The sequence below is a fragment of the Oncorhynchus clarkii genome, chromosome 3 (assembly GCF_045791955.1).
Source record: "Oncorhynchus clarkii lewisi isolate Uvic-CL-2024 chromosome 3, UVic_Ocla_1.0, whole genome shotgun sequence".
Classification (NCBI taxonomy): Eukaryota; Metazoa; Chordata; class Actinopteri; order Salmoniformes; family Salmonidae; genus Oncorhynchus; species Oncorhynchus clarkii.
Window position 1 is genome coordinate 23,888,413 of NC_092149.1, and position 72,089 is coordinate 23,960,501.

At 43.2% G+C, this 72,089-nt stretch overlaps 2 protein-coding genes across 3 annotated transcripts in view; one reads left to right on the top strand and one right to left on the bottom strand.

Annotated features, from left to right (window-relative positions):
- The first annotated feature begins 3,713 nt into the window (after nt 1–3,713).
- Nucleotides 3,714–51,807, top strand: LOC139391281 (dihydropyrimidinase). Of its 2 annotated transcripts, XM_071138920.1 has the most exons (9): nt 3,714–4,376; nt 8,983–9,141; nt 10,077–10,256; nt 24,395–24,584; nt 24,742–24,898; nt 25,324–25,465; nt 26,104–26,246; nt 49,469–49,676; nt 49,872–51,807. In XM_071138920.1, the coding sequence occupies exons 1-9, from the start codon at nt 4,125–4,127 to the stop codon at nt 49,929–49,931; spliced, it is 1,491 nt and encodes a 496-aa protein (XP_070995021.1). In that variant the 5' UTR covers nt 3,714–4,124; the 3' UTR covers nt 49,932–51,807. The 2 variants fall into 2 exon arrangements, with proteins under 2 accessions (XP_070995021.1, XP_070995020.1); XM_071138919.1 differs by lacking the exon at nt 8,983–9,141 and having other exon boundaries at nt 3,720–4,376.
- Nucleotides 51,808–58,476: 6,669 nt separating this feature from the next.
- Nucleotides 58,477–72,089, bottom strand: part of LOC139391307 (regulating synaptic membrane exocytosis protein 2-like) — a 231,737-nt gene continuing 218,124 nt past the window's right edge. The window contains exons 26-30 of the mRNA XM_071138921.1: nt 62,140–62,281; nt 61,751–61,863; nt 61,518–61,619; nt 61,109–61,248; nt 58,477–60,991 (exon numbers count right to left, since the gene is read on the bottom strand). Of these exons, the coding sequence (XP_070995022.1) occupies nt 60,794–60,991; nt 61,109–61,248; nt 61,518–61,619; nt 61,751–61,863; nt 62,140–62,281 (695 nt within the window). The 3' untranslated portion in view covers nt 58,477–60,793. The remainder of the gene's footprint in view (nt 60,992–61,108; nt 61,249–61,517; nt 61,620–61,750; nt 61,864–62,139; nt 62,282–72,089) is intronic.

Below are 72,089 nucleotides of genomic sequence, written 5' to 3' on the forward strand. Positions count from 1 at the left end.
AGTATTTCATACTGCATGGACTAAATCAAATAGAGTGCTCTGCTCAGCACTACCAATCCTCTGTGAATATTTTCCTGGAGAGAACACAAACCCTGTGACATTTAGAGGAAACGTGAGCTCATGTTTCACACCTCACAGAGAAAGCAGATGAAATATTGTGTCAACTTAAAGGCACTGGGAAATGTCCTCTTTGATTTCCACATGATAAACATGTAAATGTCAGGCTTTCTTTTTTAAACAGGGTGTTATTGCTCTTGACACTGTCTGGTTGAGAAGTCCATTGACCTCCACTTCATCATTACTTTGGTTGCCCATCAATGTAAAGACAAGTAGACATGTATCTGTAACTGCAGATGTCATAAAGGTCCCCATATATCTTACATCAGCCTATACATGTGTAAACGAAACGAACTCAGTAAGGACACTAGGACTGCAAATTGTGTGGATATTCAAGTTGTGACAGACAGAGGACGAACCAGTTGAACTGTCACTCAATGGTGCCATCTAGTGGTTGGAAAAACACCCTGTTTGAGACAGACGAAGATCCAAACCCTCTGGTAACATATAAGTTTGAACAACAATCATCGGTTATATTTGCTGCATTAATTTGATTGCTTTGTCTACGGATTCATCTGCCTTGCAATTATAAGTGTAGCATTAAAACACTAATTAATTAACTCAATTGTGGGTAGATTGATTCATTCTAAATAAACATGAGATTGCTGCAGCAGCGTGGAGACTTCTGGGACTGAGAGGAGAAGACATTTTGATTATCTTCAGACACGTGTAGTTGCAAATCTTTTAATTAACATGAGTAGATAGTGAGGTTGTTGAACATCTACAGTAGCTGTCTGTTATGCGTTCTCATGTTTGGTCACTTTATCAATGAGAAATGAGGCAGTGGATTTAAAATGCAATGGTACTAGTGAAGGGGATCGATCTATACTGGGGGCATATCCATCATCACCTTTCAAGAGTATTATTTTTTTGAATGGGGCCTGTATATGCAAATTCAGCTACCAAAAAATTAAATTAAATTAAGACCAAACAAAGCAGATGGTCACATAAATCATCTTTTCACATGTTGGAATGTTGCCCTTACTACAGAACAATGACTCACATGATGTTTTGGAATAGTTTGGCCATTCTGCTCTTTGTCAAATCTGACTATCAATAAATGTGTTGAAATAGAATTGGTTTGAAAATACAACGATTATTATAAAAATAGGGTGGTTAATAAGGTTATATTGAAGCTGAAGAAAACATATCATATCATAACATATCATGCTAGAATATTGTGCTTTTTTCCCTTGACTTCTACCTACAGTACAGTGCAGTATCACATGCATCATTTCTCATGCCACAGAGTAGACTAACTAAGCTTGGTTCAGAACAGGGGTTCAGTGGAGGGGTTTGAACACTCTGTATCAATACAATCCAAGCCCTGGAATAGAGAGAGCAGTCAGTCAAAAAGCTCTCCTTTCTGAGGCTCTGTCAGCATCTGCACATACAGAAAAGCCTCATCAGAGAGATACTGCTAAAGTGCATGTAATACTTTCGAGATTTAATGCAGGTTTTAATTGGATAGAGGCCCATTATTTTTCAATACAGAAGGGGCAGTGAGGCACATAAAGCTCTTGAATATTTTTGCAAATCGTGTTCAACAGCATAATGATTAACCGCGGCACTAAATTTGCCTCACAAAATGAAAAGCAAACTTCATGCAAGGCGTAATTTAATTGTTTCCCTTCACATTTTCTGCCTCTCCATTGTTGGAAGCTTAACATTTTTAGAGTCTGCTTAACAGCTGCCTGCCTTGTGATGCTTGAGCTGCAACAATGTGATTGACAAATGTTTTGAAGTACTGTTGTCGCAGTGCGTTTTCACCTCCAAACAGTCCCAATTTTTTCCACTTAGTTCTATTGATTACATATCATCTACAGATAATTGATAGATCATTATGTATGGAGGACTGATCATTTGAAATCTCTATTTCTGTATCTGTGTGTTTCTAGGATTATGAAAGAATGAGACAAATGTATATTAGTCCTTTCAATGTCTTTGCAATCTGAAGAGAACACTGCCATCTGGGCAACAATTAGTGGAAATGCAATCTACCAGTCTGGGTCTATGGATGTCTGTGTTTCCTTAACACTTCTGAAACCTTATGGGGCAAAGAACATACAACAAAAGATGAATCAGATTGAGCATGCACATATGCTTTCCCTGTAATGTGCATTCTTTCAAAATACTTTTTTGTAGACATCTGTTAGCATAAAAAAGATGCTAAAGAAGTAGAAAAGAGACTGCAGTACCAGGAAGAAGCAGGATCTCCCTTTATTAGAGCGCACAGAGGTAATGAAGGGGATCAATAGGATTAGGAAATAGTTTAAAGCATTTTCTGTTTTGCCACAACATTTTAAATTGAAATGGGAAAAGTGTAACTGTTATCCCGGTAAATAATAAGTAAGTATTACAAAGATGGGAAAAATGAGGACATTCTGAGCTAAAACCAAACACAATCAAATCACTTTGACGAACAATGGCCATTTTGGCACTTTTTAATTCATATCACCTTCTGCTCAGTTTAGCATTCCCAGGATATATTTTTTTTACAGTTACACCTGACCTGTGTAATACAGGGAACAAACAACAAGGCTCAACGGCAGCTTTCTAAATCCACCCAGAATCTGAACTTTCTTAATGCCGCATCGAGAGTTTCTGTTAGTTACAAGATGCCACTGCTGCCTCATTGGTTTGTCTCCTACTGATTAGGGCTCTCATCTTATGTAAATCCTCTTAAGTCACATGTTATTGTGTATTGAAGTACTGTGAAGGTTAGGTGTTTCCTAAGCCCTGTGCACTGCCTTATCTCCCTGCCACATGCATCTTTGTCCCTCCAATGTCTCTGTTTTTTATTATATTTTTAATACACTAATGGATGAAAAAAGTTGTGGGAACTGAACTGATGTGATGTTCTTGTTGACAACCAATCCACTGCACTGAAGTGCTAATCTCTCCCAGTGGCTAACAACAAAAACAGTTCAGGAGACACAGAGATGTGACGTGTTGAGTGCTCCAGGAACATCACAATGTTATCTGAAAGTCTGTGGTATTAGTTTACCTACTGAATGCAAGTTTTCTGTCATTCTAAACATTTTGCCATGGGGTGGAGAGACATTTTTGCCATTTTAAAGCTAATTTCCTGAAATTCTACAACTTTTGCCATGACTTATGTTCATTTGATATCCGAGTGAGAGTAACTAACAATATCAATGTGGTCCTTCTGGAGATCAGGGTCCCATCATGCCTGGTCGGTAATTCAGCCATGATTACTACAGGTTTAGATAGCTGCTGGGTAGACTAATTTAACAATCTAAAAAATGTTAGCTGACGTGCTAATTGAGTGACAGTCAGAGTCTGACGTAACAAGAGGAAAACTGCTGATGCACAACCAAATTTCCACCTTGTCTATTCTACTATTCTAACTCTCAACAGTAAGTTGAGACCCCGGCTGAGTTCCTAGCAGCCGGCATGAGGCCCTAGGCAACCGCCTACGTTGCTTAAGCACAGGGCTGGCTCTGGCTGTAACCTCAGACTAACCTCATGTCCTGGGAATGTTGGAAAGCAAGAAGTCAGCAATCCATTAATCATTTGCCTATTTGTGGGAAGGGCCGACCGCCCAACATAAAATGAGTGGTCCCTGGAGCTTCATGGAAACAAACACACTTCAGGCCTACTGAAAGTTCATTTCTTTGTCACTTTCTACCAGACAATTTTAACTTGCTCATGCTTGCCATCTGTGATCTGGATAAATTGAGTGATTTTTTTGAATAGTAGTAATGTCCTTGGGGACCACGGCCTGCAAGTCTGGTCAAGTTTTCTAAATAGTGTGAAATCTAGTCTACTTCCTGGGAATGTCTTTTTTTCTCTTTCTCTTTTTGTGAGAGGTGTGTCTACTTGTGAAATATTTGTTTGTTGTGTAACCCACACCTAAGTGACATTCTAGACCTACGCCCAGTGTGTCCCATATTTAAGTGACATTATAGACCTATGCCCAGTGTGTCCCATACCTAACTGACATTATAGACCTATGCCCAGAGCTTCTAAAAGGGAAAGAAACAATGTTAAACCAAAGCAGGATCCTTATAAAAGGAGGGAAAATTGTGAACGAGGATTGCTCCATTATCAGCGATGTCTACATTGAAGACGGAAGAATTAAAGAAGTCGGATTAAACCTCCAAATCCCGGCTGGAGTTACCGTTATAGATGCCACAGATAAACTGGTGATACCGGGTGGTATCGATACCCATACCCACATGGAGTTGGCATTTATGGGCACCAAAGCAGTAGATGATTTCCATATTGGAACTAAGGTGAGAATACTTTTGTGTTGCACTGTGTGTAGGCTCTGGGTTAATGGAGTTTGCTTGATTTCACTGCATCAGGAAAATTCACAAGTAAAATCTGACAAAAATAATTACAGTTCCTTCAGAAAGTATCCATACATACCATACATACCCCTTGACTTATTTCACATTTTGTTGCCTGAATTCTACATTTATTAAATTGATTTATTTCTCTCCCATCCCATCTACACACAAACAACTCATAATGACAAAGTGAAAAGATGTTCACAAATAAACGTATATAAGTATTAACACCCCTGAGTCAATGCTTTGTAGAAGAACAGTGATTACAGATGTGAGTCTTTCTGGGTAAGTCTCGAAGAGCTTTCCACACCTGGATTGTGCAACATTTGCACATTCGTCTTTTCAAAATTCTTCAAGCTCTGTCAAATTTGTTGTTAATCATTGCTAGACATCCATTTATAGGTATTGCTATAGATCTTCAAGTAGATTTAAGTCAAAACTGCAACTCAGGAATGTTCACTGACTGCTTGGTAAGCAACTCCAGTGTAGATTTGACCTTATGTTTTAGGTTATTGTCATGCTGAAAGGTGAATTCATCTCCCAGTGTCTGGTAGAAAGCAGACTGAACCAGGTTTTCCTCTAGGATCTTGCCTGTGCTTAGCTCCATTCAGTTAGTTCTTTATCCTGAAAAACTCCCCAGTTCTTAATGATTACAAGCATACTCATAACATGATGCAGCCACCACTATGCTTGAAAATGTTGTAATGGATTTGCTCCAAACATAACATTTTGTATTAAGGGCAAAACGTGAATTGCTTTGCCACAAGTTTAACAGTTTTACTTTAGTGCCTTGTTTCAAACAGGATGCATGTTTTGGAATGTTTTTATCCAGTATAAGCTACCTTCTTTTCACTCTATCAATTAGGTTACTATTGTGGAGTAACTACAATGTTGATGATCCATCCTCAGTTTTCTTCTATCTCAGCCTTTAAACTCTGTAACTGTTCATGGTAAAATCCCTGAACAGTTTCCTTCCTCTCCGGCAACTGAGTTAGGAAGGACGCCTGTATCTTTGTAGTGATTGGGTGTATTGATACACTATCCAAAGTGTAATTAATAACTTTACCATGCTCAAAATGATATTCAATGTCTGCATTTTTTTACACAACTACCAATAGGTGCCCTGCTTTGCAAGGCATTGGAAAACCTCCCTAATCATTGTGGTTGAATCTGTGTTTGAAATTCAGTGTTCGACTGAGGGACCTTACAGATAATTGTAGGTGTGGGGTACAGAGATGAGGTAATCATTCAAAAATCATGTTAAACACTATTATTGCACACAGAGTGAATCCATGCAACTTATTATGTGACTTGTTTAGCACGTTTTTATTCCTGAACTTATTTAGGCTTGACATAACAAAGGGGTTGAATACTTATTGACTCTATCAGGTTTCAGGTACGACCCAGATGCAGACAGTGTCGAAGAAACAAAAGTGTACTTCTAATAGAGGGGCAGACAAACGACAGATCAAAGTCAGGCAGAGGTATGTAATCCAGAGAGGATGCAAAAGGTCCAGAACGGCAGGCAGGCTCAGGGTCAGGGCAGGCAGGCTCAGGGTCAGGGCAGGCAGGCTCAGGGTCAGGGCAGGCAGTCTCAGGGTCAGGGCAGGCAGGCTCAGGGTCAGGGCAGGCAGAGGTAAGTAATCCAGTGAGGTGGGGCAAGGTCCAGAATGGCAGGCAGTCTCAGGGTCAGGGCAGGCAGTCTCAGGGTCAGGGCAGGCAGTCTCAGGGTCAGGGCAGGCAGTCTCAGGGTCAGGGCAGGCAGTCACAGGGTCAGGGCAGGCAGTCACAGGGTCAGGGCAGGCAGTCTTAGGGTCAGGGCAGGCGGTCTCAGGGTCAGGGCAGGCAGTCTCAGGGTCAGGGCAGGCAGTCTCAGGGTCAGGGCAGGCAGTCTCAGGGTCAGGGCAGGCAGTCTCAGGGTCAGGGCAGGCAGTCTCAGGGTCAGGGCAGGCAGTCTCAGGGTCAGGGCAGGCAGTCTCAGGGTCAGGGCAGGCAGTCTCAGGGTCAGGGCAGGCAGTCTCAGGGTCAGGGTCAGGGCAGGCAGTCTCAGGGTCAGGGCAGGCAGTCTCAGGGTCAGGGTCAGGGCAGGCAGTCTCAGGGTCAGGGTCAGGGCAGGCAGTCTCAGTCTCAGGGTCAGGGTCAGGGCAGGCAGAGGTCAGTAATCCAGAGAGGGTGCAAAAGGTCCAGGCAAATTTTTAAGCAAATTTTTACTCCTGAACTTATTTAGGCTTGCCATAACAAGACATTTCAGCTATTCATTTTTAATTCATATGTAAACATTTTGAAAAACATAATTCCACTTTTATATTATGGGGTATTGTGTGTAGAAATCCATTTTAAATTCCGGCTGTAACACAACAACATGTGGGTGTGAATACTTTCTGAAGGCACCGTATGTCTTTTCTGTATTACAGGTGGGCTACATAAAACCAGAATTTAAGGAAGTTTAAAACATACTGCACCTTTACATAATTAAAAACATGTAGGATATTAAACAAAAAAAACATTGTAAGGTGCAGTAGATGCTGCAGATACTGTAAATACAGTTGTACCTGTGGATGTATTTCAAGGCCGACCTTCAAACTCTGTGCCTCTTTGCTTGACATCATGGGAAAATCAAAAGAAATCAGCCGAGACCTCAGAAACACCTAAAGGTACCACGTTCATCTGTACAAACAATAGTACGCAAGTATAAACACCATGGGACCACGCTGCTGTCATACTGCTCAGGAAGGAGACGTGTTCTGTCTCCTAGAGATGAACATACTTTGGTGCGAAAAGTGCAAATCAATCGCAGAACAACAGCAAAGGACCTTGTGAAGATACTGGAGGAAACAGGTACAAAAGTATCTATATCCACAGTAAAACGAGTCCTATATCGACATAACCTGAAAGGCCGTCTCAGCAAGGAGGAAGCCACTGCTCCAAAACCGCCATAAAAAAATCCAGACTACGGTTTGCAACTGCACATGGGGACAAAGACCGTACTTTTTGGAAAAATGTCCTCTGGTCTGATAAAACAAAAATAGAACTGTTTGGCCATAATGACCATTGTTATCTTTGGAGGAAAAAGGGGGAGGCTTGCAAGCCAAAGCACACCATCCCAGCCGTGAAGCACAGGGGTGGCAGCATCATGTTGTGGGGTGCGTTGCTGCAGGAGGGACTGGTGCACTTCACAAAATAGATGGCAACATGAGGGAGGAAACTTATGTGGATATATTGAAGCAACATCTCAAGACATCAGTCAGGAAGTTAAAGCTTGGTCACAAATGGGTCTTCCAAATGGACAATGACCCCAAGCATACTTCCAAAGTTGTGGCAAAATGGCTTAAGGACAACTAAGTCAAGGCATTGGAGTGGTCATCACAACACCCTGACCTCAATCCAATAGAAAATATGTGGGCAGAACTGAAACAGCATGTGCGAACAAGGAGGCCTACAAACCTGACTCAGTTACACCAGCTCTGTCAGGAGGAATGGGCCAAAATTCATCAAACCTATTGTGGGAAGCTTGTAGAAGGCTACCTGAAATGTTTGACCCAAGTTAAACAATTTAAAGGCAATGCTACCAAATACTAATTGAGTGTATGTAAACTTCTGACCCACTGGGAATGTGATGAAAGAAATAAAAGCTGAAATAAATCATTCTCTCTACTATTATTCTGACATTTCACATTCTTAAAATAAAGTGGTGATCCTAACTGGCCTAAAACAGGGAATTTTTACTAGGATTAAATGTCAGGAATTGTGAAAAACTAAGTTTAAATGTATTTGGCTAAGGTGTATGTACACTTCCGACTTCAACTGTATCTTTATCCATGGAACCTGAACCCTGTTCTGTGTATTTTTATCCATGGAACCTGAACCCTGTTCTGTGTATTTTTATCCATGGAACCTGAACCCTGTTCTGTGTATTTTTATCCATGGAACCTGAACCCTGTTCTGTGTATCTTTATCCATGGAACCTAAACCCTGTTCTGTGTATCGTTATCCATGGAACTTGAACCCTGTTCTGTGTATTTTTATCCATGGAACCTAAACCCTGTTCTGTGTATCGTTATCCATGGAACCTGAACCCTGTTCTGTGTATTTTTATCCATGGAACCTAAACCCTGTTCTGTGTATCTTTATCCATGGAACCTGAACCCTGTTCTGTGTATTTTTATCCATGGCACCTGAACCCTGTTCTGTGTATTTTTATCCATGGAACCTAAACCCTGTTCTGTGTATCGTTATCCATGGAGCCTGAACCCTGTTCTGTGTATTTTTATCCATGGAACCTAAACCCTGTTCTGTGTATCTTTATCCAGGCTGCCCTGGAAAGTGGCAGGAGGCACTATCATGATCCTGGACTACACTCTAACCCCCCCCCCCCCCCCCCCCCCATATCCACCCCTCTCTAAACCCTAACCTATCTACAGTATACCCTAACCCTGCTCTCTGTACCCAGGCTGCCCTGGTAGGAGGGACCACCCTACTGGATATACCCCATACCACCCCCTAAACCCTAACCCCCTCTCTAAACACAAACCCTGCTCTCTGTTCCCAGGCTGCCCTGGCAGGAGGGACCACCATGATCCTAGACTTTGTGATCCCCCAGAGAGGCATGTCTCTGCTGGAGGCCTACGATAGGTGGAGGGTCACGGCTGACGCCAAGGTCTGCTGCGACTACTCCCTCCATGTGGCAGTCACATGGTGGAGCGACAAGGTAGTGCCCCTTGTTATATCTATAATCTATTTTCTATCCTGAAAAAAAGAGCACATCAGACTCATGCTCATGTGTGATGAGGTAGCTTTCCCTGCACCCTGTATTGCTTTACCAAGCGAGAGACCGGGGTTCAGATCCCACGGGTTACATTTGTACAGATATTTACAAAAAGTATGAAACATTCCTGTCCCAGACTGAAATGTTTCATTTATTTGTCTTGATCTGTGAATGCTTTGTGAGATTGGGCAGGGTTTAGAACTTTGTTTGTTCTGGCCTGATGCCATCAAATCTACAGGGATTTTATAAAAGAGCAGACTTGTTTTAAAAATGAGGGACACTGTTACTGTAGATTCAATCCGATCAGCGTTATAGCACAGTTGACATTTAAAGGTAATTTCCGTTTGAGACAAAAAATGTGTTTATGGTGAATGCTGCCTCCTTCAACTTGGGAATGCTGCCTTTAAAAGGTGCGTATCTGACAAATCCCAGCCTTAACCTCTGCAAAATCTACTTTAATTAAAAACTGGGTGGTTCGTGCCCTGAATGCTGATTGGCTGACAGCTGTGGTATATCAGACCATATACCACGGGTATTACAAAACATGTATTTTTACTGCTCTAATTACGTTGGTATACAGTTCATAATAGCAATAAGGCACCTCAGGGGGCTAAGGGCTGTGTCCAGGCACTTCGCGTTGCATTGTGCGTAAGAACAGCCCTTAGCCGTGATATATTGGCTATATACCACACCTCATCAGGCCTTATTGCTTAAATAACATCCCAACAGGAAATAGTATGTGGTAATAGACTCCATGGAGACCTGGGATGGACAGTATGTCAATACATGGTTTTTACAGAAATATTAACAGTCTTATCTCTCAGCATTTAAAAGAAAAGCACGCTAAACTAATTGGCTTTTTGCTAAACCCATTCTAGGTCAAAAAGGAAATGGAGACTTTGGCCAAAGAGAAAGGTGTCAACTCCTTCAAGATGTTCATGGCATACAAGGATGTGTTCATGCTTCAAGACCATGAGCTGTATGCTGCGTTTTCCCAATGCAAAGAGATTGGAGCCATAGCCCAGGTGCACGCAGAGAATGGAGACCTTATTGCAGAGGTATTCCAAAACATTTCTGACCACGACACAGTCAATATGGCTCAAACCAGGGGTTTGTTCAGTCTACTTCAACTTCTGCGACGTTGTGTAACGGTTTGTATTGAACCACACATTGCCTCAAAATGGTACACACCATTCATCAACAGTATTTGAGGTAAGTTTGCTACCGTTAAGTAGGTGTGGTGAGGTGTGCCCTGATCAATTTAAGTGTGACCATTTGAAATCGTAAAAATCGTGCAGCAAACAATACGGTAATTGCCATCTGGGTCACCATAATCACAATACTCTTCTACTGGACGTTAAGTACATTACCGCTTCTGTTGAAGTTCTGTTCTGTCGCACCCGAGAAAAGACTATGGGTGTGTTAAAAAGGAACCATGGAACCTTGTGGGTAACAAGGTACCAATCCAATATCCCATGAACCAGGACAGAACAAAGGTTAACTAAACAACTGTTGGTGAATACATTATTTTTAAAGGGTCAGTCATGAGTTCCTATTAACTGTCCGCTTAGGTTTAGGTTAATAGTTAACCCTGATGTAGCCTAATAGAAGACTAGACTAAAGATACAAGCCATGTAAAACTAACCTCATCCAAGCCATGTATAACTAACCCTATCCAAGCCATGTAAAACTAACCCTATCCAAGCCATGTAAAACTAACCTTATCCAAGCCATGTAAAACTAACCTTATCCAAGCCATGTAAAACTAACCTTATCCAAGCCATGTAAAACTAACCCTATCCAAGCCATGTAAAACTAACCCTATCCAAGCCATGTAAAACTAACCTTATCCAAGCCATGTAAAACTAACCCTATGAAAGCCATGCAAATCTAACCTTATCCAGGCCATGCAAATCTACCCCTATCCATGCCTTGCAAAGCTAACCCTATACAAGACATGTAAAACTATGTCCAATCCATGTCAAACTAACCATATCAAAGACATGCAAAACGAACCCTATTCAAGCCATACAAAACATACACAACTCAAGCCATGCAAAACTAACCCTATCCAAGCAATGTAAAACTAACACTATCCAAACCATGCAAAACCAACCCTAATCAAGCCATGCAAAACTAACCAATTCAAGTCATGTAAAACTAACTCTGTCCAAGCCATGCAAATAAAACCCTATCCAAGCCATGTAAAACTAACCCTATCCAAGCCATGTAAAACTAACCCTATCCAAGCCATGTAAAACTAACCATATTCAAGCCATGTAAAACTAACCATATTCAAGCCATGCAAAACTAACTCTGTCCAAGCCATGCAAATATAACCCTATCCAAGCCATGTAAAACTAACCCTATCCAAGCCATGTAAAACATACACTATCCAAGCCATGTAAAACTAACCCTATCCAAGTCATTTAAAACTAACCCTATCCAAGCCATGCAAATATAACCCTATCCAAGCCATGTAAAACATACACTATCCAAGCCATGTAAAACAAACCCTATCCAATCCATGTAAAACTAACCCTATGCAAGCCATGTAAAACAAACCCTATCCAATCCATGTAAAACTAACCCCAACCAAGCCATGCAAAACTTACCCTATCCAAACCATGCAAAACTAACCATATCCATGCCATACATGAAAGGCACTTTTAGGTATTTGCTGTATGATCGATGAGAAACTCCATATTGCAAATGTACGGTCCCTTACTAGACATCCGCGAATGTTTCTAACATTCGCAGACGGCGGTGGGCTGTGCACCGGGGCCAGATCTTCCGGGAAGTCATTGAACGAAGTCTCTTGGACATTCCGTTTTACACATTTTTCAAATTTTGACAAATTTTTCCGCTGTCCCGGTAAATTCCACCAGATGGCGAATGTAATCTTATTGCAAATGTACAAAACATCACCAATCACGACATGGCCATTTCTCCTAAACGGAAAAGACTTCAAAGACGAAACTTGGTGAGCATAGGTTTGGCATAATGGGTAGTTAGCCCAGAAACAAGATGGTGTCGAGGCCTCAACGCTTTTTGAGTTAAGGCCATTTTCCTGGGATTAAAGGTCAAAAACAAAAATAGAGCTCTAATTTGATCACTTCACTTCAAAGTACATGAACCTACGGTGTCAGGAAAAAAAGGACCAGCCATTTATCTATCGGAATTTAAGAGAAATTGTACAATGTACAATTGGTGATGCTCAAAGAAATGTGTTTTTTTCCCCAAAAAAGTTACAGATCCAGTTGCGGCGTGTTCAGATGAATCCGTTAAGGTGGGTTTCAGAGCTCTGTGAGATTTCTGTGATTTTCTGAATTCACACACACTCATTCAACCCTCTGTAAATCAGTAAATTCTTAACGTAAAGACTTAAAACTCAAAATTCTGTAAGAGCCTACCCCAAGGAGGATATGTTTTTCACTTTCAGCTTCCTGTGTCTTAAATTGGTGCCTTAAATTGGGATCATAGAGGCAGTTTCGAAGGGTTAAAAAGGTCAGATTTTGCCAAAACATCATATGTGTGATTAGGGAACCCTCAAGAAAAACTCACACACACACAGCAAGGACGAAGTGACACAGTGTGGGACTTGCAGACACACAGAGCCTGCAATAGTTACCTTCATTCTAACTATCAGGGAACCGTCAGACCTAGAGTTCTGAAACTTTAGAAACCTGTTCTTGAGCTCAAGTCAATAGTGTGTGGTGAGTTATGTGGCTCTAGAAGGTTCTCAGACCAAGAAACAGCCTCGTACATTTGCAATAACTTCAATTCATTTTGACCATCACGAAAATGACGACATTTAGAAAAGTTCCAGAGTCACAAGATTAGGTGCATTGAAACTGCCTCAGCCCATAGAAATGGACCCCAACATTTCTGTCTGATAGCTCATTCAAGGACCCCGTAGCAACGCCCGGAAAAAAATGATTTTCAGCACCAATTAAGGTAATTGATCGGGCACCGAATGACCTATCGAGCCAAAACTCGGATCCAGGGTCGCCTCACATAGGCCTACACATAATGTCAGAACTGGACCCGCAGCTAGAACATGTGTTTACCATTTTTATTATGGTTTAAAATGGCGCTGTGAATTATGGGCCTGCTCTGAAATATGTGATAGTTGGCTTTTATTCGAGTTGGAAAACGTGGGTTTGGTATCAGATGGTATCAGTTTGGTGTCAGAATGATATCTAATTGACTGATGGATGCTGACTTGCTGGCTGACTTTTGTACATTTGCAATATGTTTAAACAGTGATGAACCATCACCAAAATGACAGACTGAAATCAACACTAAAAATGGCATCACCATAGTCTCTAGGTCGTGCCGAGTTCAACGAGATGCCCCGCTTGACCGTAGCTCACCCTGAGTGCAGCGACCGTGAAAAAAAGTAGGCCCATTAATGAAGCCTGGTCCTAAATTTCAGGTGCTTTTGGGGGACAGCGGTGGAACCGTTAGGGTTAGAAGGACAATTCAACCACAGGAATGTTCCAAGATGGCGTAGCAGTCAGACGTCTTTGTCCTGTCGTGTCCCTTGTATATATTGTTTTTTACATATTTTTCTTCGCATCACTTTTAAAATATTTTGCTTAACCTCAACATCTAAAAACTCTCCTGCAACACGCCTCACCCAATGTAGCGTGGATCTGCATTTTTTTCTTCTAAAGTATCTATATTTACTTTGGATCTGGAATCCCTCAACTGAAGCTAGCCAGCTAACTACCAGCTATCAGTCAGCAAACCATTGCCAGCGGTGTTCAGCTAACCTTCAGCTCGAATAGCTCTCGCCAATTCGAACAACGTGACTCTAACCAGAGCGTAACGGACCTATTATTTTTATCCAAGGATTCCCACCGCAAATTGAACATTTTCATCTGGATCTTCACAACTAGCTAACTGCAAGCCCGGATGACCTCTCCTGGCTAGCGTTTCCATCCACTTAGCTTGAAGCTAGCCCGGCCAGAGCTCCTGTGCTACCACCGAAGCATACTCCTGGGCTACAATATCCAGACCCCTTCTACAGCCGGTACAGGGCATCCCCTACGACTGGAATACCGACATAATCTGCCCGAGGACTCCAACAGGCTCCGCTGAAGGCCCATTATGCTAACCAGCTAGGCCTGCTAGCTACCTAGAGCTACTTGGAACTCTACTAATTCCATGACCGGTCTATCGACGTCACCGCATGAAGAGGCAAAAACAGACTTAACCCCATCGCGACGTCCCCCAAAGGCTAACTTTCTAGCCCCTGCTATCTGCTTGCTTGCTAACCCGGCCTGCTAACTGCTAGCCTGCCCCGGTCTACTAACTGCTAGCTTGTTTAGCCCCGGCCTACTAACTGTTAGCTTGTTAGCACAGGCCTGCTAACTGTCTGAATCGCCGTGTCCCCAGCCAGCCCAACCACTCACTGGACCCATATTTATTTTCAATCTCTTTTAAATTTTTTATTTGATTATACCTTCCGGTAACCTGCCTCACCCAATGTGATACGGAATCGCTATTATTTTTAATTTTAGAACACATTCAAGAACCTCCAGAAGCTAACCAGCTAATTAGCTACAAGCTGTTTAGTCATTGTTAGCAACTGCTAGCGGCTTTTACCTTCTGCACAGCCAGCCTTGTTTTTAGCCTGGATAATACTCGCCATTCTACCAGTATCAAACTGTCTCTCCACAACAATGCCGGATTCCTGCCGTAATCCCTGGACCACTACTTCTGATCTTCAAAGCTAGCTTGCACCCAGTACCGAAGCTATCCCTGAGGCCCACCTCACCACCTCCCGGCCTACTCAGCTGTTCACCCGAACCCCACTCATACACGGCTAGAGCCCAATACTCCACTGGATCCTTGCTGTAAACTCTGGACCTTGGCTAACGCCACTGCCACGAAGCTAGCACCAGTTAGCCGTGAGCCAGGCACATCTGCCCGCTAGCAAACTAAATTATACAATACCTCTTTTGCCATCTGGCTTGGATTCTCTGTCGACACGGCCCCCCCGCCGCACCACCCCAGACCCCCCTACCACCCCCAGGCTACTTACTTTAAACGCTGTGTCACCCGCGTGCTAGCGTAGTGGCGGCTTCCCTGTTCCATCTACTGCTGCCCCCTGGACACTATGACACTATGATCACTTGGCTACATAGCTGATGCCTGCTGGACTGTCCATTAATCACTGTACTCCATTCTGTTTATTTCTGTTTTATCTGTCAGCCCCAGCCGCAAACTCAGGCTCTGTGTGTAGTTAATCCGACCCTCCGAGCCTAGTCATCGCCATTTTACCAGCTGTTGTTGTGTTAGCTGACTAGCTGTTGTAGTCTCACCTGTTGTTTTAGCAAGCTCTCCCAATCAAGACCTGCGATTACTTTATGCCTTGCTGTATGTCTCTCTCAATTATCAATATGCCTTGTATACTATTGTTCAGGTTAGTTATCATTGTTTTAGTTTACAATGGAGCCCCTAGTTCCACTCCTCACACCTCTGATACCTCCTTTGTCCCACCTCCCACACATGCGGTGACCTCACCCATTATAACCAGCATGTCCAGAGATACAACCTCTCTTATCATCACCCAGTGCCTGGGCTTACCTCCGCTGTACCCGCACCCCACCATACCCCTGTCTGCACATTATGCCCTGAATATATTCTACCACGCCCATAAATCTGCTCCTTTAATTCCTTGTCCCCAACGCTCTAGGCGACCAGTTTTGATAGCCTTTAGCCGCACCCTCATCCTACTCCTCCTCTGTTCCTCGGGTGATGTGGAGGTAAACCCAGGCCCTGCATGTCCCCAGGCACCCTCATTTGTTGACTTCTGTGATCGAAAAAGCCTTGGTTTCATGAATGTCAACATCAGAAGCCTCCTCCCTAAGTTTGTTTTACTCTCTGCTTTAGCACACTCTGCCAACCCTGATGTCCTTGCCGTGTCTGAATCCTGGCTTAGGAAGGCCACCAAAACATCTGAGATTTCCATACCCAACTATAACACTTTCCGTCAAGATAGAACTGCCAAAGGGGGAGGAGTTGCAATCTACTGCAGAGATAACCTGCAAAGTTCTGTTATACTTTCCAGGTTTATGCCCAAACAGTTCGAACTTCTAATTTTAAAATGAATCTCTCCAGAAATAAGTCTCTCACTGTTGCCGCCTGCTACCGACCCCCCTCAGCTCCCAGCTGTGCCTTGGACACCATCTGTGAATTGATCGCCCCCCATCTAGCTTCAGAGTTTGTTCTGTTAGGTGACCTAAACTGGGATATGCTTAACACCCTGGCAGTCCTACAATCTAAGCTAGATACCCTCAATCTCACACAAATCATCAAGGAACCCACCAGGTACAACCCTAAATCCGTAAACATGGGCACCCTAATTTACATTATCCTGACCAACTTGCCCTCTAAATACACCTCTGCTGTCTTCAATCAGGATCTCAGCCATCACTGCCTCATTGCCTGAATCCGCTACAGGTCCGCGCTCCCTAAAACACTTCTGCGAGCAGGCCTTTCTAATCGACCTGGCCCGGGTATCCTGGAAGGATATTTACCTCATCCCGTCAGTTGAGGATGCCTGGTCATTCTTTAAAAGTAACTTCCTCGCCATCTTAGACAAGCATGCTCCGTTCAAAAAATGCAGAACTAAGAACAGATATAGCCCTTGGTTCACTCCAGACCTGACTGCCCTCGACCAGCACAAAAACATCCTGTGGCGGACTGCAATAGCATCGAATAGTCCCCGCGATATGCAACTGTTCAGGGAAGTCAGGAGCCAATATACGCAGTCAGTCAGGAAAGCAAAGGCCAGCTTTTTCAAGCAGAAATTTGCATCCTGTAGCTAGCTCCAAAAAGTTCTGGGACACTGTAAAGTCCATGGAGAACAAGAGCACCTCCTCCCAGCTGCCCACTGCACTGAGGCTAGGTAACATGGTCACCACCGATAAATCCGTGATAATCGAAAACTTCAACAAGCATTTCTCAACGGCTGGCCATGCCTTCCTCCCGGCTGCTCCAACCTCGGCCAACAGCTCCGCCCCCCCCCCCCTTCAGCTACTCTCCCACGCCTCCCCAGCTTCTCTTTCACCCAAATCCAGATAGCAGATGTTCTGAAAGAGCTGCAAAACCAGGACCCGTACAAATCAGCTGGGCTTGACAATCTGGACCCTCTATTTCTGAAACTGTCCGCCGCTATTGTCGCAACCCCTATTACCAGCCTGTTCAACCTCTCCTTCGTATCATCTGAGATCCCCAAGGATTGGAAAGCTGCCGAGGTCATCACCCTCTTCATAGGGGAAGACACCCTGGACCCAAACTGTTACAGACCTATATCCATCCTGCCCTGCCTATCTAAGGTCTTTGAAAGCCAAGTCAACAAACAGATCACTGACCATCTTGAATCCCACCGTACCTTCTCCGCTGTGCAATCCGGTTTCCGAGCCTGGTCACTGGTGCACCTCAGCCACACTCAAGGTACTAAATGATATCATAACCGCCATCGATAAAAGACAGTACTGTGCAGCAGTCTTCATCGACCTGGCCAAGGCTTTCGACTCTGTTAATCACCATATTCTTATCGGCAGACTCAGTAGCCTCGGTTTTTCTAATGACTGCCTTGCCTGGTTCACCAACTACTTTGCAGACAGAGTTCAGTGTGTCAAATCGGAGGGCATGTTGTCCGGTCCTCTGGCAGTCTCTATGGGGGTGCCACAGGGTTCAATTCTCGGGCCGACTCTTTTCTCTGTATATATCAATGATGTTGCTCTTGCTGCGGGCGATTCCCTGATCCACCTCTACGCAGATGACACCATTCTGTATACTTCTGGCCCTTCCTTGGACACTGTGCTATCTAACCTCCAAACGAGCTTCAATGCCATACAACACTCCTTCCGTGGCCTCCAACTGCTCTTAAACGCTAGTAAAACCAAATGCATGCTTTTCAACCGTTCGCTGCCTGCACCCGCACGCCCGACTAGCATCACCACCCTGGATGGTTCCGACCTAGAATATGTGGACATCTATAAGTACCTAGGTGTCTGGCTAGACTGCAAACTCTCCTTCCAGACTCATATCAAACATCTCCAATCTAAAATCAAATCTAGAGTCGGCTTTCTATTTCGCAACAAAGCCTCCTTCACTTACGCCGCAAAACTTACCCTAGTAAAACTGACTATCCTACCGATCCTCGACTTTGGCGATGTCATCTACAAAATAGCTTTCAATACTCTACTCAGCAAACTGGATGCAGTTTATCACAGTGCCATCCGTTTTGTTACTAAAGCACCTTATACCACCCACCACTGCGACCTGTATGCTCTAGTCGGCTGGCACTCGCTACATGTTCGTCGCCAGACCCACTGGCTCCAGGTCATCTACAAGTCTATGCTAGGTAAAGCTCCGCCTTATCTCAGTTCACTGGTCACGATGGCAACACCCACCCGTAGCACGCGCTCCAGCAGATGTATCTCACTGATAATCCCTAAAGCCAAAACCTCATTTGGCCGCCTTTCCTTCCAGTTCTCTGCTGCCTGCGACTGGAACGAATTGCAAAAATCTCTGAAGTTGGAGACTTTTATCTCCCTCACCAACTTTAAACATCTGCTATCTGAGCAGCTACCCAATCACTGCAGCTGTACATAGTCCATCGGTATATAGCCCACCCAATTTACCTACCTCATCCCCATACTGTTTTTATTTTATTTACTTTTCTGCTCTTTTGCACACCAGTATCTCTACCTGCACATGTTCATCTGATCATTTATCACTCCAGTGTTAATCTGCTAAATTGTAATGGCCTATTTATTGCCTACCTCCTCATGCCTTTTGCACACAATGTATATAGATTATTTTTTTCTACTATGTTATTGACTTGTTTATTGTTTATTTTTTACTCCATGTGTAACTCTGTTTTGTTTTCTGTTCACACTGCTTTGCTTTATCTTGGCCTGGTCGCAGTTGCAAGTGAGAACTTGTTCTCAACTATCCTACCTGGTTAAATAAAGGTGAAACAAAAATAAAAATTTAAAAAAGCTCCTCCCGATCTGTGCAAGCCTAACCTTGACCGTGTGGTATTAACCCTTAACAGTGAAAACAGGGTTTTTTCATCTCGCCCATAGGAATACATTGTCTGCTCCCCTAAATTCAACCTGTAGCCTATGTGGGTTATGAATACCTTATGAACCTGTCTTCGATGACAATCCATCAGGCCAATATGAGGTCTACCTGTGTCGATTCTAAGCTTCCTGGAGCAACCGGAAGTGATTAAATTCACCCGAAAGGTGTTTTGATATACCAAACCTGCAGTTTGTGAAACTCACTGCATTCAACCCTATGTAGATAAGTCAATTCTTAGCGTAAAGGCTTTAAACTCTGGATTCTGTAAGAGCATACCCCAATCAGTATATTCCTTTACTTTTACTGCTTCCTGTGCCAACCGGAAGTGCCTTAAATTGGGGTCATAGGGGCTGTTTCGAAGGGTTAAAAAGGTCAAATGTTTCCAAAACTTCATATGTGTGATTAGGTAACCCTCATGAACTGTAAATCAGTCATTTCTCCCATCAGACTTCCAAGAAAAGCTCACACACACACACAGCAAGGTCGGTGTGACATACAGAGCCTGCAATAGTTACTTTTGTTCGAACTATCAAAGAACAGTCAGACCTAGAGCTCTGAAACTTTAGAAACCTGTTCTAGAGCTCAAGTCAATAGTGCACGGTGAGTTATGTGGCTCTAGAAGGTTCCTTGTACAGCCTTGTACATTTGCATTAACTTCAATTAATTTTGAAAATCACGAAAATGACAACATTTAGAAAAGTCCCAGAGTCGCAAGACTAGGTGCATTGAAACCGCCTAGGGCCCATAGAGACGGACCCTAATGTTTCTGTCCGTTAGCTCATTCAAGGACCCCGTAGAACCGCACGGAAAATGTGGATTTTCAGTACCAATTAAGGTCGCAGCTTGTGCTCCAAATGACCTATCGAACCGAAACCGAAACTTGGGATTCAGGGTCACCTCAGCTAGGCCTACACTTTAAACAATGCCACTTAATATAATGTTTAAATACCCTACATTACTCATCTCATATGTATATGTATATACTGTACACTATATCATCTACTGCATCTTGCCATCTTTATGTAATACATGTATCACTAGGCACTTTAAACTATGCCACTTTTATGTTAACATACCCTACATTACTCATCTCATATGTATATACTGTACTCGATACCATCTACTGCATCTTGCCTATGCTGTTCTGTACCATCACTCATTCATATATCTTCATGTACATATTCTTTATCCCTTTACACTTGTGTGTATAAGGTAGTAGTTGTGGAATTGTTAGGTTAGATTACTCGTTGGTTATTACTGCATTGCCGGAACTAGAAGCACAAGCATTTCGCTACACTCGCATTGACATCTGCTGGCCATGTGTATGTGACAAATAAAATTTGATTTTGATTTAGATTTTTTGTTTTGTTTTGATTTTACACACAATGTCAGAACTGGACCCGCAGCTAGAACGTGTTTTATGTTTTTATTATGTGAAGGGCCTGCTCTGAAATATGTGATAGTTGGCTTCTAAACGAGTTGGAAAAAGTGGGTGTGGTGTCAGAATGCTATCTAGTTGACCGATGGGTGGTGACTTGCTGGCTGACTTTTTTCCATTTGCAATATGTTTAAACAGTGATAGACCATCACCAAATGGATATTCTGAAATCAACACCAATGAGCAATGGAGAGGAACCAGAATCACTGCCCGGCCATCCTGAGTTCATCGGGCCAGTCAATATCGCATTCCTGCAGTATTTTTGAGCATGTCAAATTCGTGATGGTAAATGCCCATTGAAACATATTGCAAATGGACAACCGTGCGCCTGGTGATTGGAACGGGTTACCAGGAGCACTTCAAAAAAATAATAATTAATGCCTTTAAGGGGGTGCAAGTGGTTCACGGTTGGGTAGGGAGCACCCCCCACCCATGCCCCCCACCCGTGCCCATCAAAGAATCATTAAAAAACAAGAGTCCCACTTCTCTCTCATCATACATGACAAATAGACCATCTAGGTTAATTCATGGCTTAAAAATGTGACAATAAAATATGACAAAAGTATGTTCATACAGTTGTTATATAAGTATAATTTACAAAAAAAATCGAAAGAATTTCAAAAAAAGGGAGCACTTTTTAAGGGGATGATAAGAATTTGATTTTCAAAATTTGACCCTAGGGTCTTGACTTGATGTGCATTTGCAATATGAAAATTTACAGTGGAGCGCGCTCGCCATCTATTGGATTTTTGCTGTGTGACACTTGGCATTTGCCATATGACATTTGCAACATCGTGTATATGTTTCATACGGTGCAAATAAGTTCCCATTCATTTTTGTCCATTTCAGAGGGGTATTCCCTTACACGCAAAACTAACCCTATCCAAGCCATGTAAAACAAACCCTATTCAAGCCATGTAAAACTAACCCTATGCAAGCCATGTAAAACTAACCCTATTCAAGCCATGTAAAACTAACCCTATTCAAGCCATGTAAAACTAATTCTGTCCAAGCCAGGTAAAACAAACTCAACCCAAACCATGTAAAACTAATTCTGTCCAAGCCATGTGAAACTAACCCTATACAAGCCATGTAAAACTAATTCTGTCCAAGCCATGTGAAACTAACTCTGTCCAAGCCAAGTAAAACTAATCCTATCCAAGCCATGCAAAACTAACCCTATCCAAGCCATGCAAAACTAACCCTATCCAAGACATGCAAAACTAACCTTATCCAAGCCATGCAAAACTAACTCTGTCCAAGCCATGTAAAACTAACCCTATCCAAGCCATGTAAAACTAACCCTATCCAAGCCATGCAAAACTAACCTTATCCAAGCCATGTAAAACTAACTCTGTCCAAGCCAGGTAAAACTAACCCTATCCAAGCCATGTAAAACTAACCCTATCCAAGCCATGCAAAACTAACCTTATCCAAGCCATGTAAAACTAACTCTGTCCAAGCCAGGTAAAACTAACCCTATCCAAGCCAGGTAAAACTAACCCTATCCAAGCCATGTAAAACTAACCCTATCCAAGCCATGTAAAACTAACCCTATCCAAGCCATGCAAAACTAACTCTGTCCAAGCCAGGTAAAACAAACTCAACCCAAACCATGTAAAACTAACTCTGTCCAAGCCATGCAAAACTAACCCTCTCCAATCCATGTAAAACTAACCTTATCCAAGCCATGCAAAACTAATCCTCTCCAAGCCATGTAAAACTAACCCTATCCAAGCCATGTAAAACTAACCTTATCCAAGCCATGTAAAACTAACCCTATCCAAGCCATGTAAAACTAACCCTATCCAAGCCATGTAAAACTAACCCTATCCAAGCCATGTAAAACTAACCCTATCCAAGCCATGCAAAACTAACCCTATCCAAGCCATGTAAAACTAACCCTATCCAAGCCATGTAAAACTAACCCTATCCAAGCCATGTAAAACTAACCTTATCCAAGCCATGTAAAACTAACCCTATCCAAGCCATGTAAAACTAACCCTATCCAAGCCATGTAAAACTAACCCTATCCAAGCCATGCAAAACTAACCCTATCCAAGACATGTAAAACTAACCCTATCCAAGACATGTAAAACAAACCCTATCCAAGACATGTAAACTAACTCTATCCAATCCTAGTCTAGATGATGAAGTTCTACTCTTGGTGATGTAAGATTTGACCGTTGGTTATAAAAATACTTTGTCCCATGAGTGTGTGAAATACCTAATGTGGGCTAAGGTACTGGTAAGAAATGTTTCCTCTGAGATTAGTAAAGTACCTATATTTTCATCTATCTATGCAGCACAGTATGTGCTTGAACTAGTTAACATTGTTTTCAAATCTTCACAGATGTGGATAGCTATCGATGTCTAGTTGTGTTGTCTTTGAGACTCTTTGCCCATGTTGGTAAATAAGGAGCCCACACATTGATTCTATTGCAGCACCAACATAACTATTGAATGTCAAATCACATAATGTCTGACAGTAACATATCACCACACATGAAGATGTTTTACCATACATGCTAGTATTACAAAACCCACAGCGGACAGACACACAGTCTTCTTCATCTTTATCTATCTTGTTCTCTCCATTCATCTCATGTACCTTATCATGTGTGTCATCAAGGTGCTTCCTAGAACACAGCCAACATACCCTTATCATTGGCGGTCATTTGGTCATGTCATTCATATGAGTATAAGAGTACCATTTACGTGTCATGGCCTACATAAAGGCACATGAACAGTAGCTCATTTCATTCCTCCATATGAGGTACGGGAACCAAACCAAACTTGTTTTGCAGTGTCATGTTTTGCAATCTCATGACACTGGAATTACAGTTCATAGCTTTCATTGTTGATCATTTTATAATTGATCATTTTACCCCTCTATGGCATTCATTCTTTCGCGCATTTGAAAATGAAGTTATGTTGCTGAGAATGTTTTTATGTTGCTGCAATGTGGAAGCAAAGAGCACAATAAATGATTAACTAAGGGGGAAACTATTTGACTTATTACTTAACTCTTATTTTGTTTGTTCCTTGTCAATGTCTGAAGGGGCAAGGTTCATTACAGTAACTGTCCTCTGTTTTAGCTGAACAGGTGGGTCGGTGTTAACCTGAAATTATACTAAAAGCAGTGTTCACTCAATACAATATCAGTTACACAGAAAAGTCCAAGGATCAACACCTAGTTCCGTTTGATTCAGGTTGAAATGTTCCTGCTCTGGATTGTTAACTTTCTGCTCCAAGGTGAGGTCTGCAGAATAACCACTAGAGGTCAGCAGATGACCAATCTGTAGTCTGTTTTTGGTGACAAAATATTCAGGAGATACATTTATTGTGAGCATGTTTAGAGTGAGTTTACAGACAACTTTTATGTAAACCATTAGCAACTAAACTTCCATAGAGTAGTATTCGTAATAAAACCATTGTCTGTTTGCAAAAAGCATGTAACATGTCAGCTTCCTCCCTCAACACTAGCTGAGGAAAACCTGTTTGCGTCATGCTGTAATATTCTATGCTAATCTGCTCATGCTTGTATAACCTTTTGTAACAAAAGTGTATCTGAGTCACACAGGCAATTTTTATTTTATCTGTCATTTAGGGGGCATTTTTTAAAACTGACCTTCTCTCACTTGGCAGGGGGCTAAGAAGATGCTGTCCCTGGGCATCACAGGTCCAGAGGGTCATGAGTTGTGTCGTCCTGAGGAGGTGGAGGCTGAAGCCACCCAGAGAGCCATCACCATCGCCCACGCTGTCAACTGCCCGCTCTATGTTGTCCACGTCATGAGCAAGTCTGCCGCTAAGGTGGTGTCCAACGCACGCAGAAATGGTGAGGGGGGCCTGACAATGCCTGCTGGGAGGAACTGTAGGTGGGAAAGAATGACAGAGACAGAGAGAGTGAGAGAGAATGAGAGAGAGGCTCAACATGACATGGATGGTGTTCTGTGTTATGTGTGCATGTTTTTGGGATGTTTTTACCACAACAGGCCGTGTGGTGTTTGGAGAGCCCATAGCAGCAGGACTGGGTACAGATGGCACCCACTGCTGGCACAAAGACTGGGCCCACGCTGCCAAGTTCGTCATGGGCCCACCTCTGAGGCCCGACCCCAGCACCCCGGGATACCTTATGGACCTACTGGCAAAGTATGTGGAGCCTTAAACAATATCAACCTGCTCTCACTGTCCCTCTCCTGCCCTTTTCACTGAGTAAAGCATATTAGGTTACACCTTCCATGCACCCTCTGTCACATAAGTGCTCCATAACACTGTCATAACAATGACATAACAGATGTTATAAGCAGTCATGACTAGTGCTATCAGCATATGATCCCAACAGTCATGACTGTTTATAACATATATCACATAATATATGTAAAATTGGAGTGTATGTAACACAGTGTTACCAACCAGCCAGGAACACAGGAACTGGGAAGGTGAACCACAGTGGAAAACACAGTGGAAAGTGAGGTGAAACTGTATATTATCGGTGCAATAGAAATGAATGACAGGCAGTAAAGATGGCTGCCTTACCGTTTAGTGATGTAGATGCTTCTGTTTCATTCTTCCAGTGATGACCTCAGTGTGACTGGGACAGACAACTGCACATTCTCTGTGTGTCAGAAAGCCCTGGGCAAAGACGACTTTACAAAGATCCCCAATGGAGTCAACGGAGTGGAGGACAGGATGTCTGTCATTTGGGAGAAGGGCGTTGTCAGTTAGGCCTCTCATTCTGCATATCACATCATTCTTTATTATACACACTATAGGCCAGTTTCCCGGACAGACTAAGCCTATAGCCCTACACCAAAAAGCATACTCGTGTAGATTCTCCACTGAAAGTGATGTTTTTGCTGTTGTCCAGGACAAGGGTACAGGTCCTACAAAAATGAGTGGTACTATTTTTAAACGGTTGATTAAGTTCTATAGTAGGACTTAAAAGGTGACAAGTGACATTTCTGCTGTGAGAAGAGAAGATAACAATTTATATTATGCTATTTATTATGTGCATCAAGGACGTTTTTATCAGTCAGAATCAATCCAAACTGTCATAGTGGATGAAGCAGCAGGCTAGCTTTCTTTCTGTCCTTCTCTTTCCATTTATTTCTTCCTCCCTTACTTCTTTCTGCCCTTCTCTCAGGATCGGTTGACCCGGAGGCTATTGCAAAAATTAACATTGTAAAACGCTGGCAAAAAATGACACGTTTTGATATTTGGAGTGAAACTTTGAATCGCTTACTGCACCGTTAAGCATTGACCTTTGGTCAGGTTAATTATGTCAGTAAATATGGAATTTGTCATTCATGTCCAGAATATTGAAACTCAGTATTTTGTGTAATTACTTTCCGCAGCATAGCGGAAAAATGGACGAGAATCGATTTGTAGCTGTCACCAGCAGCAATGCAGCGAAAATCTTCAACTTCTACCCCCAGAAGGGAAAGATCGCTAAGGGATGTGATGCTGATGTGGTCATATGGGACCCTGAGGCAACCAGGTGAGACAAGGATAAAGACTGTCCAAGACGTTTCTCGTTAAACACATAGTGAAATACTGATGTGTAGCTAAATAATGAACTGTTTCGACGATGCTACATTTTAAATATTTGTGTATGCATATTATCCAACTAGTAGCATTCCATCACTACTATTAACGACGTTTTACACTGCAGATTGTGCAGACAAATCGAGCTTCCCACAAAGCCTGTTTTCAGGGTGAAAAACATTTGGCTAAATATGAAAATAGTTTCATGTTAACTAGCTATGGTACAGCCTGGATATATCTAGCTATGGTACAGCCTGAATACAACTAGCTATGGTAGTACTACAGCCTGGATATAACTAGCTATGGTAGTACTACAGCCTGGATATAACTAACTATGGTAGTACTACAGCCTGGATATAACTACCTATGGTAGTACTACAGCCTGGATATAACTAACTATGGTAGTACTACAGCCTGGATATTACTACCTATGGTAGTACTACAGCCTGGATATTACTACCTATGGTAGTACTACAGCCTGGATATAACTAACTATGGTAGTACTACAGCCTGGATATTACTACCTATGGTAGTACTACAGCCTGGATATTACTACCTATGGTAGTACTACAGCCTGGATATAACTAACTATGGTAGTACTACAGCCTGGGTATTACTACCTATGGTAGTACTACAGCCTGAATACAACTAGCTATGGTAGTACTACAGCCTGGATATAACTAGCTATGGTAGTACTACAGCCTGGATATAACTAACTATGGTAGTACTACAGCCTGGGTATTACTACCTATGGAGGTACTACAGCCTGAATACAACTAGCTATGGTAGTACTACAGCCTGGATATGACTACCTATGGTAGTACTACAGCCTGAATACAACAAGCTATGGTAGTACTACAGCCTGGATATAACTAGCTATGGTAGTACTACAGCCTGGATATAACTAACTATGGTAGTACTACAGCCTGGATATTACTACCTATGGCAGTACTACAGCCTGGATATAACTAACAATGGTAGTACTACAGCCTGGATATAACTACCTATGGAGGTACTACAGCCTGGTACAGCCTGGATATATCTATGGTACAGCCTGGATATAACTATGGTACAGCCTGGATATAACTATGGGACAGCCTGGATATAACTATGGGACAGCCTGGATATAACTATGGTACAGCCTGGATATAACTATGGGACAGCCTGGATATAACTATGGACCAGCCTGGATATAACTATGGTACAGCCTGGATATAACTAACTATGGTACAGCCTGGATATAACTATGGTACAGCCTGGATATAACTAACTATGGTACAGCCTGGATATAACTAGCTATGGTACAGCCTGGATATAACTATGGTACAGCCTGGATATAACTAACTATGGTACAGCCTGGATATAACTATGGTACAGCCTGGATATAACTAGCTATGGTACAGCCTGGATATAACTAACTATGGTACAGCCTGGATATAACTATGGTACAGCCTGGATATAACTAACTATGGTACAGCCTGGATATAACTATGGTACAGCCTGGATATAACTAACTATGGTACAGCCTGGATATAACTAACTATGGGACAGCCTGGATATAACTATGGTACAGCCTGGATATAACTAACTATGGTACAGCCTGGATATAACTAACTATGGTACAGCCTGGATATAACTATGGTACAGCCTGGATATAACTAACTATGGTACAGCCTGGATATAACTAACTATGGGACAGCCTGGATATATCTATGGGACAGCCTGGATGTAACTATGGTACAGCCTGGATATAACTATGGGACAGCCTGGATATATCTATGGGACAGCCTGGATATAACTATGGGACAGCCTGGATATAACTATGGTACAGCCTGGATATAACTATGGTACAGCCTGGATACATCTATGGTACAGCCTGGATGTAACTATGGTACAGCCTGGATATAACTATGGGACAGCCTGGATATATCTATGGGACAGCCTGGATATAACTATGGTACAGCCTGGATATAACTATGGTACAGCCTGGAAATAACTAACTATGGTACAGCCTGGATATAACTATGGTACAGCCTGGATATAACTATGGTACAGCCTGGATATAACTATGGTACAGCCTGGATATAACTATGGGACAGGCTGGATATAACTAGCTACGGTACAGCCTGGATATAACTATGGTACAGCCTGGATATAACTATGGTACAGCCTGGATATAACTAACTATGGTACAGCCTGGATATAACTATGGTACAGCCTGGATATAACTAACTGTGGTACAGCCTGGATATAACTAACTATGGTACAGCCTGGATATAACTATGGTATGCCTGGATATATATATGGTACAGCCTGGATATAACTATGGTACAGCCTGGATATAACTATGGTACAGCCTGGATATAACTATGGTACAGCCTGGATATAACTATGGTACAGCCTGGATATAACTATGGGACAGCCTGGATATAACTATGGTACAGCCTGGATATAACTAACTATGGTAAAGCCTGGATATAACTATGGTACAGCCTGGATATAACTATGGGACAGCCTGAATATAACTAACTATGGTACAGCCTGGATAAATCTATGGTACAGCCTGGATATAACTAGCTATGGTACAGCCTGGATATAACTAACTATGGTACAGCCCAGATACATCTATGGTACAGCCTGGATATAACTAACCATGGTACAACCTGGATATAACTATGGGACAGCCTGGATATAACTATGGGACAGCCTGGATATAACTATCGGACAGCCTGGATATAACTATGGGACAGCCTGGATATAACTATGGGACAGCCTGGATATAACTATGGTACAGCCTGGATATAACTATGGGACAGCCTGGATATAACTATGGTACAGCCTGGATATAACTATGGTACAGCCTGGATACATCTATGGTACAGCCTGGATGTAACTATGGTACAGCCTGGATATAACTATGGGACAGCCTGGATATATCTATGGGACAGCCTGGATATAACTATGGTACAGCCTGGATATAACTATGGTACAGCCTGGAAATAACTAACTATGGTACAGCCTGGATATAACTATGGTACAGCCTGGATATAACTATGGTACAGCCTGGATATAACTATGGTACAGCCTGGATATAACTATGGGACAGCCTGGATATAACTAGCTACGGTACAGCCTGGATATAACTATGGTACAGCCTGGATATAACTATGGTACAGCCTGGATATAACTAACTATGGTACAGCCTGGATATAACTATGGTACAGCCTGGATATAACTAACTATGGTACAGCCTGGATATAACTAACTATGGTACAGCCTGGATATAACTATGGTATGCCTGGATATATATATGGTACAGCCTGGATATAACTATGGTACAGCCTGGATATAACTATGGTACAGCCTGGATATAACTATGGTACAGCCTGGATATAACTATGGTACAGCCTGGATATAACTATGGGACAGCCTGGATATAACTATGGTACAGCCTGGATATAACTAACTATGGTAAAGCCTGGATATAACTATGGTACAGCCTGGATATAACTATGGGACAGCCTGAATATAACTAACTATGGTACAGCCTGGATAAATCTATGGTACAGCCTGGATATAACTAGCTATGGTACAGCCTGGATATAACTAACTATGGTACAGCCCAGATACATCTATGGTACAGCCTGGATATAACTAACCATGGTACAACCTGGATATAACTATGGGACAGCCTGGATATAACTATGGGACAGCCTGGATATAACTATCGGACAGCCTGGATATAACTATGGGACAGCCTGGATATAACTATGGGACAGCCTGGATATAACTATGGTACAGCCTGGATATAACTATGGGACAGCCTGGATATAACTATGGGACAGCCTGGATATAACTATAGTACAGCCTGGATATAACTATGGTACAGCGATATAACTATGGTACAGCCTGGATATAACTATGGTACAGCCTGGATATAACTAACTATGGTACAGCCTGGATATATCTATGGGACAGCCTGGATATAACTATGGACCAGCCTGGATATAACTATGGTACAGCCTGGATATAACTAACTATGGTACAGCCTGGATATAACTATGGTACAGCCTGGATATAACTAACTATGGTACAGCCTGGATATAACTAGCTATGGTACAGCCTGGATATAACTATGGTACAGCCTGGATATAACTAACTATGGTACAGCCTGGATATAACTATGGTACAGCCTGGATATAACTAGCTATGGTACAGCCTGGATATAACTAACTATGGTACAGCCTGGATATAACTATGGTACAGCCTGGATATAACTAACTATGGTACAGCCTGGATATAACTATGGTACAGCCTGGATATAACTAACTATGGTACAGCCTGGATATAACTAACTATGGGACAGCCTGGATATAACTATGGTACAGCCTGGATATAACTAACTATGGTACAGCCTGGATATAACTAACTATGGTACAGCCTGGATATAACTATGGTACAGCCTGGATATAACTAACTATGGTACAGCCTGGATATAACTAACTATGGGACAGCCTGGATATATCTATGGGACAGCCTGGATGTAACTATGGTACAGCCTGGATATAACTATGGGACAGCCTGGATATATCTATGGGACAGCCTGGATATAACTATGGGACAGCCTGGATATAACTATGGTACAGCCTGGATATAACTATGGTACAGCCTGGATACATCTATGGTACAGCCTGGATGTAACTATGGTACAGCCTGGATATAACTATGGGACAGCCTGGATATATCTATGGGACAGCCTGGATATAACTATGGTACAGCCTGGATATAACTATGGTACAGCCTGGAAATAACTAACTATGGTACAGCCTGGATATAACTATGGTACAGCCTGGATATAACTATGGTACAGCCTGGATATAACTATGGTACAGCCTGGATATAACTATGGGACAGGCTGGATATAACTAGCTACGGTACAGCCTGGATATAACTATGGTACAGCCTGGATATAACTATGGTACAGCCTGGATATAACTAACTATGGTACAGCCTGGATATAACTATGGTACAGCCTGGATATAACTAACTATGGTACAGCCTGGATATAACTAACTATGGTACAGCCTGGATATAACTATGGTATGCCTGGATATATATATGGTACAGCCTGGATATAACTATGGTACAGCCTGGATATAACTATGGTACAGCCTGGATATAACTATGGTACAGCCTGGATATAACTATGGTACAGCCTGGATATAACTATGGGACAGCCTGGATATAACTATGGTACAGCCTGGATATAACTAACTATGGTAAAGCCTGGATATAACTATGGTACAGCCTGGATATAACTATGGGACAGCCTGAATATAACTAACTATGGTACAGCCTGGATAAATCTATGGTACAGCCTGGATATAACTAGCTATGGTACAGCCTGGATATAACTAACTATGGTACAGCCCAGATACATCTATGGTACAGCCTGGATATAACTAACCATGGTACAACCTGGATATAACTATGGGACAGCCTGGATATAACTATGGGACAGCCTGGATATAACTATCGGACAGCCTGGATATAACTATGGGACAGCCTGGATATAACTATGGGACAGCCTGGATATAACTATGGTACAGCCTGGATATAACTATGGGACAGCCTGGATATAACTATGGTACAGCCTGGATATAACTATGGTACAGCCTGGATACATCTATGGTACAGCCTGGATGTAACTATGGTACAGCCTGGATATAACTATGGGACAGCCTGGATATATCTATGGGACAGCCTGGATATAACTATGGTACAGCCTGGATATAACTATGGTACAGCCTGGAAATAACTAACTATGGTACAGCCTGGATATAACTATGGTACAGCCTGGATATAACTATGGTACAGCCTGGATATAACTATGGTACAGCCTGGATATAACTATGGGACAGCCTGGATATAACTAGCTACGGTACAGCCTGGATATAACTATGGTACAGCCTGGATATAACTATGGTACAGCCTGGATATAACTAACTATGGTACAGCCTGGATATAACTATGGTACAGCCTGGATATAACTAACTATGGTACAGCCTGGATATAACTAACTATGGTACAGCCTGGATATAACTATGGTATGCCTGGATATATATATGGTACAGCCTGGATATAACTATGGTACAGCCTGGATATAACTATGGTACAGCCTGGATATAACTATGGTACAGCCTGGATATAACTATGGTACAGCCTGGATATAACTATGGGACAGCCTGGATATAACTATGGTACAGCCTGGATATAACTAACTATGGTAAAGCCTGGATATAACTATGGTACAGCCTGGATATAACTATGGGACAGCCTGAATATAACTAACTATGGTACAGCCTGGATAAATCTATGGTACAGCCTGGATATAACTAGCTATGGTACAGCCTGGATATAACTAACTATGGTACAGCCCAGATACATCTATGGTACAGCCTGGATATAACTAACCATGGTACAACCTGGATATAACTATGGGACAGCCTGGATATAACTATGGGACAGCCTGGATATAACTATCGGACAGCCTGGATATAACTATGGGACAGCCTGGATATAACTATGGGACAGCCTGGATATAACTATGGTACAGCCTGGATATAACTATGGGACAGCCTGGATATAACTATGGGACAGCCTGGATATAACTATAGTACAGCCTGGATATAACTATGGTACAGCGATATAACTATGGTACAGCCTGGATATAACTATGGTACAGCCTGGATATAACTAACTATGGTACAGCCTGGATATATCTATGGGACAGCCTGGATATAACTATGGGACAGCCTGGATATAACTAGCTATGGTACAGCCTGGATATAACTATGGTACAGCCTGGATATAACTATGGTACAGCCTGGATATAACTAACTATGGTACAGCCTGGATATAACTAACTATGGTACAGCCTGGATATAACTAACTATGGTACAGCCTGGATATAACTATGATACAGCACAGATACATCTATGGTACAGCCTGGATGTAACTATGGTACAGCCTGGATATAACTAACTATGGTACAGCCTGGATATAACTATGGTACAGCCTGGATGTAACTATGGTACAGCCTGGATATAACTATGGGACAGCCTGGATATATCTATGGTACAGCCTGGATATAACTATGGTACAGCCTGGATGTAACTATGGTACAGCCTGGATATAACTATGGGACAGCCTGGATATATCTATGGGACAGCCTGGATATAACTATGGGACAGCCTGGATATAACTATGGTACAGCCTGGATATAACTATGGTACAGCCTGGATACATCTATGGTACAGTCTGGATGTAACTATGGTACAGCCTGGATATAACTATGGGACAGCCTGGATATATCTATGGGACAGCCTGGATATAACTATGGTACAGCCTGGATATAACTATGGTACAGCCTGGAAATAACTAACTATGGTACAGCCTGGATATAACTATGGTACAGCCTGGATATAACTATGGTACAGCCTGGATATAACTATGGTACAGCCTGGATATAACTATGGGACAGCCTGGATATAACTAGCTACGGTACAGCCTGGATATAACTATGGTACAGCCTGGATATAACTATGGTACAGCCTGGATATAACTAACTATGGTACAGCCTGGATATAACTATGGTACAGCCTGGATATAACTAACTATGGTACAGCCTGGATATAACTAACTATGGTACAGCCTGGATATAACTATGGTACAGCCTGGATATATATATGGTACAGCCTGGATATAACTATGGTACAGCCTGGATATAACTATGGTACAGCCTGGATATAACTATGTTACAGCCTGGATATAACTATGGTACAGCCTGGATATAACTATGGGACAGCCTGGATATAACTATGGTACAGCCTGGATATAACTAACTATGGTAAAGCCTGGATATAACTATGGTACAGCCTGGATATAACTATGGGACAGCCTGAATATAACTAACTATGGTACAGCCTGGATAAATCTATGGTACAGCCTGGATATAACTAGCTATGGTACAGCCTGGATATAACTAACTATGGTACAGCCCAGATACATCTATGGTACAGCCTGGATATAACTAACCATGGTACAACCTGGATATAACTATGGGACAGCCTGGATATAACTATGGGACAGCCTGGATATAACTATCGGACAGCCTGGATATAACTATGGGACAGCCTGGATATAACTATGGGACAGCCTGGATATAACTATGGTACAGCCTGGATATAACTATGGGACAGCCTGGATATAACTATGGGACAGCCTGGATATAACTATGGTACAGCCTGGATAAAACTATGGTACAGCGATATAACTATGGTACAGCCTGGATATAACTATGGTACAGCCTGGATATAACTAACTATGGTACAGCCTGGATATATCTATGGGACAGCCTGGATATAACTATGGGACAGCCTGGATATAACTAACTATGGTACAGCCCAGATACAGCTATGGTACAGCCTGGATATATCTATGGGACAGCCTGGATATAACAAACTATGGTACAGCCTTGATATAACTAGCTATGGTACAGCCTGGATATAACTAGCTATGGTACAGCCTGGATATATCTATGGTACAGCCTGGATATAACTAACTATGGTACAGCCTGGATATATCTATGGGACAGCATGGATATAACTATGGGACAGCCTGGATATAACTAACTATGGTACAGCCCAGATACATCTATGGTACAGCCTGGATATAACTAACTATGGTACAGCCTGTATATATCTATGGGACAGCCTGGATATAACTAACTATGGTACAGCCTGGATATATCTATGGGACAGCCTGGATATATCTATGGGACAGCCTGGATATAACAAACTATGGTACAGCCTGGATATAACTAACTATGGTACAGCCCAGATACATCTATGGTACAGCCCAGATATAACTATGGTACAGCCTGGATATATCTATGGGACAGCCTGGATATAACTAACTATGGTACAGCCTGGATATAACTAACTATGGTACAGCCCAGATACATCTATGGTACAGCCTGGATATAACTAACTATGGTACAGCCTGGATATATCTATGGGACAGCCTGGATATAACTATGGGACAGCCTGGATATAACTAGCTACGGTAGAGCCTGGATATATCTATGGGACAGCCTGGATATATCTATGGTACAGCCTGGATATAACTATGGGACAGCCTGGATATAACTAGCTATGGTACAGCCTGGATATAACTATGGTACAGCCTGGATATAACTAGCTATGGTACAGCCTGGATATAAGTAGCTATGGTACAGCCCAGATATAACTATGGTACAGCCCAGATATAACTATGGTACAGCCTGGATATAACTAGCTATGGTACAGCCTGGATATAACTAGCTATGGTACAGCCCAGATATAACTATGGTACAGTCTGGATATAACTATGGTACAGCCCAGATATAACTATGGTACAGCCTGGATATAACTAACTATGGTACAGCCTGGATATAACTAACTATGGTACAGCCTGGATATAACTAACTATGGTACAGCCTGGATATAACTAACTATGGTACAGCCTGGATATAACTAGCTATGGGACAGCCTGGATATAACTATGGGAAAGCCTGGATATAACTATCGGACAGCCTGGATATAACTATGGGACAGCCTGGATATAACTATGGGACAGCCTGGATATAACTATGGGACAGCCTGGATATAACTATGGGACAGCCTGGATATAACTATGGTACAGCCTGGATATAACTATGGTACAGCCTGGATATAACTATGGTACAGCGATATAACTATGGTACAGCCTGGATATAACTATGGTACAGCCTGGATATAACTAACTATGGTACAGCCTGGATATATCTATGGGACAGCCTGGATATAACTATGGGACAGCCTGGATATAACTAGCTATGGTACAGCCTGGATATAACTATGGTACAGCCTGGATATAACTAACTATGGTACAGCCTGGATATAACTATGGTACAGCCTGGATATAACTAACTATGGTACAGCCTGGATATAACTAACTATGGTACAGCCTGGATATAACTAACTATGGTACAGCCTGGATATAACTAACTATGGTACAGCCTGGATATAACTATGATACAGCACAGATACATCTATGGTACAGCCTGGATGTAACTATGGTACAGCCTGGATATATCTATGGTACAGCCTGGATATAACTATGGTACAGCCTGGATATAACTATGGTACAGCCTGGATATAACTATGGTACAGCCTGGAAATAACTAACTATGGTACAGCCTGGATATAACTATGGTACAGCCTGGATATAACTATGGTACAGCCTGGATATAACTATGGTACAGCCTGGATATAACTATGGGACAGCCTGGATATAACTAGCTACGGTACAGCCTGGATATAACTATGGTACAGCCTGGATATAACTATGGTACAGCCTGGATATAACTAACTATGGTACAGCCTGGATATAACTATGGTACAGCCTGGATATAACTAACTATGGTACAGCCTGGATATAACTAACTATGGTACAGCCTGGATATAACTATGGTACAGCCTGGATATATATATGGTACAGCCTGGATATAACTATGGTACAGCCTGGATATAACTATGGTACAGCCTGGATATAACTATGGAACTTCCGGCGCCGACAGAGATGGCCGCCTCGCTTCGCGTTCCTAGGAAACTATGCAGTTTTTTGTTTTTTTACGTGTTATTTCTTACATTAGTACCCCAGGTCATCTTAGGTTTCATCACATACAGTCGAGAAGAACTACTGAATATAAGATCAGCGTCAACTCACCATCAGTACGACCAAGAATACGCTTTTCGCGACGCGGATCCTGTGCTCTGCCTTACAAACAGGACAACGGAGTGGATCCCATGCAGCGACCCAAAAAAACGACTCCGAAAAAGAGGGAAACGAGGCGGTCTTCTGGTCAGACTCCGGAGACGGGCACATCGTGCACCATTCCCTAGCATTCTTCTTGCCAATGTCCAGTCTCTTGACAACAAGGTTGATGAAATCCGAGCAAGGGTAGCATTCCAGAGGGACATCAGAGACTGTAACGTTCTTTGCTTCACGGAAACGTGGCTTACTGGAGAGACGCTATCCGAAGCGGTGCAGCCAACAGGTTTCTCCACGCATCGCGCAGACAGGAAAAAACATCTTTCTGGTAAAAAGAGGGGCGGGGGCGTATGCCTTATGACTAACGTGACATGGTGTGATGAAAGAAACATACAGGAACTCAAATCCTTCTGTTCACCTGATTTAGAATTCCTCACAATCAAATGTAGACCGCATTATCTACCAAGAGAATTCTCTTCGATTATAATCACAGCCGTATATATCCCCCCCCAAGCAGACACATCGTTGGCTCTGAATGAACTTTATTTGACTCTTTGCAAACTGGAAACCATTTATCCGGAGGCTGCATTCATTGTCGCTGGGGATTTTAACAAGGCTAATCTGAAAACAAGACTCCCCAAATTTTATCAGCATATCGATTGCGCAACCAGGGGTGGAAAGACCTTGGATCATTGTTACTCTAACTTCCGCGACGCATATAAGGCCCTGCCCCGCCCCCCTTTCGGAAAAGCTGACCACGACTCCATTTTGTTGATCCCTGCCTACAGACAGAAACTAAAACAAGAGGCTCCCACGCTGAGGTCTGTCCAACGCTGGTCCGACCAAGCTGACTCCACACTCCAAGACTGCTTCCATCACGTGGACTGGGACATGTTTCGTATTGCGTCAGACAACAACATTGACGAATACGCTGATTCGGTGTGCGAGTTCATTAGAACGTGCGTTGAAGATGTCGTTCCCATAGCAACGATTAAAACATTCCCTAACCAGAAACCGTGGATTGATGGCAGCATTCGTGTGAAACTGAAAGCGCGAACCACTGCTTTTAATCAGGGCAAGGTGTCTGGTAACATGACCGAATACAAACAGTGCAGCTATTCCCTCCGCAAGGCTATCAAACAAGCTAAGCGTCAGTACAGAGACAAAGTAGAATCTCAATTCAACGGCTCAGACACAAGAGGCATGTGGCAGGGTCTACAGTCAATCACGGACTACAGGAAGAAATCCAGCCCAGTCACGGACCAGGATGTCCTGCTCCCAGGCAGACTAAATAACTTTTTTGCCCGCTTTGAGGACAATACAGTGCCACTGACACGGCCTGCAACGAAAACTTGCGGTCTCTCCTTCACTGCAGCCGAGGTGAGTAAGACATTTAAACGTGTTAACCCTCGCAAGGCTGCAGGCCCAGACGGCATCCCCAGCCGCGCCCTCAGAGCATGCGCAGACCAGCTGGCCGGTGTGTTTACGGACATATTCAATCAATCCCTATACCAGTCTGCTGTTCCCACATGCTTCAAGAGGGCCACCATTGTTCCTGTTCCCAAGAAAGCTAAGGTAACTGAGCTAAACGACTACCGCCCCGTAGCACTCACTTCCGTCATCATGAAGTGCTTTGAGAGACTAGTCAAGGACCATATCACCTCCACCCTACCTGACACCCTAGACCCACTCCAATTTGCTTACCGCCCAAATAGGTCCACAGACGATGCAATCTCAACCACACTGCACACTGCCCTAACCCATCTGGACAAGAGGAATACCTATGTGAGAATGCTGTTCATTGACTACAGCTCGGCATTCAACACCATAGTACCCTCCAAGCTCGTCATCAAGCTCGAGACCCTGGGTCTCGACCCCGCCCTGTGCAACTGGGTACTGGACTTCCTGACGGGCCGCCCCCAGGTGGTGAGGGTAGGCAACAACATCTCCTCCCCGCTGATCCTCAACACTGGGGCCCCACAAGGGTGCGTTCTGAGCCCTCTCCTGTACTCCCTGTTCACCCACGACTGCGTGGCCACGCACGCCTCCAACTCAATCATCAAGTTTGTGGACGACACAACAGTGGTAGGCTTGATTACCAACAACGACGAGACGGCCTACAGGGAGGAGGTGAGGGCCCTCGGAGTGTGGTGTCAGGAAAATAACCTCACACTCAACGTCAACAAAACTAAGGAGATGATTGTGGACTTCAGGAAACAGCAGAGGGAACACCCCCCTATCCACATCGATGGAACAGTAGTGGAGAGGGTAGCAAGTTTTAAGTTCCTCGGCATACACATCACAGACAAACTGAATTGGTCCACTCACACAGACAGCATTGTGAAGAAGGCGCAGCAGCGCCTCTTCAACCTCAGGAGGCTGAAGAAATTCGGCTTGTCACCAAAAGCACTCACAAACTTCTACAGATGCACAATCGAGAGCATCCTGGCGGGCTGTATCACCGCCTGGTACGGCAACTGCTCCGCCCTCAACCGTAAGGCTCTCCAGAGGGTAGTGAGGTCTGCACAACGCATCACCGGGGGCAAACTACCTGCCCTCCAGGACACCTACACCACCCGATGTCACAGGAAGGCCATAAAGATCATCAAGGACATCAACCACCCGAGCCACTGCCTGTTTACCCCGCTATCATCCAGAAGGCGAGGTCAGTACAGGTGCATCAAAGCTGGGACCGAGAGACTGAAAAACAGCTTCTATCTCAAGGCTATCAGACTGTTAAACAGCCACCACTAACATTGAGTGGCTGCTGCCAACACACTGACACTGACTCAACTCCAGCCACTTTAATAATGGGAATTGATGGGAAATGATGTAAATATATCACTAGCCACTTTAAACAATGCTACCTTATATAATGTTACTTACCCTACATTATTCATCTCATAGGCATACGTATATACTGTACTCTATATCATCGACTGTATCCTTATGTAATACATGTATCACTAGCCACTTTAACTATGCCACTTTGTTTACATACTCATCTCATATGTATATACTGTACTCGATACAATCTACTGTATCTGCCTATGCTGCTCTGTACCATCACTCATTCATATATCCTTATGTACATATTCTTTATCCCCTCACACTGTGTACAAGACAGTAGTTTTGGAATTGTTAGTTAGATTACTTGTTGGTTATTACTGCATTGTCGGAACTAGAAGCACAAGCATTTCGCTACACTCGCATTAACATCTGCTAACCATGTGTATGTGACAAATAAAATTTGATTTGATTTGATTTGGTACAGCCTGGATATAACTATGGTACAGCCTGGATATAACTATGGGACAGCCTGGATATAACTATGGTACAGCCTGGATATAACTAACTATGGTAAAGCCTGGATATAACTATGGTACAGCCTGGATATAACTAGCTAAGGTACAGCCTGGATATAACTAACTATGGTACAGCCCAGATACATCTATGGTACAGCCTGGATATAACTAACAATGGTACAACCTGGATATAACTATGGGACAGCCTGGATATAACTATGGGACAGCCTGGATATAACTATCGGACAGCCTGGATATAACTATGGGACAGCCTGGATATAACTATGGGACAGCCTGGATATAACTATGGTACAGCCTGGATATAACTATGGGACAGCCTGGATATAACTATGGGACAGCCTGGATATAACTATGGTACAGCCTGGATATAACTATGGTACAGCGATATAACTATGGTACAGCCTGGATATAACTATGGTACAGCCTGGATATAACTAACTATGGTACAGCCTGGATATATCTATGGGACAGCCTGGATATAACTATGGGACAGCCTGGATATAACTAACTATGGTACAGCCCAGATACAGCTATGGTACAGCCTGGATATATCTATGGGACAGCCTGGATATAACAAACTATGGTACAGCCTTGATATAACTAACTATTGAACAGCCCAGTTACATCTATGGTACAGCCTGGATATAACTAACTATGGTACAGCCTGGATATATCTATGCGGCAGCCTGCATATATCTATGGTACAGCCTCGATATAACTATGGGACAGCCTGGATATAACTAGCTATGGTACAGCCTGGATATATCTATGGGACAGCCTGGATATATCTATGGTACAGCCTGGATATAACTAGCTATGGTACAGCCTGGATATAACTAGCTATGGTACAGCCTGGATATATCTATGGTACAGCCTGGATATAACTAACTATGGTACAGCCTGGATATATCTATGGGACAGCCTGGATATAACTAACTATGGTACAGCCTGGATATATCTATGGGACAGCCTGGATATATCTATGGGACAGCCTGGATATAACAAACTATGAAACAGCCTGGATATAACTAACTATGGTACAGCCCAGATACATCTATGGTACAGCCCAGATATAACTATGGTACAGCCTGGATATATCTATGGGACAGCCTGGATATAACTAACTATGGTACAGCCTGGATATAACTAACTATGGTACAGCCCAGATACATCTATGGTACAGCCTGGATATAACTAACTATGGTACAGCCTGGATATATCTATGGGACAGCCTGGATATAACTATGGGACAGCCTGGATATAACTAGCTACGGTACAGCCTGGATATATCTATGGGACAGCCTGGATATATCTATGGTACAGCCTGGATATAACTATGGTACAGCCTGGATATAACTAGCTATGGTACAGCCTGGATATAACTATGGTACAGCCTGGATATAACTAGCTATGGTACAGCCTGGATATAAGTAGCTATGGTACAGCCCAGATATAACTATGGTACAGCCCAGATATAACTATGGTACAGCCTGGATATAACTAGCTATGGTACAGCCTGGATATAACTAGCTATGGTACAGCCCAGATATAACTATGGTACAGTCTGGATATAACTATGGTACAGCCCAGATATAACTATGGTACAGCCTGGATATAACTAACTATGGTACAGCCTGGATATAACTAACTATGGTACAGCCTGGATATAACTAACTATGGTACAGCCTGGATATAACTAACTATGGTACAGCCTGGATATAACTAGCTATGGGATAGCCTGGATATGTCTAGCTGTGGTACATCCTGGACATAACTAGCTAATGGGTCAGCCTGGACATAACTAGCTAATGGGTCAGCCTGGACATAACTAACTATGGTACATCCTGGACATAACTATCTATGGTACATCCTGGACATAACTAGCTATGTTACATCCTGGACATAACTAGCTATGGTACATCCTGGACATAACTAGCTAATGGTACATCCTGGACATAACTAGCTAATGGGTCAGCCTGGACATAACTAACTATGGTACATCCTGGACATAACTATCTATGGTACATCCTGGACATAACTATCTATGGTACATCCTGGACATAACTAGCTAATGGGTCAGCCTGGACATAACTAGCTAATGGGTCAGCCTGGACATAACTAACTATGGTACATCCTGGACATAACTATCTATGGTACATCCTGGACATAACTAGCTATGTTACATCCTGGACATAACTAGCTATGGTACATCCTGGACATAACTAGCTAATGGTACATCCTGGACATAACTAGCTATGTTACATCCTGGACATAACTAGCTAATGGTACATCCTGGACATAACTAGCTAATGGTACATCCTGGACATAACTAGCTATGGTACATCCTGGACAAAACTAGCTATGGTACAGCCTGGACATAACTAGCTAATGGTACATCCTGGACATAACTAGCTAATGGGTCAGCCTGGACATAACTAGCTAATGGGTCAGCCTGGACATAACTAGCTATGGTACAGCCTGGACATAACTAGCTAATGGTACATCCTGGACATAACTAGCTAATGGGTCAGCCTGGACATAACTAGCTAATGGGTCAGGCTAGACATAACTAGCTATGGTACATCCTGGACATAACTAGCTATGGTACATCCTGGACATAACTAGCTATTGTACATCCTGGACATAACTAGCTAATGGTACATCCTGGACATAACTAGCTATGGTACATCCTGGACATAACCAGCTAATGGTACATCCTGGACATAACTAGCTATGGTACATCCTGGACATAAATAGCTATGGTACAGCCTGGACATAACTAGCTAATGGTACATCCTGGACATAACTAGCTAATGGGTCAGCCTGGACATAACTAGCTAATGGGTCAGCCTGGACATAACTAGCTATGGTACATCCCGGATATAACTAGCTAATGGGTCAGCCTGGACATAACTAGCTAATGGGTCAGCCTGGACATAACTAGCTATGGTACATCCTGGATATAACTAGCTATGGGACAGCCTGGACATAACTAGCTATGTTACATCCTGGACATAACTAGCTATGGTACATCCTGGACATAACTAGCTAATGGTACATCCTGGACATAACTAGCTATGGTACATCCTGGACAAAACTAGCTATGGTACAGCCTGGACATAACTAGCTAATGGTACATCCTGGACATAACTAGCTAATGGGTCAGCCTGGACATAACTAGCTAATGGGTCAGCCTGGACATAACTAGAGATGGTACAGCCTGGACATAACTAGCTAATGGTACATCCTGGACATAACTAGCTAATGGGTCAGCCTGGACATAACTAGCTAATGGGTCAGGCTAGACATAACTAGCTATGGTACATCCTGGACATAACTAGCTATGGTACATCCTGGACATAACTAGCTATTGTACATCCTGGACATAACTAGCTAATGGTACATCCTGGACATAACTAGCTATGGTACATCCTGGACATAACCAGCTAATGGTACATCCTGGACATAACTAGCTATGGTACATCCTGGACATAAATAGCTATGGTACAGCCTGGACATAACTAGCTAATGGTACATCCTGGACATAACTAGCTAATGGGTCAGCCTGGACATAACTAGCTAATGGGTCAGCCTGGACATAACTAGCTATGGTACATCCCGGATATAACTAGCTAATGGGTCAGCCTGGACATAACTAGCTATGTTACATCCTGGACATAACTAGCTAATGGTACATCCTGGACATAACTAGCTAATGGTACATCCTGGACATAACTAGCTATGGTACATCCTGGACAAAACTAGCTATGGTACAGCCTGGACATAACTAGCTAATGGTACATCCTGGACATAACTAGCTAATGGGTCAGCCTGGACATAACTAGCTAATGGGTCAGCCTGGACATAACTAGCTATGGTACAGCCTGGACATAACTAGCTAATGGTACATCCTGGACATAACTAGCTAATGGGTCAGCCTGGACATAACTAGCTAATGGGTCAGGCTAGACATAACTAGCTATGGTACATCCTGGACATAACTAGCTATGGTACATCCTGGACATAACTAGCTATTGTACATCCTGGACATAACTAGCTAATGGTACATCCTGGACATAACTAGCTATGGTACATCCTGGACATAACCAGCTAATGGTACATCCTGGACATAACTAGCTATGGTACATCCTGGACATAAATAGCTATGGTACAGCCTGGACATAACTAGCTAATGGTACATCCTGGACATAACTAGCTAATGGGTCAGCCTGGACATAACTAGCTAATGGGTCAGCCTGGACATAACTAGCTATGGTACATCCCGGATATAACTAGCTAATGGGTCAGCCTGGACATAACTAGCTAATGGGTCAGCCTGGACATAACTAGCTATGGTACATCCTGGATATAACTAGCTATGGGACAGCCTGGATATAACTATGGGACAGCCTGGATATAACTATGGGACAGCCTGGATATAACTAGCTAATGGGTCAGCCTGGATATAACTAGCTAATGGGTCAGCCTGGACATAACTAGCTAATGGGTCAGCCTGGACATAACTAGCTATGGTACATCCTGGATATAACTATGGGACAGCCTGGATATAACTATGGGACAGCCTGGATATAACTATGGGACAGCCTGGATATAACTAACTATGGGGCAGCCTGGATATAACTAACTATGGGACAGCCTGGATATAACTAACTATGGGACAGCCTGGATATAACTATGGGACAGCCTGGATATAACTAACTATGGGACAGCCTGGATATAACTATGGGACAGCCTGGATATAACTATGGTACATCCTGGATATAACTAACTACGGGACAGCCTGGATATAACTAACTATGGTACAGCCTGGATATAACTAACTATGGGACAGCCTGGATATAACTATGGGACAGCCTGGATATAACTATGGGACAGCGATATAACTATGGTACAGCCTGTATATAACTATGGGACAGCCTGGATATAACTATGGGACAGCCTGGATATAACTAACTATGGGACAGCCTGATTATAACTATGGGACAGCCTGGATATAACTATGGGACAGCCTGGATATAACTATGGTACAGCCTGGACACAATAGAAGGTGAAGGAAGTGGCTCTTTCATTCAGTAGGTCCAACATATTCAAGTCCTTTATTTTCTATGGTGGAGTAGGTCAGGGCGTGACTGGGGGGTGTTCTAGTTTATTATTTTTATGTGTAGTCTAGTTTTTTTATTTCTGTGTCGGTCTGGTATGGTTCCCAATCAGAGGCAGCTGTCTAAATACAAAAACTAGAACACCCCCCAGTCACCCCTTTGGGGGGGGTACTGTTACGTCCTGACCATAGAAAGCCTTTATTTTCTATGGTGGAGTAGGTCAGGGTGTGACTGGGGGGTGTTCTAGTTTTTGTATTTCTATGTTGGCCTGGTATGGTTCCCTATTTCTCTTTATTGTTTTGTTGCTGGTTCACATTTAAATAAAATATGATGAACCCAAATCACGCTGCGCCTTGGTCTACCCATTTCGACAAGCGTTACAAACATACAGCAGCTGAGACCATGCCCACAATTCACTAGCCGTGCGTGACATCACTGCTGCGACATCTGCATCGTTCAAATTAAGATCATTTAAAAAGGAAGATTTGCAGCATTTGGTCTCTTTTTGCACTGAATCCGTTTGGGCATATGTTTAATGTTTTGGGAAATTAAATAGTGGGGTTATGAATAATCCCAGTGAGCAATTCAACATGCTTATGTAAGCATTGATGTTTGATAGTAATATCCAGATGGGACGTAGTCATTTTTTTATGTTGAGGTTGACACATTTTTTCATTGTCTTCAAAACAATACAAAATACCTGAATGTTTAGATTTATTTTAAGTCAAATATATGGTGTTGTTTAGGCCAAAGGGAAAGGTTGCATAAGTGTCATTCCTAGAGTAAGTAAAAAACAAACTTTTGTAATCTATATGAGGCCGCAGATGTGGAACTACACTCCCCAATCTCAACAGACAGAGATACAATATGACCCTGTTGTGCACGTGTTTACCCCTCCCCCAAAACACACACACACACACACACACGCGCGCGCGCACACACACATCTGTACCGTACATATCCCTACTAAGCAGTAAACTAGGCTAGCGTATGTGTGCATGCAAGGCAAGGAGCTAGCAACAGTCATAACAGGCTTACATAACCCAGCAGTAACAGGACTGCTCTCTTTCCTATGGAATCTGGGCTAGGTCCCTCAAGGCAAATCACAAAGTGTTGATGTGAGCTGAAGAAGGGATAGGAAGGGGGATGAACCCCAGTGCCATTTTCCTGTAAATGAATTTCATGATAATGTGAGATGAGGCTCTTGTAAGTGTTGCTCAGCTCAGCTCAGCTCAGCTCAGCTCAGCTCAGACAGACCTTGTGAATATTACCTTGTGAATATTACTAATGCATGCAGCTCTGGAATAAGGAAGATATCTAGTCTCTACCTCCCCTCTTAGCCTTGATGACGATATCATGTACAATTCTATTTCAGATCAATTTTAGTGTCCCAGGCTTGTGAGGTTGTCAAGTCTCAGCACCCAGAACTAAAATCAGCTACTGGATTATGTCTTTTAACATTTTATTGTTAAGACTGTGATGAGAGACTAGCGGTTGTATAGTAATCCTATAGTATACAATTACATATTGCTGTACAGTATAGTAGCATTGTTTATTGTACAGTATGTGTGCTACCACTGTGTTCTAGTCCTATAGTGGGATTGAGGCTTTGTAGCGCTTCGTGTTACATTTTTGTAACTATGAATTCATCTGTGAAACTGCGTAATTATTTGGCCTAAATACGGCTTAAAAACACCAGAGTCCGGAGGCAAGACTCAGTTTTGGAATGCAACGAAGATACAGTAGGTCTGCATCCCAAATAGCATCATATTCCCTACATAGTGCACTACTTTTGACCAGAGCCCTATGTGAAATAGGGTGCCAATACAGACATATCCTTTGGGTTTGTGTCATTAGGGTACCGGAGGGATGGAGAAAATAACTCTCTCTATTCGTCTTAATTATTTAGTCTTTTAGCCTAGTGTCCTTCTCCTTCCCCTTTTTTAAGAGCAAGATGACAAGTACATTAATTTATACTTATAAAATTGCTCAGAGAAAGAGGTTTTGTTTAACAAGTAAAATGGTAGGGGTCAAAATTATTGACACCCCTAAATATTATTTTAAGCATACAACATAGCTCAGTATTTTAATTATTTAGTTTGTACAGTCATTATTGCTCATCTTTATCAAGCGTGTCAATCATTTCGGACCCCACTGTACATATAAATAGTCCGGAAAATAAATATACAGTACACTGAGTGTACAAAACCTTAGGAACACTTTCCTAATATTGAGATGCACCCCCCTATTGCCCTCATAACAGCCTCAATTCGTCGGGCATGTACTCTACAAGGTGTTGAAAGCATTCCACAAGGATGCTGCCCCATGTTGACTCCAATGCTTCCACTTGTGTCAAGTTAGTTGGATGTCATTTGTGTGGTGGGCCATTCTTGATAAACACAGGAAACTGTTGAGTGTGACAACCCAGCAGCTTTGCAGTTCTTGACAATTTCAAACCGGTGCGCCTGGCACCTACCATACCCCGTTCGAAGGCAGTTAAATACTTTGTCTTGCTCATTCACCCTCTGAATGACACACATACACAAGCCATGTCTCAATTGTCTCAAGGCATAAAAATCCTTCTTTAATCTGTCTCTTCCCCTTCTTCTACACCGATTAAAGTGGATTTAACAAGTGACATCAATAACAGATCATAGCTTTCACCGGGTCAGTCAAAAGCTATAGGAAGGCCTATATATATATATATATATATATATATATACTGTATATACAGTTTAAGTCGGAAGTTTACATACACTTAGGTTGGAGTCATTAAAACTCGTTTTTCAACCACTCCACAAATCTCTTGTTAACAAACTATAGATTTGGCAAGTCGGATAGGACATATACTTTGTGCATGACACAAGTAATTTTTCCAGCAATTGTTTACAGACAGATTATTTCATTTATAATTCACTGTATCACAATTCCAGTGGGTCAGAAGTTTACATACACTAAATTGACTGTGCCTTTAAACAGCTTGGAAAATTCCAGAAAATGATGTCATGGCTTTAGAAGTTTCAGATAGGCTAATTGACATAATTTGAGTCAGTTGGAGGTGTACCTGTGGATGTATTTCAAGGCCTACCTTCAAACCCAGTGCCTCTTTGCTTGACATCATGGGAAAATCAAAAGAAATCAGCCAAGACCTCAGAAAACAAATGGTAGACCTCTACAAGTCCGGTTCATCCTTGGGTGCAATTTCCAAATGCCTGAAGGTACCATGTTCATCTGTACAAACAATAGTACGCAAGTATAAACACCATGGGACCACGCAGCCGTCATACCGCTCAGGAAGGAGACGCGTTCTGTCTCCTAGAGATGAACGTACTTTGGTGCAAAAAGTGCAAATCAAATCCCAGAACAGCAAAGGACCTTGTGAAGATGCTGGAGGAAACAAGTACAAAAGTATCTATATACACAGTAAAACGAGTCCTATATCGACATAACCTGAAAGGCTGCTCAGCAAGGAAGAAGGGGGAGGCTTGCAAGCCAAAGAACACCATCCCAACTGTGAAAATTGTTTGACCCAAGTTAAACAATTTAAAGGCAATGCTACCAAATACTAATTGAGTGTATGTAAACTTCTGACCCACTGGGAATGTGATGAAAGAAATCAAGCTGAAATAAATCATTCTCTCTACTATTATTCTGATATTTCACATTCTTAAAATAAAGTGGTGATCCTAACTGACCTAAAACAGGGAATTATTACTAGGATTAAATGTCAGGAAATGTGGAAACTGCATTTAAATGTATTTGGCGTATGTAAACGTACGACTTAAACTGTATATACATATTATAACTTGTAATGTCCTCATTCAACACAGTATCTGACCAAGTAGGTTTGCATCTGCGTGTTTGTGTGTGTGTAGGAAGATCTCTGCAGCTACGCACCACCAGGCTGTGGATTACAACATCTTTGAGGGCATGGAATGCCACGGTGTTCCCGTGGTGACCATCTCCAGAGGGAAGGTGGTCTATGAGAGAGGTCAGCTGAAGACCCAGCCAGGACAGGGCCGCTTTGTCCCCAGACAGCCCTACGCAGAGTTCATCTACAAACGGGTCAACCAGAGGGAACAGGTCTGTCTCGATATTATGGCGTCTTGTGACATATTGCTTTATTATAAGGTTTCATAATGTTCCGTGACTACATCTATAATGTGCTATTCATGTATTTATAAGGCCCAATAACACTTAAGAATAAGTTTCTTCAAGTGTTGTAATAACCTGTGTTATTAACTGTGGTTTTTAAAAAGCTGTTTGTTTGTTTTCCAGGTGGGACAGCCGAGTCCTGTAATCAGGAAGCCCTATGATGGTGAAATCATCGCCATATAAAGGAATGGATCTCATCATGAAAGAGACTGTTTAGCTCAGGATCTACATGCAAAACGTTCGGTGAATTGTGTTATGCTGGAACATGATAAAATGCATGTTTGTTTGAATGCAGATGCCAGTCAATGTTTTGATGCTGATGATATTAAGTTGCCAAACTATTTTGTCTACCCTTACTTCCGTGTTAAACTATGAAGCGCACAGTGTTTCACATTGAAAGCTCATTTCCACTTGAGCTGACATCCACAGCGTTTACCATGAACATGAGCTTCACAAACTCTGGGGAAAATTGTGTGTAGTTCAGCGCGCAGTGCTGCAATGTGCATGGCCTTTGTAAAAAAGGCCCAGTGCTGTTGTCACACAGCATCAGATTACACATTGGGATTGTCTCCTACTGGGCATTCTGGCATGCTGGCGTGGTACTGAACCGCTGGGGCTCTGCAGACATAATGTGAGTTTATCAGAGGGAACGCTAGGGGTCAGTGGCAGCAGTGTGTGAGTCACAGTCGGCCCACTCATCTCTGTGCCTTCTCCTTCACTCTGTCTTCTCTTTCACTGTGCCTTCTCCTTCACTGTGCCTTCTCCTTCACTGTGCCTTCTCTTTCACTGTGCCTTCTCCTTCACTCTGTCTTCTCTTTCACTGTGCCTTCTCCTTCACTGTGCCTTCTCCTTCACTCTGCCTTCTCTTTCACTGTGCCTTCTCCTTCACTGTGCCTTCTCCTTCACTCTGCCTTCTCTTTCACTGTGCCTTCTCCTTCACTCTGCCTTCACTCTGCCTTCTCTTTCACTGTGCCTTCTCCTTCACTCTGCCTTCTCTTTCACTGTGCCTTCTCCTTCACTCTGCCTTCTCTTTCACTGTGCCTTCTCTGTCACTCTGCCTTCTCTTTCACTGTGCCTTCTCCTTCACTGTGCCTTCTCTTTCACTGTGCCTTCTCCTTCACTCTGCCTTCTCCTTCACTCTGCCTTCTCTTTCACTGTGCCTTCTCCTTCACTCTGCCTTCTCCTTCACTCTGCCTTCTCCTTCACTCTGCCTTCTCTTTCACTGTGCCTTCTCCTTCACTCTGCCTTCTCCTTCACTCTGCCTTCTCTTTCACTGTGCCTTCTCTCAGTAACAGACCTGGGTTAAAATAGTATACATTTTCTTTCAAACACTTACACTGCACTTTACTGAGTTGACCTGCCTGGCACAATTGAGCAATGACATGTACAATTGTGCTATTAGGCAACATTTTTCACATGATCCTTTATCTTAATATACAGTGGGGTCTGACATTATTGAAGCCCTTGATAAAGATGAGCAAAAATAATTAAATCATTCATATACTGTGCTCCCCATTTTTTTTTTTATTATATTATTTTATACTAATACACTTGCTGAAGAGAAAAGGTAAGGGTAAAAATTATTGACACCCCGGTTTTCAACACCTTTCAATATCTCACCTTGCCAGGATAACGGCTTTTTTCTAAAATATTTAATGAGTTGGAGAACACATTGGGAGCGATCTTAGACACTTCCTGCATACAGAATCCTTTCAGATCCTTGATATCCTTAGTCTGCGTGTCACGTTCTGACCTTAGTTCTTTTATTATGTCTTTGTTTTAGTATGGTCAGGGCGTGAGTTGGGTGGGTTGTCTATGTTCTTTTTTCTATTGATTTGGGATTGCTGTGTTCGGCCTGGTATGGTTCTCAATCAGAGGCAGCTGTCAATCATTGTCCCAGATTGAGAATCATACTTAGGTAGCCTGGTTACACTTTTGAGTTGTGGGTGTTTATTTTCCGTGTTAGTGTTGGTGCCACACGGGACTGTTTCGGTTTGATAACTTCACGTTTATTGTTTTGTTCAGTGTTCATTACTTTATTAAAAAACATCAACACTTACCACGCTGCGCATTGGTCCGATCTCTCATACTTCTCGTCAGAGGAGGACGAATCCCGTTACAGAAACACCCACCACCAAAGGACCAAGCAGCGTGGTGACGAGAGGCAGCGATACCTGGAGAACTGGACTTGGGAGGAGATATTGGACGGCAAAGGACCCTGGGCACAGGCTGGGGAATATCACCGCCCCAAGGCAGAGCTGGAGGCAGCGAAAGCGGAGAGGCGGCGGTATGAGGAGGCAGCACGGCAGCGCGGCTGGAAGCCCGAGAGGCAGCCCCCAAAATGTATTGGGGGGGCACACGGGGAGTGTGGCCAGGTCAGGTAGGAGACCTGAGTCAACTCCCCGTGCTTACCGTGGAGAGAGAGGGACCGGGCAGGCACCGTGTTTCGCGGTGAAGCGCACCTCGCCGCACTGGCCTGGCTACGGGGAGCATTCAGCCAGTTAGGGTTGGGCAGGCTCGGTGCTCGAGACCTCCAGTGCACCTCCACGGTCCGGTCTATCCGGTGCCGCCTCCACGCACCAGCCCTCCGGGGGCAGCCCCCCGCACCAGGCTGTCTCTCCGTCTCCTCCCTACAGGCGCTCCCGCCTGTCCAGTGCTGTCAGAGTCTTCCTCATGCCCAGCGCTGCTAAAGTCGCCCGTCTGTTCTGAGCTGCCAGAATCGCCCGTCTGTCCTGAGCTGCCAGAGTCGCCCGTCTGTCCTGAGCTGCCAGAGTCGCCCGTCTGTCCTGAGCTGCCAGAGTCGCCCGTCTGTCCTGAGCTGCCAGAGTCTCCCGTCTGTCCTGAGCTGCCAGAGTTGCTTGTCTGTCCTGAGATGCCAGAGTCTCCCATCTGTCCTGAGCTGCCAGAGTCGCCCGTCTGTCCTGAGCCGCCAGTCAGCCAGGAGCTGCCAGAGCCGCCAGTCAGCCAGGAGCTGTCGGACCGCCAGTCAGCTAGGAGCTGCCAGAGCCGCCAGTCTGCCAGGAGCTGCCAGAGCCGCCAGTCAGCCAGAAGCTGCCAGAGCCGTCAACCAGCCTGAGCTACCTCTTAGTCCTGAGCTACCTCTCAGTCCTGAGCTACCCCTCAGTCCTGAGCTACCTCAGTCCCGAGCTGACCCTCAGTCCGGAGCTGCCCTTCAGTCCAGTGGGGTCCTCTGTTAGGATTCTTAGGCTAAGGTCGGTGGCGAGGGTCACCACTCAAAGGACGCTAAGAAAGCGGACTAAGACTATGTTGGAGTGGGGTCCACGTCCCGCGCCAGAACCGCCACCGGGGGGGGGGGGGGGGGGGTACTGTCACGCCCTGGCCTAAGTTATCTGTGTTTTCTTTATTATTTTGGTTAGGCCAGGGTGTGACATGGGTGATTTATTGTGTTTCGTCTTGTCTAGGGGTTTATTAGATGTATGGGGTTGTGTTCAGTGTAGTGGTCTAGGTAAGTCTATGGTTGCCTGGAGTGGTTATCAATCAGAGGCAGGTGTTTATCGTTGTCTCTGATTGGGAACCATATTTAGGCAGCCATATTCTTTGGGTATTTTGTGGGTGGTTGTCTCCTGTGTCACACGGGACTGTTTTCGGGTTTTCACGTTTCTTGTTTTGTATTCTGTTCATGTATAATTTCTCTTATTAAAGAACCATGAACTTTAACCATGCTGCATTTTGGTCCTCCGATCCTTCTCGCCTCTCCTCTTCGGAAGAAGAGGAGGAAATCCCTTACACAGAAGACCTAAGATTAATAATTATTGACTTGCATAAAGCTGGAAAGGGTTACAAAAGTATCTCTAAAAGCCTTGATGTGTGGAGAAAAAAAGGCACAGCAGACTGTTTGTCTACTGTTGTGACCTCAAATTTTATAACCAATTTTTGCAGAAATCCAAGTATTTCCAGTATTCACATACTTTTTCTTGCCACTGTAATTCATTAGGTTAAAACTGTGTAATTTCCATTTAACCATTTCATTTCTTTGTAAATATCTGGTAATTTATCTACATAAAAGAAAGTGCTACCCAAGCACACTGAAGAAAAATATTAAAACAACCAACCAGGCATTCAGAAAGAATAATCAAATAATCTACTAATATCAAGAGGACTGAGATATGCCTGAAATCCAAGAGGATAAATACATATGATTTCATGTCATGAAGCCGGCTCTACGCATCTGGTCTCCGGTGCGTCTCCTTGGGCCGGTTTACATGGCACCAGCCTTGCGCACGGTGTCCCCGGTTCGCCTGCATAGCCCAGGGCTATTCCACCTCGCCGCACTGGCAGGGCAACCGGGAGCATTCAACCAGGTAAGGTTGGGCAGGCTCGGTGCTCAAGAGCTCCAGTGCGCCTGCACGGTCCGGTCTATCCAGTACCACCTCCACGCACCAGCCCTCCGGTGGCAGCTCCCCGCACCAGGCTTCCTGTGCGTGTCCTCGGCCCAGTACCACCAGTGCCAGCACTACGCACCAGGCCTACAGTGCGCTTCGCCTGTCCAGCGCTGCCAGAGCCTTCCTCCTCTCCGGTGCTGCCGGAGTCTACCGCCTGTTCAGCGCTGCCGGAGTCTCCCGCCTGTCCAGCGCTGCCAGAGCTGCCAGTCTGCAAGGAGCCGCCAGAGCTGCCAGTCTGCAAGGAGCCGCCAGTCTGCAAGGAGCTGCCAGAGCTGCCAGTCTGCAAGGAGCTGCCAGAGCCGCCAGTCAGCATGGAGCAGCCAGAGCCGCCAGTCAGCATGGAGCAGCCAGAGCCGCCAGTCAGCATGGAGCAGCCAGAGCCGCCAGTCAGCATGAAGCAGCCAGAGCCGCCAGTCAGCATGGAGCTGCCAGAGCCGCCAGTCAGCATGGAGCAGCCAGAGCCGCCAGTCAGCATGGAGCAGCCAGAGCCGCCAGTCAGCATGGAGCAGCCAGAGCCGCCAGTCAGCATGAAGCAGCCAGAGCCGCCAGTCAGCATGGAGCAGCCAGAGCCGCCAGTCAGCATGGAGCAGCCAGAGCCGCCAGTCAGCCAGGATCCGCCAGATCCGCCAGTCTGCCAGGATCCGCCATTCAGCCAGGATCCGCCAGTCAGCCAGGATCTGCCAGAGCCGACAGTCAGCCAGGATCTGCCGGAACCGCCAGTCAGCCAGGATCTGCCAGAACCACCAGCTAGCCAGGATCTTCCAGAGCCATCAACCTGCCTGAGCTTCCTCTCAGTCCTGAGCTACCCCTCAGTCCCGAGCTACCCCTCAGTCCAGAGCTACCCCTCAGTCCAGAGCTACCCCTCAGTCCAGAGCTACCCCGCAGTTCAGAGCTACCCCTCAGTCCAGAGCTACCCCTCAGTCCCGAGCTATCCCTCAGTCCCGAGCTACCTCAGTCCCGAGCTGTCCCTCAGTCCGGAGCTGCCCCTCAGTCCAGTGGGGCCCTTTGTTAGGGTTACTAGGCCAAGGTCGGTGGCGAGGGTCGCCAATCTAAGGACGCGATGTAAGCGGACTAAGACTATGTTGGAGTGGGGTCCACGTCCCGCGCCGGAGCCGCCACCGTGGACAGACGCCCACCCGGACCCTCCCCTATGGGTTTAGGTGTGCGGCCGGGAGTCCGCACCTTGGGGGGGGGGGGGGGGGTTTCTGTCACACCCTGGTCTTAGTATTTTGTGTTTTCTTTATTATTTTGGTCAGGCCAGGGTGTGACATGGGTTATTTATGTGGTGTGTTTTGTCTAGGGTTATTTTGTAGGTTATGGGATTGTGGTGTAGTATAGTTGTCTAGAAAAGTCTATGGTTGCCTGGAGTGGTTCTCAATCAGAGGCAGGTGTTTATCGTTGTCTCTGATTGGGAACCATATTTAGGCAGCCATGTTCTTTGAGTGTTTCGTGGGTAATTGTTCCTGTCTCTGTGTATGTTTGCACCAGATAGGGCTGTTTCGGTTTTTTCACGTTACGTTTATTGTTTTGTATTGTTCGTTATTATCTTTATTAAAGATATATCGAAATAACCATGCTGCGTTTTGGTCCTCCTCTCCTTCGACGGAAGAAAACCTTAACAACGCTGTTAATATAAAAGCCCCAGATATAAGGTTTACATCTAATTGTTGTATAAGATGAAGGAGTGAGTATGATACTGTTTACACAATTTTACAATATGATTTTGGACTGTTTAATGAAGGAAAACTCAAAAAGGGAATTGGATTTGAACTAAATCAGAGGAACGCCCCAGAGCCCAGTTAGGGTCAGACATCCTGGGACATCCCTTTTCTGCCATTCCGAATAAAACCCAACTTTGAGAAATTATCAGCAGATGTTTTTCTCCATTAGGAGGGGGACAAAGGTTGCAGACCATTGCTGAATCTTTTAACCATACCACGTGGTTAAAGTCTTAGACCATCGATACCGACAGAATGAGAACAAGTCTTTGATATTAATTACTAGTCTGCAGCTAGGAATTCGGTATCATTGAACGCAAAGAACTACAACCACCGAACCCTCCAGTCTATAACGAATGTCACTTTGAACTATCCCCTCTACCCAGGACAGACAGAGAGAGAGGGAGAGACGGACAATTCTACGAAAGACACAAACTTTTCACCAGCGATCAAGACGACACACTGAGCATAAATATATATATATTGATTGCAATTGTTCCCGAATGAGTGAGCGTTCATGTGTAAAGGATTAGCATTTTAATTGTTATAATTATCACTCTGTAGTGACTTCTTGGTCGACCCCCCCATTTCCCTTTTTGTCTAACAAGCCGCCATGCCGGTTCAGCCCACTAGGGCACATTTTCCTATCATTTCATGTAACCACATTTACCTTGTTTGTTTATGCATTTCTGTGAATTACTTAGTTAGAAATAAATAAATGATTCATAGTGAAGACTGGGTTCGTGCAGATAACCAACAATTTACGACGTTAGGAATGAGACTAACGTGAGGTAAAATAAATAAATAAATAATCAGAAGACTATCGATCAGATATGAAAATATCTGAAAGGTTATATTAGGAAATTATAACTTTAATCTGAATATTTTCCTTGGTGCCCCGACTTCCTAGTTAATTACAGTTACATGATTATTCAGTTTAATCGCGTAATACTAATTACAGGAATCTTTGATAAAAACTAAAAGTCTTCAATTTAATGATAGTAAAGACACGACACCACTCTACACAGTTGAATAATGTGTGTTAAAAACAGTAAAAGAGGAACTTTCTTTTTAGTTCTGTAGTAAAATGTATTCCTGGCTCTCTCCGAAAGTATAGGTTGTTCTTTCATCTGTAGTGTTGCCAAATAATTTAGTGGAAGCACAACTTTGCACTCATATGAGGGGAGGTGGAACTGACTGCTACTTCTTGTCTCTTAACTTCCCCCAGCTTGACCTAAGTCTTTATTTGTGCACATGCTGTATACAGTTCTGAAAGACAAAACAAATGATATGTAGCGTAGACTGTAGTATAGGTAGGAACCATTAGTGGGCCACAAAGGTTGTGACCTCCTTTTTACTCCCAACCTACCTGGAGGAATAAAGATAGTAATTTGTGGAACAACCTACCTGGAGAAATAAATATAGTAATTTGTGGATGTCGTGGAACAACCTACTTGGAGGAATAAATATAGTAATTTGTGGATGTTGTGGAACAACCTACCTGGAGGAATAAATATAGTAATTTGTGGATGTTGTGGAACAAACTACCTGGAGGAATAAATATAGTAATTTGTGGATGTCGTGGAACAACCTACTTGGAGGAATAAATATAGTAATTTGTGGATGTTGTGGAACAACCTACCTGGAGGAATAAATATAGTAATTTGTGGATGTTGTGGAACAACCTACTTGGAGGAATAAATATAGTAATTTGTGGATGTTGTGGAACAACCTACCTGGAGGAATAAATATAGTAATTTGTGGATGTTGTGGAACAACCTACCTGGAGGAATCAAGAAGGTAATGTGTGGATGTCGTTGAACAACCTACCTGGAGGAATAAATATAGTAATTTGTGGATGTTGTGGAACAACCTACCTGGAGGAATAAATATAGTAATTTGTGGATGTCGTGGAACAACCTACTTGGAGGAATAAATATAGTAATTTGTGGATGTTGTGGAACAACCTACTTGGAGGAATAAATATAGTAATTTGTGGATGTTGTGGAACAACCTACCTGGAGGAATAAATATAGTAATTTGTGGATGTTGTGGAACAACCTACCTGGAGGAATAAATATAGTAATTTGTGGATGTTGTGGAACAACCTACCTGGAGGAATAAATATAGTAATTTGTGGATGTTGTGGAACAACCTACTTGGAGGAATACATATAGTAATTTGTGGATGTTGTGGAACAACCTACCTGGAGGAATAAATATAGTAATTTGTGGATGTTGTGGAACAACCTACCTGGAGGAATAAATATAGTAATTTGTGGATGTTTTGGAACAACCTACTTGGAGGAATAAATATAGTAATTTGTGGATGTTGTGGAACAACCTACCTGGAGGAATAAATATAGTAATTTGTGGATGTTGTGGAACAACCTACTTGGAGGAATACATATAGTAATTTGTGGATGTTGTGGAACAACCTACCTGGAGGAATAAATATAGTAATTTGTGGATGTTGTGGAACAACCTACCTGGAGGAATAAATATAGTAATTTGTGGATGTTTTGGAACAGGAAATAGTCATGCCCAGGTAGATAAAAATGCTCTTGTATGTTGATATTGTTCGCTGGTACTCAGTGTCAGTGTAATATCCATTTTTTATTTGAAAAATAACTTACATAAATCTCTGTACTCAACCATACTTCACCAAGACATAGCCTTGGCAGAAACACATTGCACCAAAACAAAAGAAAGAAAAGGCATTCAAAGGGGTAAATAACATGTCTTTGTCATCATGTGAGACATTATTCCTATTCCAAAATATTGTCATCTATTTGTGTTTGCTTGTTTTATTCAAATTTCTAATATGTACAATGTAAATCAAAAACGAAAGTATATAGCTTGTTATAGCGACAAGATATTGGATGGACATTAGAATGTATTGGTTTAACATGGAAAAGGAATAACGTCTCAGTTTATTTTCATTCAGACATAACTGTAAGATTCATATACTTCCCATACACAAGAAGCGTTTACAATTACTAAAAATAAAAAATTAACTGGTCTTGGCTTATAAATAAACTAATAAAAATATATGAAATTAATTATATTTTCACAAAAACAAAAAAAACTAAATTCATATTGTGTGGCAATATCCCATGTTGTTTGACCTTGTGTTTTGCTCATCCTCACAAACAGTGCTTGAACTACACAGCAATATACAGTACATAAGTTGTATGTTTGCCGCTTCTTGCTTGGATATAAATATCCTTCTTGCTGTACCAATACATATTATTTTTGCATGTTAGTTAACAATACTGAAATAAAATACACTCGCAACCATAACTTTTTTTGTCAACCTCCAATGAATATAAAATATTTTTCCTTGTCATTCTTTTTGAAAAAGTGGAAATAAAATATGATCTAAGGGTTAGTGGAATGTTTTGTTAAAAAAATGTAATAGTTTGGCCATGAAAGTAACTAATGAATTTTCTGTAGAATTCAATTGAAGGTGAGGGGGGGAAAGTAACGAAGTTGACATGCACTGTACAAGAAACTGCAAAACTCCCAAACATCCTCTTTATCAAAACATGCTGAGTTACTTTAAGGTGTGCCCAAGCCATGTTGCAGAAAATCCTTTTCAACATGCTTGTTAAACAAATCGCCAAAAAAGACATATTGAAACGATACAGAGCTGTAAAAGAACCAACAGTCCTGAAACTCTGGACAATATCAGGGGGACGCCCTGGGACAAGGGAGAGAAAGAGACGTGTACAATTTGCACATAATGTTTATCTTTATAAGGCTTGTAAACCTTTACAATGAAATAAATAATTTACATTTATTTTCATCATCACTTTGTCACATAAACAGTTTTTTTGTTGTTAAATAACTCCAAAAGTTTTTATTTTAGTTTCTCTTACTGTATGTCTGCCAAACACAGACTTATGTTATGGATGGTCTAAAGAATGATAAACAATGTGTATTTTTTTATCACGCTGTTGCATTCACTCCCCTTTGAAAACCATGCACTAGTGAAATTTATATTTAAAAATAATATAAATTGTTGAAAATGGCTGATGTGTTTTATTTGTTTTTCTTCATCTTGTTTTGCAAGTCGCAGCCTCAAGAAAATAATGGTCTTTTTTTTTTCAGCTAAATTTTTGTCCATGCAAAAAAATCTTTTTTTTTTTTTTAATCTTCATTTAAATGTCATACAATATATCAACAGAGAAATAATAACTTTAGGTCATAAAAGTTAGTCTTGTTGTGGGTTCTGATCAATAGATTCTGGAGTGTCGATAGTACAGTAGCCACTTCTGTATTGCCTTTAGTAACTTTAGTATTGTCTCTCTGGTGTGATCTACTACTATTTTGACTAGGGCCTCATTTTCGAAGTTTGAGCTTTAGTTGGGACACCCCACCTCTCCAATTGCAATGAACCTCATAGTTCCATTTACACATCTAGCTAGGTCTGTTGGCTTGGCGTGACCAAGCTTCTGGACAGGACAACACTGTCAGTCACCCCTTCAGGTATACAAGTACATCGACAATAAAACAAACAAAAAACAAAAAAAAATATTATAAACAAAAACATGTATTTTTCATTCGAAAAGGGCTTCTGTAGAACTCATCGAGCGGGTTCCCAGTTCCGACCCCAATGGCTTAGATTGGATGAAAACCTGGAATCGCTCGATTTAGAGACAATTCCTGGTGCTAAGGAGTCCGTTACGGCCTTCTAATCCGAGCTGGTGCTCAGACCCGGCCGAGGGAGCGACGCTCGCTACGCACAATGTGTGCGACATTTTTCTCAAAACACAGGATCACGTTTGCACCCCTAGAAACAGGCTCAGAAGACACAACATCAAGCATGCAGTGTAACCGGGGGGCGTGACCTGTCTGTCACAGCATGTTTAACCTCAACACTGGGTGCTGCTGCTACAACAATGCTATCAGTCCACACACTGCTATGACCGGCTATCCAATGACGTTTGGGAAGCTCTTCTTGTCAAGGGGGCCAGGGTAGGGTCCACCAATGAGGAAGGAGGAAAGAGCTTGAACCAGCCAATCACCATGTTAGACAGGTCCAGCTCATCTAAAAGTATCTGAACTGCTCCCATAAAGGATTTATGGTCCATGCGTCCGTAGTCTCCCCATACGATGATCTGTTGAGAAGAGGGTTTATTAGACATGTTATTATAATATGTTAGAGGCCTGCATTTGTTTAGAAAGTATGTGTGAACTGTGAAGTATTTATCAAGGCCTTGTAGAACATAGTTTACCTGTAGAACTTTCCCTCCAGGAGCCTCTTCGAAAGGCAGTTGCTGCTGGTAAAGGGGATCCAAGGTTTTTCTTGCTACTTTTGTTTTCTTTTTGGCTATGCAGGCTCCGTTTTCCAAAAGATACACTTTTACATATGGTGCTATGAAGAGAGAGAGAGAATAGTTACAATACTACTGGCAGCATTATCAGTTGGTTCAAGCTCTGGTTACCGTAGTGACCAGTTGGTATTAGCATGAAGTTCGGGGCTGTGGGTTCTATTCTATTCTACTCACATACAGGATACAAAAAATGTATGTACTCACGGTACTGTAAGTAGCTTTATGTACTCACGGTACTGTAAGTAGCTTTGGATATATGTGTCTGCTAAATAGAATATATTAATATATTATACATCATGTAGTAAATTACCTGGCAGTGCCTTGGAACCTGGTTTTCCCACAAGGCCACGGGCTCGGATCACTTCCACCTCCAGCGCTCCTTTCTTGTCCACGATTCCAATCTGGATGTCACCTGAACAACACACACCACAGCCAACACAATGTTAACACTCCATTCACACAATACAGATATCCTTTCCGTGTGGAATGGGGTCGCTAAAGGCGTCTTGACACAACATTGTTCCAGAAATCTGATCCACCCACCCATGGGTGGTGTAGCTAGCGTCTGCCGTCCAACCAGCTGGGCTGGGCCTAGTCCATCCAGGAAGTCAGAGAACTGGGCGTCGGAGGACAGTCTCACACCAGGGAAGATCAGGCTGGAACGGAAGGGAGAGATGACACAGGTAACTATGGAGACTAAAGAAAAAGGCCTCAAGGCTTGAACTTGCTTATTTAGAGTTGGCAAGATCCAAAAAAAGACAGGAAATTCAAATGAGCACCCCAAATCTACATTTGACCTATTGATGACTTGAACGAGACTTCACGTAATAAGTGAGAATGCTATGTCAACAGTTAACCTACGCATACCAATGTGATAATGTACATTGGAGGGATGTACATTATCACATTGGTATGCGTTAGACTTCACTTACTTTCCCTCGGAGCTGTAGCTGTTCATGCTGCCGTCGGTGGACTCTCTGCTGGCCTGCCGAGTCATCCTGCTCCTCATCTCTACGGCCAAGCCCGTCTCTGTGCTCCTCTGCACGGTGCTGCGAAGCTTCTTCCCACCGGCTTCTGGACAGAACAGAGGGACAGAGCGGGAGAAAGAGATAGAGAGAGGGACAGAGAGAGGGAAAGAGAGAGGGAAAGAGAGAGCAGGGGGGCGAAATAGTTAATACATTGCTCTCAAGTGTGTGCTATGCTTTCGAATTACATACAGTAGGTTATTGTAGACATAGCATTTTCACTTATTACGAGAAGTCTCATTGAAGTCCTCAACAGGAAGATCACACTTCCACTCTATGGCAATTCTACCATGCACTCTCTTCTCAGAGCACTGCAACTTCCATGTGATCATTTAGCAAAGAGATTTATTAAACATAAAGTGCCATATTACAGTATCTACAGAAATATTTTTTAAAAACAGTTGTGTGCGCATACGTGTGTGAGTGTGTGTGTGTATGTGTGTCCGTGTATGAATGGGCTAAACAGAAGAAGACCATGTACATCCCTCTTCCTGCTAAGCAAGAGCACCGGTTGCCTGCTCTGCAGGGTTCTTGCTCTAGCTTAGAGTCTCTCTCTCTCTCCCCCCTCCATCTCTCTGTTCCACCTAGGACCGTTGAGTGTCTGGCCTCCCACAACTGATACAAGGTGACAGCTGACTGCCCCCATTAGACCCACTGAACATCTCCTCCAATCTATGTGACAGCACATGGCCAGGATGTGGCTGGAGCTGCGTGTGGCCTGAATGGCATTCTTTGCAAATCACCAAGGAGGGCCAGGAGAGGAATATACTGGAGGTAACTGTAGGAGCAGGTACTAGTACAGGTCAGCCACTGCAGAACAAGTCACATGACAGGGCTTTCAGCAGAGAACTAAATAAACAAAATGGCCGTTCCTTCAAATATAAAAATGCATACGGGGTACACCGGACAAATTAAAAGTGTCAAATGGTAAAAGGCGAACTAATGGGTCTGTCTTGTCTCTCAGTAAGGAATGCAGGAAGCAGAGGTATTGAGTTCTAGCAGTGTTATTAACTCTGAGAATAACCAGGGTAAAGAGAACGAATTTAAAGAGAGCTAATTTATGTCAGACATGACCACTGGACACACTGTCAGGGAATGCACGTCAACATAGAGAGTGAATGTTCCTCACTCAATGTTTACATACGTAAGAGTGGTTCTGCTTTATCACAGGAACAACCTTTCTGAGGGCATCACACAGAGGGGGTAATAAAGCCCTCTATAACCAAGACCTCTTACAGTTTGAAGACCACTCAACAATTCCCCATACTCTGTGTTCAAATAAACTGCAAGTAATCTGGCAGATATTCATATTGTCCTTAATGAAATTTCCATCTCTGTAACTTAAAATGTGTGTGTGTGATTTCAAAAAGCCTTAATTATACTCTGGTTACTGTCCCTGCCACCAGCTTCTCTCACTTCCTGTCTGCCTGCCCGCCAGCCTGTCTCCCATCCACAGGAAGTACAGACTCTTAGAATCAGAGGAAGATAAGCCTTTATTACTCAGGCAGGCCCTCACTGCTGAGGCCAGAACCCTGGCATCTCAGCTATTCAATGACATCCGCCTCCTCATCCTCTCCTCAGCACTGACAAAGCAAACTGGATTCAGAGAAGCAGACAGTGACGTCTAAAGGCATCTAAAGAGCTGCCAGTGTGACAGTCAGGCTCCCGCCATGCAGCAACCACCTAAACACAATCAATGAGCGATGTGCTGAATGATCAGCTGAATGAATCAATGAACATTCATTCAGCTGAATCAAAGCTAAGGTCAACCTGACCACTGTATGCACTGCGGTTAGCATGCATATGGTTGTATCTGAGGTCATTATGGATGGCAATGCTAATAAAGGAGGAGAAGCTAATCTATAAAATAGCTTTTTAATGGCCAGTCAACTGTTTTTAATAATGCAGTTTATACCTTATTGGAGTAATGCTGAATAAAGGTGTGTGATTATGATGAGACTGTAGGTGCCATGAGCCAGGCAACACACACTCATACACACACTCATACACACACTCATACACACACTCATACACACACACACACACACACACACACACACACACACACACACACACACACACACACACACACACACACACACACACACACACACACACACACACACACACACTGTGCCGTTGTCATGGTTTGTTATTAAGGTAGAGTATTAAAAAGGTTACGGAGTGGATTTTTTAAAGATCACCCAGACAGATATATTCAGTCAAATTAAGCTACTACCATTGAAAGTGCACATCATTAAACTCCATATCCCACTAAAAGGGAAAACTATCTAGAAAAATATGTATTCTGCAAAGAGATAAAGATCTGTGAAAGACAGAAAAAAAATGAAAAGCATTTAGAAAATGCTGCAGTGCATCCAGCCCCAGCTGTGAAACACTGCTCAATGAAAATGCGTCACTTTGGAGTGGTAGAGATATATGGGCTCTGGGAAAATCATACAACGGCATTTTCCCAGAGCCCATCTAGATGCTAGAACAAAACCTTCATTTGAGGAGCTATTTTCTGCTGGAGTCCTAAGATACTCTAAGATACTGTCTTCACGTAACATGTTAAACTACACATCAAAGACTCACCTGCAGTGTCACTTCCATCCAATCAAATGACTGTTTACAAACATCATCAGTACAGTTTGTGTCATCTGGGAGAAATGTTTATGAACAACTTAATTGGACACACATTTTGGGTCGACTACTCTAGTACCTTTAACTCCAGGTAAGGAAGCATTCAAGTCAGTGTCTACCCAGAAAGAGGATTGGGTCGACTACTCTAGTACCTTTAACTCCAGGTATGGAAGCATTAAAGTCAGTGTCTACCCAGAAAGAGGATTGGGTCGACTACTCTAGTACCTTTAACTCCAGGTAAGGAAGCATTCAAGTCAGTGTCTACCCAGAAAGAGGATTGGGTCGACTACTCTAGTACCTTTAACTCCAGGTATGGAAGCATTAAAGTCAGTGTCTACCCAGAAAGAGGATTGGGTCGACTACTCTAGTACCTTTAACTCCAGGTATGGAAGCATTAAAGTCAGTGTCTACCCAGAAAGAGGATTGAGATGAAGGGGGCTGGAGACATTTCTCCATTGTATTATCTCAACATTCCAGTGGATCATGTCTATTTCAGAAGAGTCTATTAAGTCTATTTATAGGAGGAGGGTTATACAATCCCCCTAACCCAGCTAATACAAGCACAGCTAATACAATCCCCCTAACTCAGCTAATACAAGCACAGCTAATACAATCCCCCTAACCCAGCTAATACAAGCACAGCTAATACAATCCCCCTAACCCAGCTAATACAAGCACAGCTAATACAATCCACCTAACCCAGCTAATACAAGCACAGCTAATACAATCCCCCTAGCACAGCTAATACAATCCACCTAACCCAGCTAATACAAGCACAGCTAATACAATCCCCCTAAACCAGCTAATACAAGCACAGCTAATACAATCCCCCTAACCCAGCTAATACATGCACAGCTAATACAATCCCCCTAACCCAGCTAATACAAGCACAGCTAATACAATCCCCCTAACCCAGCTAATACAAGCACAGCTAATACAATCCACCTAACCCAGCTAATACAAGCACAGCTAATACAATCCCCCTAGCACAGCTAATACAATCCACCTAACCCAGCTAATACAAGCACAGCTAATACAATCCCCCTAAACCAGCTAATACAAGCACAGCTAATACAATCCCCCTAAACCAGCTAATACAAGCACAGCTAATACAATCCCCCTAACCCAGCTAATACATGCACAGCTAATACAATCCCCCTAACCAAGCTAATACAAGCACAGCTAATACGACCCCCCTAACCCAGCTAATACAATAACAGCTAATACAACCCCCCTAACCCAGCTAATACAAGCACAGCTAATACAATCCCCCTAACCCAGCTAATACAAGCACATCTAATATACAATCCCCCTAACCCAGCTAATACAAGCACATCTAATATACAATCCCCCTAACCCAGCTAATACAAGCACAGCTAATACAATCCCCCTAACCCAGCTAATACAAGCACATCTAATATACAATCCCCCTAACCCAGCTAATACAAGCACATCTAATATACAATCCCCCTAACCCAGCTAATACAAGCACAGCTAATACAATCCCCCTAACCTAGTTTTATGAAAACATCCTATCTGAATTATCAAACATATTCTCAACACCCACTCAGAAATAAAACAGCTATAAACACACACACTAGACACTAGAGACGAGGTCAACACAATATCTAAATCTATTCTACCGCCCACACCAATACAAATAGTGATTCATTCCAATCGGGACAAGACAAGCATGCTTGCCATTGGTAAGTGATGTCGATGAGGGAGCCAGACAGTGTTTCAAAATAGAACATCAGATCTAAAGCAGTAGCCAATGACACGAACAGCGAAGTAGCTACTCAAGTACGAGAAGCCTCTCCAAAAACACACTGAGCATGCCCATCCACCAGCAACACAGTACTGTACCACAGCTAATACTACAACAGCCTCCACCCTCCCCGTGCTCCCTCTCCCCCGTCAGGTCATCAGTCAACCATTAGTCCATCCCTCCCTCTCCTCTATCCCCCGCTGCATCTCCATCTCTCTCCACCCCTCCAGCCCTTCGTCTGCTCCCTCTCTTCCCGCTGCCCCTCTCCATCCCCCCATCCCATCTCTTTGCTCCTTCTCCCATCCCTCAGCTCCTGCCTCTCTCCCCCTTCAGCTCCTGCCTCTCTCCCTCCAGCAGCAGCAGCAGCAGCAGCAGCAGCTGTGTGTGTCTGCCTCAGTGTCCCAGGTTTAGAGCCATCTCGTCTTACCTCCGTCATCCTCGTCGAAGGAGTTCATGCAGGGGAAGTAGTTGGCCAGCGCCTCGAATGACGCAGACAGGCTCATCTTGCTCTGGGAACGCTGCATGCGCATCCCGGACCCCGGGGCGCCAGCCGCTGCAGTGGCATCATGCCCCTGCCTACCCATGGTCACTGATCAACCACTGATCACCTGAGTCAAGTGGCCTTCTAGTGGAGGTTACAGGTCTCCAGACAGCTCTACCGTGCACCGAGAGGATAACTGAAGAACTAGTTGAACGCTAAAGCCCAAGAGAAGACTATGGTGCTGTAGTAGCAGAATGACTCTCTGATGTAGCTCTTTGTGTTGTCTCCCTGTGCTGCGTAGTGTGAGACTGGGTTGAGAAAGAGCTTGCTTGCTTCTCTGCTCCGTGTTAGTGCTCTGTGCTATGTGCCTGCTACTCAGCTCCTCTCCCCCTTCTCCTCTTCTAACACAATTGGGAGAAGGAGAGGGGGGGGGCAAACTGCATCCTCCTCAGCCAATCAGAGGGATCACTGCTCAGGCGCACCTCGGCTGCCTCTCCAGGCAAAGGAGCTCTACCCAGAGATACGACTCACTGAACCTCACTAGCTCCTCTCTCTCTCGCACACATGCACGGATACACAAACACACACACACACACACACACACACACACACACACACACACACACACACACACACACACACACACATGCACAAACACACACACACTCAAAAGCAAAGACACAGAGGTCCCTGTGACAGCCAGCCATTAGGGGCATAAACAACCCTGAACAGCTATTCCACTCACAGTTCACGTGATAGATCTCCATCCCCCTCCCACCCCCACCCCCACTCCCCAGCAGCGCAGTTCTCTTCAGTGTTTTTCCACCAAAGATTGCAGCAAACCCCATGTAGCCAGCTATCCAACTCTCTGTTTACATACCGATGAATCATCAGTACAGTGGCTGTGAAATTATTGCCATTATCGAAGGAGAATTCACTTGAGCTAGTTCAAATTTACCATCTGTTAAAAAATGGTCATTTGTGAGAGAATCACATGAAATGGCTGTCAACCGAATTCTTGTCTTTGAGACATCCCTTCCTTCAACATCATTTCCACCACCAACACTACAACATGGACTGTTTGAATGAGTCGCCATAAACACTGCAGAGTTCATTATGGCCATCTCTGGCATCTCTCTATTCAGCATGAAGCAACAGACATCCTCTAAACAGCTCACTTCAGTACTGTGAGTGTGTGTGCTTGGACATGTTTGGACCAGCTTGGACCATCCATCCAGAACCACTTCTGTCCAGATCTCACAGGCGGTTCCTAAGATCCTTTACAAAGTTTCTGAGCACAGTAAAATTAGATTGTAATGGCATGTGGGAGAGATGCCCTCTATACTAATCTAGGACATCAGGCTTGGTGAAGAGAGAGCCAAAGTGCCTGTAGAGGCAGTTTAGCACTGAAACAACAGACAGCTAAATTGTGCTGTTTTAACTATCTTGTCAGAAAATCAACTGCTGTGCTTTTTCTCAGAGAAACTGGCAGAATAGACACAGTACTGGTCAATTACTGAACAAGCACTGAGCTGCTCTCCTTTAAATATAGCATACCTCTGGGCTACAGTCCCTCACTGGGAATAAAAGTCCTCACGAATAGAGACACTGCAACCTATTTCCACAAAATAAAATCGCCCAATTTCCCCTTTTGTACATTGAATGACATGTTCTCATCTAGGTCAGATGAACAAGTAAAGGAAATTAGACAGAAGAGAAGAACACCACCTGAACCAATTGGGTCATTTTAATGCGTCATCTGACTGTAGCAGTTTGGAATATGATAATGATTCGACCAGACAGAGTTAAATATGCGTACTAAACTATTTTGACTTTCGTGTAAATCCTGAATTGTTCTTAATGTGAGACATGTACCTTTTTACGTGCACTAAAGTCAGAATACAACTCATTGTGTATTAATGAGGATCCTGCTAACACCTCCTCCTACGTATCACAACCATCAGACATACCATTAACTTTGAGGTAGGTGATCCGGCTGTGAGAGCCAGAGGCTTAATGTTTTGGAGTGGCACCAATAATTATTGGATCATTATAATGAGTGAGGTCACACTAACAAGCCGAAAGTACGTGCATCTTTATATTGCTGGACTATTAATTCCAGAGTGTGACACACTCATCACTACAGGAAGAAGACAGAAGATAAGTGCAGTTTGTTAAATAGCCTTGTCACTTGACATGGCAAAGGGTGATGTGTTCTGTTGGTCTCAGAGCTCTTAGTACTCTACTGAATGCTTGGCTGACCCCTGACCCCTGTTCCATTAGTTCTATAGAACTAAGAATACCCAACAACATTCTATATGTTTCAAAGAGTAAAGGACTTGCAGAGAGGTAGATTACTACAGCACATGTCAATGAAAGCATCAGACTAAACGTATTCTTCCCTGCAAAGATACACAGCTTTGATATGTCTTTACCTACAACGTACATGCAACATTGCCATAACAACCCAGAGCTACTGTAAAACAAGATGTGTGAAAGATTCAGAGGAATGGTCCAGACGTTCTGGGAAGTGGAATGGTACGTGTCTCACTGACCAGGTGACTGTGATTGACATTCAAGGAAAACAACACGTTGTGCAGGTGCCGTGTGCCACAGCTTTTTCACCTTCGGTGTAGCCAACCCTCCACCTTCCACCCAACCAAGGATCAGTCCCAAGAGATGACGTAAAGACCAATGACCAAGGTGTTGAATACAATGCACAGACTCGTCTGAAGAAAATGAGGTTGATTACATAGCCAGCTGCTTTATTTCCCACATGTCTGTCTGTGTAGATCTGGTGTCCACAAATAGAGTCCACTTCTCACTCCTTTCAGAGGACTAAAAGTAAATAAATGAAAGCCAGGGGCTGAAATCTCATTCATTGTGAAATATACTGCACATGGGTAAGAAAAGGTCCCTCTGTATTGAATTAATTCATATTAATTAATGCAGCAAGATAAAAGTCTGGCATTAGAATAAAGCATAGAAGGTCAAAAGAAAAATAAACTAACTGTGCTCTATATTATCTTCATTTCTGTATTCAGTTCTCTGTCCAACACTTCCTAAGGAAACAGAGCATTAAAGCCCCACTGATCAATTAGTCTACAGTAGAGGTCTATAGTAGAGGTCTACAGTAGAGGTCTACAGTAGAGGTCTATGGGCCTAAAGTAGATGCCTACAGACTGGGGTCAAATAAAGAACATGTGAAATACTTTCAAATACTTGGTCTTTGTTTGATTTAGTTTCCCTGGTACAATGGAACCAATGATATATTGCACACTTCAAATCAAGCGCACTTGAATCACTTTCAATATGCATTCTGACCGTGGTCTGAAAGTCCATAGACCTTCTACCTTTATAAGATTGTACAGCAATGACGGTCTCAGCATCTTTGACTCTTTGCCAACAACGTGTACAATTGTTTTTCAGATGTATTAGTCATTGCTCCACAGACAGAGATATGTGTTTTATTACGATCAAAACAGCAAAAAGACGACAGATAGTCGGGAAAATAATAGCACTTCACACTTGGGAATCCCAAGAATGCTACTCATCAGATGATAACAGCAAGTCCAGGGCAAAATAACCCAGAAGTGACGCGGGTGGTGAGCAGCAACATAAAGACATCAAAGACTGGTTGGTCTTTGGGGAAGAAAACGTGTGTGATTGATGGCACAGGGTGAGGCCGAGCGTTAGACAGAGAAACAGAACCAGTCAGTCTGCAGAGTGTAAACACAGCCTAATGGAGCTGTCCTGTCCTTCCGGCCCCCTCTGTTTCCTCTCTCTCTAATGCCCAGTCGACCACCGTCATACAGACCAGCACAACAGCAGCCCTCAGACTATACAGCTAGGGCTATAATGGCAACTGATACAATACAGTCATACATACACACACAAACACACACAGCCACCCTGGCAGTGGGGAAGTACAGCTTTCCTCCAGCTCCTGGCTCTGAGGGCTACCTGCCATCTGCCACACCAACACTACAGGACTGATTCAGGTCATCCTGGTGACCACAAACGGAAACCACAATTAGCTTCACAAAGGAGAACGGATTTGAAGACTAATCATAATGATATCATGTCATATTGTATAATATCATATTGTATTGTTTTGTATTGTTTCAAATCACATCAGATTAGATCACATGACATACATATAGAGTAGGGAGGAAGTCACGGTATGGAGTTTGATCCAACAGCTCATTCCATTTCACAGAGGTCAGTCAGTTAGTCAGGCAAACTTTACAGTAACAGTCAGAGGAACTACAGGATGGAAAGTCCACTGACGCAAAGGAAACCAAAAGAGGCAGATTTCTGGGAAGAAGAGAGTGTAAAAGAGAGTTCTGGTTTGGATACTTGTCAAAGCTACATTAACACTGACATTGAGCCCTAGTCATTAACACACATTAGCCCTACACGTTGTTTCCAGGAACCAATGCAATCCTTCAGGTCTCAGGCAAGGTCACACGCATGCACGCACGCTTCGCACACACACAGAGCTTACAGTATGTTGTTCACACTTTCATCAGTTTGTGAGGAAAGTGTGACGTGTGTGGAGGTGGACACACAAGGTAAGGTGAAGTAGGACACTGAGCTGTGTAAAGACAGCAGCAGCACAGTGACTACCTGTACTCAGTGGTGTGAATACACTGACAGACAGAGAGGGAGAGAGAAATCGAGAGATTGAGAGAGAAAACGAGAAAATGAGAGAGAAAACGAGAGAATGAGAGAGCGAGAGAATGAGAGATATTATGACAGCCGAGGGATGGCGTTCAGAGTCAGAGTCAAGATAATCATCTATATTTCAACTTGCAATCACGTTTCACATTCCACTCCCTCATACAGTATACATATGCATCACTAGTGTTATGATACAGAGTATCATACCTCATACCAATGAAAACAAACTGTTTTTTTGAGTGACGTGGCTTGTGAAGGCAATATCATGGATATGTCATCATC

What these genes read in the sequence shown, in the direction of transcription:
- LOC139391281 (XM_071138920.1), top strand. Translation starts at nt 4,125, where the DNA reads ATGTTAAACCAAAGCAGGATCCTTATAAAAGGAGGGAAAATTGTGAAC. An exon ending in ATGGAGACCTTATTGCAGAG is followed by an intron (nt 10,257 to 24,394) that starts GTATTCCAAAAC and finishes CTCACTTGGCAG; the next exon opens with GGGGCTAAGAAGATGCTGTC. An exon ending in GGGTCAACCAGAGGGAACAG is followed by an intron (nt 49,677 to 49,871) that starts GTCTGTCTCGAT and finishes TTTGTTTTCCAG; the next exon opens with GTGGGACAGCCGAGTCCTGT.